This window comes from Nicotiana sylvestris, chromosome 9, assembly GCF_000393655.2.
Source record: "Nicotiana sylvestris chromosome 9, ASM39365v2, whole genome shotgun sequence".
Classification (NCBI taxonomy): Eukaryota; Viridiplantae; Streptophyta; class Magnoliopsida; order Solanales; family Solanaceae; genus Nicotiana; species Nicotiana sylvestris.
This window is the reverse complement of record NC_091065.1, coordinates 71,388,719-71,460,807: the sequence shown is the minus strand read 5'-3', so window position 1 is coordinate 71,460,807 and position 72,089 is coordinate 71,388,719. Positions and strand designations below refer to the sequence as shown.

At 40.1% G+C, this 72,089-nt stretch overlaps 2 protein-coding genes across 2 annotated transcripts; one reads left to right on the top strand and one right to left on the bottom strand.

The window, feature by feature from the left end:
- Window positions 1-19,720: 19,720 nt before the first annotated feature.
- On the top strand, window positions 19,721-25,280 carry LOC138877740 (uncharacterized). The gene is made up of 9 exons (XM_070157372.1): window positions 19,721-20,024; window positions 20,399-20,755; window positions 20,917-20,945; window positions 21,153-21,551; window positions 21,654-21,932; window positions 22,086-22,454; window positions 23,190-23,262; window positions 23,656-24,107; window positions 24,816-25,280. Exons 1-9 carry the CDS (start codon window positions 19,721-19,723, stop codon window positions 25,278-25,280), a joined length of 2,727 nt encoding a protein of 908 aa, XP_070013473.1.
- A 23,365-nt stretch (window positions 25,281-48,645) lies between these two features.
- Window positions 48,646-64,167, bottom strand: LOC138877739 (uncharacterized). The gene is made up of 4 exons (XM_070157371.1): window positions 64,095-64,167; window positions 63,912-63,957; window positions 63,258-63,345; window positions 48,646-49,218 (listed from the first exon to the last, which is right to left on the bottom strand). The coding sequence occupies exons 1-4, from the start codon at window positions 64,165-64,167 to the stop codon at window positions 48,646-48,648; spliced, it is 780 nt and encodes a 259-aa protein (XP_070013472.1).
- Window positions 64,168-72,089: the final 7,922 nt, after the last annotated feature.

Sequence of the window (72,089 nt, the reverse complement as noted above, 5' to 3'; positions counted from 1 at the left end):
TTGCCACCACCTCCTTAAGCACTTAATTAGATGGCAATTTGCTGCCATAATTCTACAAATCCATGTGGAAGTAATGTCCCCTAGTGATTATCCAAAATGTCACATAATTAATTATCCAAAAAATTCAATTTACAAGTTAATCTCCCACTTAAAAATCCATAATTACTCAATTATACACATAATTGAAAATTATGTCAAATTACTTAAAATGCTACTCACTTTTAACACACTTTATACATCTTACTATCATGGTCATATGGTACCTTTTATGGTACTAGTCCATAAATACGATAGCTTGGACCGTATTTTATCCCAAAATGTCAAATTTCGACGATACTCATCTTCTTCGATTTGCTTACCCTCTCAACTTCACGAATTTACTCATCAATTGTTTGAAATAGCATAATGCTTATAATCTCAAAATAAACCCATTCTCGAACTTAAATTGATTAACTTACAACAAAACTTTAACGTACGAAAATGCGGGATGTAACATCTCCTTTCCGAGCTTATATCAATTCACTTATGGCGTACTTCCATGTATGAAAAAATAGGGTGTAACAGTTAGGCCCGTAGACCCAATCGCCGTCCACTAAACTCCCAAACCACTCTAATCTTTTCCTCAAGGTGTGTAGTTATCTTGACACTGAACCCATATGCTATCTGCCACTCTCCCACTTTGGCCAAACCCCTATTCTTTAAGCAACTACTTGACTTTCGCTTCTTACACCTGGCCTTCTAGAAATTTAACCACCGCACCCCGCGATCTCTGACAACCGCTTCTTCAATACTATCCCACAATATCCCACCCCAAAGTCAAATTGTAGAAGATCATAACACTGGAAAACTTAACACATACAATTGAAGACGACGACACCACGTCGCAGATAAAAATTCCACCACACTTGAAAACACCAAGTCTCGTTACTCCATCAATCCAAATCTGGACGTTCATAGGCCAATATTTTTCCTCCACCGGAAATAAAATACCGAATCTCTGAATCGTTCTCTAAGTAAACCTCCTTTCAAGTCATTCACTGCCCCGACACATACACAAGCATCCTACCATCACATCAATATTGCGCGATAACCCTTCATAAGCATTATAGAACCTGTGCATAGCCTCAAAGCTCTCAAAAGTACAGCTGCTGAACTGAAATGACAGAATATCCTTCCGCAAGGCGGCGACAATAGCCCAAACAACTACGCATGGAGAAACATCCCGCACCTTATCTGTAGTACCATTGCAATTACTCGATCCCGTTTTATAACAACTGCTTCACGTCGCATAAGATTGAATGGAAAGGAATTGAAGGCATAATCCCCAAAGGAATCAAACCGCATGATAAGGAATCAAGAAGGAAAGTACTTCTAACAGCATTGTAGCCTCTCGAAGATAAGTACAGACATCTCTTTACCGATCCCCAAGACTCTACTAGACTTTCTCACGACTCGTGAGACCTACGGGAACTTAGTGCTCTGATACCCTGTTGTCACGACCCAAAATTCATGAAAAGTCGTGATGGCGCCGGACACCTCGGTCAGGCAAGACAACATTAAATAATTAATTAAACTCTCATTTTAATATTTAGGACCCACAAATTTCCTTTAATTTAATTAGTAAAAAGTAATCTTCACTAAATAAATAAAAGTGTTTACAACTTTCAATACTAAATATCCCATAATCACCCCAGAATCCGGTATTACAAGTGCCTGAGCAATCACTGGGAGAATCAAATGAAATACAGTAACTGTTCGGAATACAAATTTGGACAGAAGTAAATACAGTACTCTAAGAGAGACTCTACTGGTTGCGGGTCGTCTCGAGTAATGCAGCTCACCTAAGTCTCCATATCAACCATGCTGCTACGCCCACTAGGCCACTAGGGATAAATGTGCCTGTGCAACAAAAATGCACAGCAAGTGTAGTATGAGTACAAAAACAATGTGTACCCAGTAAGTATCTAGTCTAACCTCGAAGAAGTAGTGATGAGGAGTCGACTCCGACACTTACTAAGGGTCCAATAATATCGGGTACAGTAAAGGGGTGAATAAACATAAAATAGACCAAATATATGAAATACACAAGTATAACACGTGATACAATTCCCCTCTTTATAATTTTACTCAAGCTCTCAACTAGCGAATTCCCTCCGTAACTGGAGCTATATATATATATATATATATGATAGATTTCATTAAGGATGTTGTCATAATTCAAATCAGGGAAAAATCCCCCAGATTCACTGGTTTCTAGCTAAATGTCACGCACGATTCCATGAGAATAGTGTGTGTGTGTGTATATATATATATATATATATATATATATATATATATATATGAAATGTCGAGGCGTACGGCCCAATCCAACATAAAAGTAAATTGTACACTGCCAGAGGGTCGAATGGTGTGAATCATAGATGCATCTATTAACCTGCCGAGGTGATCGACCGGCTCCCATGAGAGTAGTAGAAGTAATTACCTCGCTCGCGAATCATATGTGCGACGCGGTCAAATGTAGATTTAAAGAATTTCCCCGCTCGCGAATCATACATGCGACGTGGTCAAATCTAAATTTATTAATAAATCAAAATGCTTTTCTTGATTCTTTTAAAAAATAGAGACAATTCAACGTGAAGTTTTTAAGGAAATTTTTCCCCGCTCGCGAAACATGCATGCGACGTGGTTACATATAGATTTCTTAAGTTATTATAAGATTCCTCAATTCTTTTTGAAAGTACTAAGTTTAATGAAACACATAAATTCTTAAATTCCTCAATTAAAATACCTTTCAACACAATTATTACGCAAACCAATAAAAATACACCCTAATACTTATAACAATTCAATTTATATAAATTCCCAACTTCGCTCGAAAATTTGACAAAATCGCCCTCTGGCCCAGGTGCCCGGCTCCGAAATTTTCCGAAGATAAAGTTTACCCAACCTCACGAACTCAAATATATAATTTATTCTCAACTTCATGTCCCAAAATCGTGGTCAAAATCTAAGAACACCAATTTTCTAGGTTTTTCTCAAAATCCCAAATTTTTCACTAATTTCCATGTTCAAATCCATATAAATCATGTATTTAACTCAAAACTAGTATAAACCACTTACCTCATGCTTAGTGGTGAAAATGGCGCTCTCAAGTTGCTCCAAAATCAGCTCCCATGAAATAAATAGAGTGAAAATGAGCCAAACCTCGATTTTTTAAAGAACATCAGCCTCCAGCCTTTCCGCACCTGCAACACTTCACCGCTTCTACGGTTCCCAAATTCCATTTTCAATCCATTAACCATCCGGAATCCACCCGAGGCCCCCGGGAACCCGTCTAATCATACCAACCAGTCACATAACATAACACGGACCTGCTCGAGGCCTCAAATCACATCAAACAACGCTAAAACCATGAATCGCACTCCAATTCAAGCTTAATGAACTTTAGAACTTCAAACATCTACATTCGATGCCGAAACCTTTCAAATCAAGTCCGATTGACCTCAAATTTTGCGCACAAGTCATATTCGACATTTTGGACCTACTCCAACTTTCGAAATCGGAATGTGATCCCGATATCAAAAAGTCCACTTCCGGCTAAACTTCACAAAAACCTTCAAATTTCTAACTTTCGCGAAATGACTCCAAAATGACCTATGGACCTCAAAATCCACTCCCGATCACGCTCCTAATACCAGAATCACCATACGGATCTATTACCATACTCGGAATCCCAAACAGACATCGATAGCATTAGAATGAACTTCAACCCAAATTTATGAGATTCTTCCAAAATGCTAACTTTCGCAATAGGTGTCGAAACTCTCACGGGTCATCCAAAACCCTATCCGGACATACGTCCAACTCCAAAATCATCATACGAACCTGTTGGAACCTTAAAATACCGATTCCGAGGTCGTTTACTCATAAATCAAACCTTACTCAATTCTTTCAACCTAAAGCCTCAGAAATGGAAATTTACTTTCCAAATCAATCCCAAACTTCCCGAAATTCAATTCCGACCATGCCGATAAGTCATAATACCTGAAGTGAAGCTGCTCATGGTCTCAAACTACTGAACGATGAGCTAGAGCTCAAAATAACCGGTCGGATCGTTACACTAACTATAGAAACCAAAGTGGGTACATGTCTGGACAGATCACTGAATCTAACGGCATACTCTAACATTGACATAGTACCCTGGTCCAGCTGCTCAAACTCCATGCGCCATGCATCCCGAAGGGTCTCAGGAACAAACTCTCTCAAGAATATCTCTGAAAACTGAGTCCATGAAAGTGAAGCTGCATCGGCCGGGCTACCCAACCCGTACTCTCACTACTACTGTATGTCGCTCCCTTAAGCTTGAATGTAGTAAAAGCAACCAACCTGTCTCCACAATACCCATAGTGCGGAGAATACAGTGGCACTCCTCTAAAAAAATCATGTGCATCCTCTAAAGCCAAACCACTAAAAGAGGAGGGTGATATTTTTTGAACCTCGCAACTCTAAGATGTTCTTCTTCAGATGTTACTGCCCTAATCATGGGCTGAAATGGAACAATAGGTTGTGCCAGCACCACACCCAGAACCTGACCAATGTGAGACCACTGCTCTGGAGTACGAGCGGCCAGAGTTAGAGCTCCTTCCCCAGCCTGCGAAGTAGCTGGTGCAACTGGAATCAACCCTTCCTAAGCCAATGTGCCAAACATGCTCAGGAACTATGCAAAAGTCTCCAGAAGTCCCAGGGTAACAACGGGTGCCTCCGGTACCTGTTCTCCAACCGGAGTTACTGGCGGTTCCTCAACTGCTGCTCTGACGGGTTCTCTAGCTGTGTCACGTGCTCCTCCTCTACCTCTGCCTCTGCCTCTACCCTGACCCCTAGAAACACCAGCTTTGGGGTATCATCATCAGTAACTACAACTTGCATCCTTACCATCTGTGATGGAATATAATGACAAAGGCTCAAACTCCAAGATTAATAAACTCGCACGATAGGAATGAAAGAATTGAAACTGTCCTAATAGTTTCATAGCCACTAGAAGATAAATACAAACGTCTCTGTACCGATCTGCAAGACTCTACTAAACTCGCTTATGACTCGTAGCACCTATGAACCTAGAGCTCTTATACTAACTTGTCACGATCCTAATTTTCCTCTATAGGATGTCTTGATAGCACCTAGTCTTTAAGAATAGGTAAGCCCAACACTTACAGAAATAATGGGAAAATTTAACCATGAACTATGAATTTCGAAATGGAAATTTCCATACAAGCCAATAATTCCAAAACCGGTAGTACAAGTCATAAGCTCTATTGAGTTTTCTAGAAAAATCCCTAAATACAACTATTTCGGAATAGAAATAAACTGTAGGTACAATATCAGAGGGTGACTCTGATGCCTACGAACGTGACGTCAGGTTTACCTTGAGTCTACACAGCAAAATCCAAACAACTAGATATTGATTAACAACTCCAAAATACCTGAATCTGCACAAAAATGTGCAAAGAGCGTAACATGAGTACACCACAACGGTACCCAGTAAGTATCAAGACTAACCTCGGTGGAGTAGTGACGAGGGACAGCCAAGACACCTATCGGACTAAACAACCTGAACAAATATAAAGGTGAACTAACGTGGAAACAATATTAATATAAAGCTAAGCATGGTAAGGAAGACAAAACAATACTCGCAATGAAACACTAGAAACAACAATTAGCAACAAGAAGCAAACATGTAGTAATGATGTAGAGTAAGTTGAACACAGTCTAAGTCCGATGAAACCAAATAAAGGAAAACAAGTAACAACTCAATAAGATCAATCACTTTTACACTAGATCTATTCAAGAATTTCCACGAGGTACCAAACCTCATAATCATAAATCATGGGTCCCAATTCATGAACCCTAATCATTTGAAATCCTGTGCCAACATTACCATTTATAACCACACAGACGACTCGCGTGCCAAGAGAGAGACAATATCTAATATCTGTACGGACCATCACATGCCAACAATAATAATGACTCATGACTGCACAGACAACTCACGTGCCAACAGGATAACTCCCACATAGAAGGCAAGTACACAGGAGTATATGTAAATGGTCAATAACATTAGGATTCATCTTCTTAAACCGATATGGGTGATTTATTTACGTGTATGCTTGTGCAAGTGTTCTACCACAATTCAAGTCACATAGGTAAGAGTAGAGGCAATGAATGGAACATAAGAAATGATTACCACAAAATGTAAAAATCACACATGGTAGGCACACCAATACACAAATAACAACAATAACAATGCCCCCAATCCGTCACAAGTCATCACAAATCATTCCCCGATATAGCCCACCTTGTCTCACCACGTGCGCAACAATAAAGAAAATGCCCGCCTTGTCTCACCGCACGCGCACAATAATATTCCCACCTTGTCTCGCCACATGCGCAAACCCACATATATAGCCCGCCTTGTCGCGGCACATGTGCAAATATCAATAATAAAAACAGCACAGACAACTCATGTGCAAACATCCCGACAATCCTCACAACAATATCACGTGTGCTAGAACATTACAACACAATAGAATGACTATCTAAACATGTGCCCATATGCCACAACATTTCCTCAAACGGTTTCAATACCACAACCATGCACGACCCTCAGCTCAATAATACATAGTACAATAGCGACAACAGCAATAACACAAGAATACGACAACTAAAACAACACAAGAATTTCAGAACACAAAGAAACGAAGGAACGAGCTCATAAAGAAAGACACAATAGGGAATAATGGTCTCAACAGGAATAACTCAACGAGGGGGAGATAATGTGTAACAATGATTCCCAATAAGGATGAGTCAACAATGAAAAGGGATAACAAAACTTCATTTAGGGTTGAGTAATTATAGAAGAGATAATAATAAATTCAATTACGGATATGCAATTACAAAAAAGATAATAATAACTTCAATTAAGCATAAGCAATTACAGAAAAGATATTAATAACTTTAATTAAGGATAAGCAATTACGAAAAATATAATAATAACTTCAATTAAAGATAAGCAATTACTGAGAAGATAATAATAACTTCAATTAAGGTAAACAATTACAGAAAAGATAGCATGTCGATAAAAGAGGCAACAACTTCACTTAAGGCACATATAAGTTCAATTGACAATAAGGGTAAAACATGAATTAATTAATTCCAAATAAGACACATAAGGATAAATTTAGTAAATGGAGTATTTAACATGATAAACAACTTCATAACTAATGAATATAAGAAGTTAAGGTCCCTAAATGGTCAAATTTCTACAATTAAGTTCGAGTACGTACTCGTCACCTCACGTACACGGCCTTCACATGACACAATTAGCAGAAATGACTCAAATTCTAAGGGGTAGTTCCCCCACACAAAGTTAGGCAAGATACTTACCTCAAAGAAGCTAGACCGATACTCTAAAATGACCTTCTCAAGTGAAACAACCTCCGGACAGCTCAAATCTAGCCAAAATAACGAGTCCAATCATACAAGAATTACCAAAAATTCGATATAAATTCGTCCGTCAAATCATTTTACATTATTGAAAGCTTTTCTCAAAATCCTCATTTTCCCAACTCAAACTATGAATTAAATGATAAAAATAAAGATGGAATCATGAAATACAATCAATTTCGAATAATGAACACTTAACCCAAGGAATTGCTTATAAAACCCACGAAATATCGCCCAAATCCAAGGTATCTTGCTCAAAAGATTATAAATGGATCAAAACCCTTGATTTGGGAATTAATTTCTGCTGCCCCGGCATTTGCATATTGCAATCACGGAAATAACAATGCGATTGCGAAGAAGAAACATCAACCGCCTAAAAATGTACTATGCGATTGCAGAATAGGGAATGCGAACGCAATCCAAGACTGCCTCAACGTACGTGATCGCGAACATATATATGCAAACGCGAAGAACAAAGTGGGACTCCTCAGCATGGCCAACACTACGCGGGCGAAAGATCAAATGTGAATGCGAAGAGGCAACACCCACACACACGCAATCGCGGACATAATCAGGCAAACGCGAAGAGGAAAAGGTACCAGCCTCTAAATAGCCTTCCCGATCGAGGCTCCACCTACGCGATCACAGAAGAGGACGTCAGATACCAGCAACAACATTCCAAAATAGGAGCAAATGGCTCGTAGCCCATCCAAAACACACCCGAGGCCCCGTCAAAATATACCAACAAGTTCTGTAACATAATGAGGACCTGATCGAGTCCTTAAATCACATCAAATAATGTCAAAACTTTGAATCACACCTCAAATCGAACTTATGAATTTCCAAATCCTCCAACATCCAAAACTCATGTCGAAGTATCAAATCAACTCGGAATGACGTTAAATTCTGAATGCAAGTCCCAATTGACATAATGGAGCTAATCCAACTCTCGGAATCGCAATCCGATCCCAATATCAATAAAGCCAACTTCCGGTCAAACCTCTCAACCTTCCAAAACTTCAAATTTTCATTTTTCGTTGAAATGCTTCAAATTATCCTATGGACTTCCACCTTTTTATTTTTCAACCATTATTGGCACGCATATCAAAGCAATAAAATTTACTTTTGTATTCTAGCTATTGTTCACAGTGTTCTTCATTTATTCATTTCTTTAGTTGCAACAGAGCTCATCTCGAGGGCTTGATCAGGAACCGGTTTCCAGCATTCAAACTTAAAGCCACGCTTAATTGTTTCATCATATTTGGTTTGATCGCCTTATTTTCTTTTAATTCAGTTATTTGTTGTTCTTTGATTGTTCATGTTAAATTAAATCATGTATCCCTTAGACTACGTATAAATTTAATTGTTACTCCTTTTAAGGGTAAACAGTCTATAACAGCAATACAACTTATACACAAATGAAATAATTTTATCTACATTCATTTGGAATCTATTTCTTTAACAAAAATTGGCTTAAGTTATATGGAGGAATTCAATATCAGGATTGGAGTTATCTTCGGTTAAAAAATTTCACTTCTCCATTTGTGCTCTCTAGCTACTTCTCAAGATTATCCACAGCTATCGGGTGTTTCTAATCTTATATAGCTGATATTCATTGTTGAGATGTCACGACCCAAAATTCCCACCATCGGGACCGTGATGACGCCTAACATCACACTTGCTAGAAAAGCCAATGTTAGAGATTTATTATCCAATTCCTTTAAATTTCAATGATTAATAATAAGCAAGCTAAAACAAGTCGAAATGAACGTGGAAGTAAATAAATATCAACTTTGATTATATACTATTACTACCCAGAATCCGGAGTCACAATCCATGAACATTCAAAGATCTTACTACAAGTATTTTCCGAAAGAAAATACAAATGTTTGCGAAATAAATAAAACAGTAAAGTATGAGGTATAGAAAAGGACGCCAGGGCCCGCTTGGTCAAAACCCGGACCCGCTTGGTCAAAACCTGAGGTTCGGGCCAAAATCCATTTACCCATTCACCACCGAGCCCGGATATGTAATTGGTTTTAGAATCCGACCTTAATTCGAGTTCTAAATCACCAATTTTCGAAATCCCTAGTTTCTTTCTACCCAAAAACCCCAATTTTACCATGAACACTCCAGATTTAGGTTGAAAATTCATGAAATGTGATGGGTAATTGAGAGAAAGTGGTTTAGAATCACTTACCAACACTTTGGAGAAGAAAGTAGCTTGGGAAAATCGCCTCTAGGCCGTCTAGCTTTTGAAAATTTGAAAGAATGGCTTAAGTCCCGAAATGGGACTGTTTAATAGTTGGGCGACAGTGTTCATCGTGTTCGCAAAGAGTAGAGCTTGCCAAGCTTACGCGATCGCGAGTCCTACGTCGCGTTCGTGAAGGCTACTCCCCCTTGCCTTCGCATTCAGGAGCCCTTGCTCGCGTTCTCAATGAAGGAATGACTGACCCCTCCCCCAGGTCCCAAATGCTTCACATTCGCGTTGAGCTGGTCGCGTTCGCGAAGGGTAATGCCCCCATCGTTCCACGTTCGCGAAGAAGAAAAACCCAACCATCCCAGTTTCTACTTTGCATTCACGAGAGTGCCTTCGCAAATGCGAAGAAAGGAACTAGAAGCCACCTAAAACTGTAGAAAACCAAATTTTTCTAAGTCTAAAACATCCCGTAGCCTATCCGAAACTCACCCAAGCCCTCGAGGCTCCAAACCAAACATGCACACAAGCCTAAAACATCATACGAACTTGATCGCACGATCAAATCACCAAAATAACACCTAGAACTACGAATTGAACACCAAATCGAATGAAATTTTCAAGAAAGCTTTAAAACATCTAACTTCACAACTGGACATCCAAATCACATCAAACCAATTCCGTTTCTCACCAAATTTCAAAGATAATTATAAATATTATATTGGACATGTACCGGGCTCCGGAACTAAAATATTGACCAGGTATCAACAAGGACAAACATCAATCGATTCTTTAAGATCATTAGCTTTTCTGATTTTTTATTTTAAACAAAAATTCATAACTCGAGATAGGGACCTCGAAATTCAATTCAGGTCCTATATTTCATACGGATGCACCGGGACCGTCATAACACGGGTCTGGGTTTTTATTCAAAACGTTGACCGAAGTCAAGTAAAATCAACTTTTAAGGCAAAAGTTCTTATTTTTATCAACTTTCAACATAAAAACTTTTCGAAAACACGTCGGAATTGCGCACGCAAATTGAGAAGGGCAAAAATGAGATTTTTAAGGCTTAAGAGCGTAGAATCGAGTTCTAAAACATAAGATGACCTTTTGGGTCATCACATTCTCTACCTCTAAAACAACCGTTCGTCCTCGAACGTACATAACAATACCTGAGCTGGTGAAAAGGTGGGGATATCTACTCCGCATATCGGACTCGGACTCCTAGGTAGCTGCCTCAACAGGCTGACCTCTCCACTGCACTCGAATTGAAGGATAACTCTTTGATCTCAACTGATGAACCTGTCGGTCTAGAATAGCTACTGGCTCCTCCTTATAGGTCAAATCCTTGACCAGCTAGACAGTGCTGAAGTCTAACACGTGGGATGGGTCGTCGTAAAACTTCCGAAGCATGGACACATGGAACACTGGATGGATCACTGATAACCCAGGTGACAACGCAAGTCTGTAAGCCACCTCTCCCACTTACTCAAGAATCTCAAAAGGCCTGATGTATCTAGGGCTCAACTTCCCTTCTTTCCAAAAGTCATCACACCCTTCATGGGTGGCACACGGAGAAACACTCTCTCCCCGACCATGAATGCAACATCACGGACCTTACAGCCGACGTAACTTTTCTGCCTGGACTGAGTTATGTGAAGTCTATCCAGAATGATCTTAACTTTATCCGAGGCATCATGTACCAACTTTGTACCCAATAACTGAGCCTCCCCCGGCTCAAGCCATCCAATCGGCCATCAATACCGTCTACCATATAATGCCTCATAGGGAGCCATCTGGATGCTCGATTGATAATTGTTGTTGTAGGCAAACTCCGCAAGCGGTAAGAACTGATCACACAAACCTCCGAAGTCAATAACACATGCGCGGAGCATATCCTCCAATATCTTAATAGTGGGCTCAAACTGCCCGTCTATTTGAGGATGAAATGTTGTGCTTAGCTCAACCTGCGTTCCCAACTCACGCTGCACTGCCCTCCAGAAATGCGAGGTAAACTGCGTACCTCGATCAGAAATGATAGACACTGGCACATCATAAAGACAAACGATCTCGCGGATATAAATCTTTGCCAACCGCTCTGAAGAATAGGTAACTGCCATAGGAATGAAATGCGCTGACTTGGTCAGTCTATCCATAATGACTCAAATTGCATCGAACTTCCTCTGAGTCCGTGGGAGTCCAACAACGAAATCCATAGTGATACGCTCCTACTTCTACTCAAGAATCTCTATCTTCTAAATCAAACCACCAGGTCTCTGATGTTCGTACTTTACTTGCTGTCAATTTAGACACTGAGCTACATATGCAACTATATCCTTCTTCATCCTCCTCCACCAATAATGTTGCCGCAAGTCCTGATACATCTTGGCAACGCCCGGATGAATAGAATATTAGGAACTGTGGGCCTTCTCAAGAATCAACTCACGAAGCCCGTCCACATAAGGCACACAAATATGACTCTGCATCCTCAAAACTCCATCATCTCCAATAGTAACCTACTTGGCACCACTGTGACGCACCGTGTCTCTAAGAACAAGCAAATAAGGATAGTCATACTGTTGATCCCTGATGCTCTCAAATAAAGAAGACCGGGTAATTGTACAGGCTAGAACATGGTTGGGCTCAAAAACATCCAACCTCACGAACTGATTGGGCAAGGCCTGAACATCCAATGCGAGCAGTCTCTCACCAACGGGGATATACGCAAGGCTGCCCATACTAACTGACTTCCTACTCAAAGCATCGGCCACCACATTGGCCTTCCTGGGATGATACAATATGGTGATATCATAGTCCTTCAATAGCTTCAACCACCTTCTCTGCCTCAAATTGAGCTCCTTTTTCTTGAACAAATACTGCAAACTCTGATGATCCATGAACATATCACACGATACGCCATAAAGATAGTGCCTCCAAATCTTAAGCACGTTAACAATGGCTGCCAGCTCTAAGTCATGAACATGATAATTTTTCTCGTGAACCTTCAACTTCCATGAAGCATATGCAATTACCTTGCCACCGTGTATCAATACCGCACCAAGTCCAATACGAGATGCGTCACAATATACTATATAAGACTCTGAAGTTGTGGGCAACACCAACATTGGCGTCGATGTCAAAGTTTTCTTAAGCTTCTGAAAGCTCGCCTCACACTCATCTAACCATCTGAATGGGGCACCCTTCTGGGTCAACCTAGTCAATGGGGTTGCTATAGATGAAAACCCCTCCACAAACCGATGGTAATAACCCACCAATCCCAAGAAACTACAGATCTTTGTGGCTGAAGTAGGCCTAGGCCAATTCTGAACGGCCTCAATCTTCTTAGGATGCACCTGAATACCCTCTACTGATACAACGTGCCCCAAGAAGGCGACTGATACTAACCAAAACTTGCATTTTGAAATCATAGAATAAAACTGGTTGTCTCTCAGCGTCTGATGTACGATCCGAAGGTGCTACTTGTGCTCCTCTCGGTTGCAAGACGATCAAGATATCATCAATAAACACAATCACAAAGGAATCCGGTTAAGGCTTGAACACCAGTTCATCAAATCCATAAATATTGCTGGGGCATTTGCCAAGCCAAATGACATCACCAAGAACTCATAATGCTTATATCGAGTCTGAAAAGTTGTCGTAGGGACATCAGACGCCCTAATCCTTAACTTATGGTATCCAGACCTCAAATCGATCTTTGAAAACACTTTGGCACCCTGAAGCTGATCAAATAAGTCATCAATCCTTGGCAATGGATACTTATTCTTGATAGTGACTTTGTTCAACTGCCAGTAATTAATGCATATCATCATCGACCCATCTTTCTTCTTCATAAATAACATGAGCGCATCCCAGGTCGAGACACTAGGTCTAATAAAGACATTATCAAGCAAATCTTGCAACTGCTCCTTCAACGCTTTCAACTCTGGCGGGGCCATACAATATGGCGGAATAGAAATAGGCTGAGTGCCCGAAACCAAATCAATACAGAAGTCAATATCCCTGTCAGGTGGCATCCCCAGCAGGTCTACAGGAAATACCTCTAGAAACTCTCGAACAACTGGTACAGAATGCATGGAAGGAATCTCCGCACTAGAATCGCGGACATAAACCAAATAAGCTAGACACCCCTTCTTGACCATACGATGAGACTTCATATAAGAGATAACCCTACTAGTAGAATGACCAGAATTCCCTCTCCACTCTAACTGAGGCAACCCCGGCAAGTCTAAGGTCACTGTCTTGGCGTGATACTCCAATATAGCATGATAAGGTGACAGCCAATCCATCCCCAAAATGACATCAAAATCAACATATCGAGAAGTAGAAGATTTATGCTAGTCTCAAGGCCCTCAATAATAACCACACATGAACGATAGACACGATCTACAACAATAGAATCCCCCACAGATGTGAACACATATATAGGGGCACTCAAGGAATCACGGGGAATAAGATGACACATAGGAGTAGGTAGACCCTGGATCAAATAGAGCTGAAGCATCTCTACTGCAAACTGAAACAGTACCAGAGATAACAGCATTCGGATGACTCAGCCTTAGGCTTGGCTGGAAAAGCATAACATTGGGTCTAGGCTCCACCACTCTGAACCATATCCTTAGGATGACCCCCTTGCTGGCTAGCCTCCACCTCTAGCGGCCACAGCTCCACCTCTAATAGTCTGACCTCCACCTTTAGCGGCCTGACCTCTACTTCTAGCTGCCTGACCCCTGCCTCTGGCTGGCTGAGCGAGCGGTGGTGCACCAGGTGCCGGAATCATGGCATGATAACTCTGTTGTTGTGGAGGAACGCCCAATAATCTCGGACAGGTCCTCTTAATATGCCCATAGCCACCATACTCGAAATATCCTTCCTAATAATACGGCCGTAGAAAATGAGACTAACCCGAACGGACCGGCTGACCATGGTAATAACTTTGAATAAGAGGTGCATTGATAGGAGCTGGTGGTGTGCTAAAGGCTAGCTGATTCGAATAATGCATATGAGGACCACGACTACCTGAAGCACTATGGGATGCTTGGAGTGATGAATGAGACGGCCAGGGAGGATGGCCTCTACCAAAAGTACCTCGACCTCTAGATGAGGCCCCACTGAATCCACCGGAGTGACACAACCTCTTGTTAGACCCCTGACCACTCCCCTGAGCTAAAACTATCTTGACTTGCCTCGCAATATTGGCTGCCGCCTGAAAAGATATCTCACACCCAGTCTCCTTAGCCATCTTCAATCTGATAGGCTGAGCAAGTCCCTCAATAAACCTCATCACCCTCTCTCTCTCGGTAGGAAGCAGAAGAATAGCATGATGGGCCAGATCCACAAATCAAGTCTAATACTAAGTGATAGTCATAGAACCCTGTTGCAGGCACTCAAACTGCCTCTGATATTCCTCTCTCTGATTGATAGGAAGGAACTTCTAAAGAAATAGCTGAGACAACTGTTGTCACGACCCCAAAATCAACCGTCATGATGGCGCCTATCATAGAACTAGGCCAGCCTCAACTCAACAACCCAACACAAGAATAATAAGTTTGAAAACATTAATGAAAGCATTTAACATTTTAAGAAAAATTGTTTGAAACATAAGAAAATCCCAAATTGATACAATCCAGCCCAAAACCAGGGTGTCGCTGAGTACATGAGCGTATAGATCAGAAAATACAATCTACTAAAGAGTCTAAAGATATAAACTGAAAGTACGATAAATATAAAGAAGGAGAGTCAAGGTCTGCAAACGCTATGCAGCTACCTCGATAGTCTCCAAACTCTAGAACCTCGATTAGCAACCACCGCTATGACCAGTATTGCCTGGATCTACACACGAGGTGCAGAGAGTAACGTGAGTACACCAACTTAGTAAATAACAGATTTTGGACTGAAAGGTAGTGACGAACTCGACCTCAACAAGTATAATAGAAGTAAATGTGCAGAACGTAGGCATGCTTTCTAGTCAAATATATAGCTCAAAGCAATAAAGTAATACAGATCTGAATAGTGTAAAGTATACAGCTTAGCTAATCTCTACATGCTAATGCACAGAAAGTATGAATTGCACCATGTGCTCCTACTCTCAAGTTCTCAACCACTCGATACTATATATGGCCATTCGGCCCAGGGAATCCATCTGGAACATATATAACACTGACAATAAGTCACCCAGTATCGAGGAAAAAGGCAATTTAGCCATGTGGAGAAATCCATCTCCAGGTATCAAGTACTTCGGACAAATCCATGTCCAGGGAAATCCATCCCTCAATAATATCATCCGCGTTCATTGAAGAAGTGTTATAGACTTTGGAGGGGCTCTTGCAGCCCAAGCGCTATCATAATCATCAACATAATTGTTGCGGTGTGTATATCGATCCCATAACTGTCACTCATAATAAGGCTCTCGGCCTCACTCAGTCATCAACCTCTCCAGTCTCACCACGGGCTAACAATGTCATGAAAACAACCCAGAACAATGATATGATGAATCAATAAATAATAGAGACTGAGATATGATATAAAAATGCATGATCATGACCGAGTATGGAATATTAAATGAAAACTAGTGAGATGACAGCAAGAAACAACCGCTAAGGGTCCAAACAATACCGGCACAAAGCCTAACATGATATCTAGCATGATTTACAGCTCAACTACTTTATCATATGATGAAAACATAGATATCAACATGATAGAGTCACTAAATGGTGCAATAGAGTTGCCTTTCACGGTGTAAACCCGCACACCCGTCACTTGGCATGTGCGTCACCTCAATACCAATCACATAACACATAATCTGGGGTTTCGAACCCTCAGAACCAAGATTGGAAGAGTTACTTACCTCAAACCAAGCCAAAATCCTACTCTGTGATGCCTTTGCCTCTCAAATTGGCCTCCAAATGACCCGAATCTAGCCACAAGCAATACAATAAGATCAATATAGGCTAAAGGAGTCAATTCCACAAGAAAAATACCAAATTATAGCCAAAAATCCGAAATTGGCTCAAACCCACCCCCGGGTCCACGTCTTGAAATCCGACAAAAGTCACAAAACCCGAAAGTCCATTCACTCACGAGTCTTACCATACAAAATTTACTCAAATCCGACAACAAAATCCTATTCAAAACCTCAAAATTTCATCTCAAGAACACCTCCACTTTTTCCTCAATTTTTCACCCCAAATCACAATTTAGATGATAAAATCAAAGATATAATCATGGGGTTTAACCAAAACAAGTGACAAACACTTGCCCCAATCAACTCCTCGATTTTGAATTTCACGTTGTTTGCCCAGATTTCCTTCTTCACGAACGCGACCATCCTCTCGCATTCGCGTAGAACAACTTGACTGCCTCTTCAATTTACTCTTTGTAAATGCGACACATACCTTGCGAACGTGATGCTTTTCTAGCTTATACCTTCATGAACGTGACCATCACCTTGCGAATATGTAGAACAAGTACCTGGGACCCCAACTGCTTCACTCCTATTCGCGAATACGACCCTGCTCCCGCGTTCGTAATGCACATGCAGAGCATACCTTTGCATTCGCGTGCTCTCCTTTGTGAACGCGAAGAACAAAATCTCACCACTCAGAAACACTCTTTGCAAAAGCGAGGACCCTCTCGTGAACATGAAAGAGGAAACCAGAAAAATGCAGCAGCATATATCAGCAATCTCACGAAGGCCAAAAATGATCCATCAACCACCCGAAACTCACCCGAGGCCCTTGGGACCTAAACCAAACATACCAACACATCCCATGACATCAGACTAACTTAGTTGAACCTTCAAATCACTCAAAACACATCAAAACACCAAATTACCCCCAGATTCAAGCCTAAGAACTTCTAAACTTCTGAATTCCACAAACGATGCTGAAACCTACCAAACCATGTCCGAATAACCTCAAATTTTGTACAAAAGTCAGAAATGACACCATGAACCTACTCCAACTTCCGAAAATCCAATCCGACCCCGATATCAAAATTTCCACAACTGGCCAAAATCGTCAAAATTCTAACTTTTGTCATGATAGGTTTTTTGATGTCTTTGACTTATGTTTTGATGATCTAACAAACTTTGTCAAGAACCATATAGGGAACATTGGGTAGATCAAGAAAACTGCGGTAGCGGCTACAGTGGAGATTCCTAGTGACTACTCTACTCTAACAGAGTCAATATGCTACTTTTTATTAGTTTATTACTTACTCTTTTCAACTTTGTGAATCAAATTCCTTATTTTCTTTTTTTTATTTTATTATTACAATTATAGCCTGTCTCTGTAAGGTGAGAGTGGAATTTATCCTTTATTATGTCCTTTCCATTCACTCGGATTTCCTGACATACTTGGGATGTACTGCAAGTTAATAGATTCCAGCTCAATGTGAACTGATATAGCTTCAAGGGATAGAGAACCTAACTAGGACCTGATACCCTTGTTCTCTCATAGCAGTATGAGGTCAATGGAATACAGATGGAAGACATGACTGCCTACACTATTTCTACCTGCACTGCACTGCTTCCAGTGCCTACTTATTCCTTGACCAACTAAAGTGCTTACATCATTTCAAGTGATGTCATAAAGGTGTATCAACAATGAATTTATATCAAAACATCACTTGAACACTTCTGTTTCTCATTCAAAATAGAGAAATCAATTCTCACAAGCTTGAAAAACAAAGTTAAATGCTACTACGAACCAGTTCCTAAAGTTAGTATTTTGTTGTCCTTAGTTGAGTTATAACTTTGTGATTGTTCTTATTGTATCTCCTAAACTGCTTAGCCAGAAGCGTTGATTAGGAATCCTCTTGTCAAATTCGTAAGCTCTCTGAGTTTATGTTGTGATTAGGTTTAGTCATAAGTTAAAGTCTTTGTCACTAGAGAGTGACAAAGTGGCTTGTGGTGAGAGTATCACAAGTTAGTCAAAGTCTTTATAACTAGAGAGTCACAAAGTGGTTTGTGGTGAGAGTGCCACAAGTTAGTTGAGTTGAATCCTTTGTAATAGAGTTACTACAAAGTGGCTTGTAATAGGTGTTTACAAGTTAGTGAAGTTGAAAGCCTACAGGTATAGGTCATGGTTTTTGTCCCCTTGAGTTGGGATTTTTCCAGGTAAAAATCCTGTGTCTCATTTACTTACAGTTTTACTAGCATTCTCAACATAACCTCATAGAGGACCAGGTACTCTACTGTTTGGTGGACTCATACAAGCTAACAATTGGTATCAGAGCAGGTTCCTCCTAACAGGCTAACACCTAGGAAGGATCCTTATGGTTGCTCCACCAAATTCTGAAAAAGGTCAATCTACATACCGACCACCTAGGTTCAATGGACAATACTATGGGTTGTGGAAAACAAGAATGCATGATTTTATCATGGCTGGGGATTCTTAGTTAGGGTATATTATATTCGATGGTCCTTATGTACCAACAAAGGTACTGGAAGAACTTCCATTTTCAATGTCAAAAACCAGTAAAGAATATAACGACACAGACAGGAAAGCTGTGGAGAAGAATTTTCGTGCCAAGAAGATTCTGGTATGTGGAATAGGACCTGAATAATATGGGAAGCTTTGCAAACAGCTCATGAAGTAACCACCCAAGTAAAACAGTCTAAGATGCTCACTACCGATATGAATTCTTCAGGATGAAAGACGATGAATCTATTCAAAATATGCATACAAGATTCACTTCCATCATAAATGAGTGACACTCACTTGGTGAAACCATTCCTAGAAATAAGCTAGTGAGGAAAATCCTCAGTATTCTGCCTAGCCCTTAGGAAATCAAGGTGAATGCTATTACTGAATCAAAGGACTTGCAGGAGCTGGCCATAGAAGAGCTGGTTGGAAATCTGAAGACCTACGAGATGAAGAGGAAGATAGACAGTGAAAGAAGAGAACCAAAAAAGAAAAGAACCTGGTACTCAAGGCTGACAGCAATGACTCAAGTGAGGAAGATAGTGACATGGCTTACTTAACCAAAAGATTTTAGAAGATGGTCAGAAGAAATGAAGAAATGCTAAAAAGGAGCAGCTCCAGCAAACCAAAAAACTATGATCTCTGTCATAAGTATGGAAAGCCTGGACACTTCATCAAAGACTATCCTCTCTTGAAGCAAGAATTCTCGAAGAACAATCCTGAAAAAGCAGCTAAGAGGAACCCGGTTCCTTTCAAGGACTTCAAAAGAAAGAGATCTGCTGACAATGTGATGAAACACGTTCTTGCAGCATGGGGAGATTTCTCTGGTGAATATGAAGATAAAATTGATGTTGGTGATAGTTCCATGATGGCAGTTGAAGGTGAGGAAAATGAATATGACTCAACCTTTGCTTTGATGGCCCAATAAGATGATGATGAAGATGATGACAACAAGGAGGTAAATTTCAGGGATGTTCAGAGAAATCTGAAATCCTACTCTCCTAAGAAACTCATGTCTTTAGCTAGTGTATTAATTGATACCTATCATAGTCTTGTGGAGGATAGGGATTCCTTGACCTTAGAACTAGGAGAAGCTGAACAAACTAGAGATGACTTAGTGGTTGTAGTTATTGACCATAAGGAAATCATTGAAAACTTCAAAGAAGAAAGAAATGATCTCTTGGCAGTAATTACAGACCTAAGGAAACAATATAGAGACCACAAACTATTTCAAAACCTTGAAATTATGGAAAAGGAAAAGAGATAGCCAGTAAGGAACACATTAGGCTTGAAAATGAGTTGAAAGCTGTGAGAACTAGGATATGTGTTGAAACTGAGAAAAACAAACACCTCCAAACTGATTTGGAAAGAGTAAAAAATGATCTTGAAAAGTTCCTAAAGTGGACCTGGTCCTTAGAAGCTATCACTGCCATGTACACTAATAATGGTGAAAACAGGCAGGGAATAGGGTTCCAGAGGGAGAAAACTCCTTACAACCCTCACAACAAATACGTCATTGTTTCTGATAACTGGTTTTGTACCCATTGTGGGAACAATGGCACTTCAAAGAAAATTGTCAGGCCAGGATTCAATCTATTCAGAAAAATAAAGTGTTTGCTGAAAAAGTGACTACAAAAGAGGGACCATGTTTCACTCACAAAAAATGCACATTACCTGCATATACTAAGAGAGATCTTATTCATCCTCTTGCCTACTACAAGGGACCCAAACTTGCTTGGGTTCCTAAAACTAACTCTTGATCTTCTTGTGCAGGGAACAGTGAAAGGAAGCGGTTAACAATGGTTTATGGATAGTGGGTGTTCAAAGTACATGATTGGAACACCATGGACTTTCTTTCACTAAAAGACCTACAAGGAGGGAGTATACCTTGGAAATGAAAAAAGGGGTACATTCTTGGAGTTGGAAAAGTCGGGAAGTCAATCACTCATTCTATTAAAAATGTGTACTATGTCAATGTCCTTAAGTGTAGTCTCTTGAGTGTCTCTCAGATCTGTGATAAAGGAAACAAGGTGGAATTCTTGTCCAAGATATGTACAGTTACTGATCTGGTAACTGGTGAAGTGGTACTTGTGGCCAAAAGATACAAGAACATCTATGTTGTTGATCTCGAGTCCTTACAAAGTGGTGATCTGAGTTGTTTGAAAGCTATTGATGATGATGTTGAACTGTGGCACAAAAGACTGGGGCACACAAGCTTTTCTCTTCTGAACAAACTAATTCCAAAAGACCTGGTCCATGGTTTGCCCATGTCAAAGTTCAAGGTGGAAAATATCTGTGATGCTTGTGCTATAGGAAAATATGTGAAATCCTCTTTTAAGTCTAAAAAGGATATGAGCACCTCAAAGCCACTAGAGCTTTTGCATATGGACCTATGTGGTCCTATGAGAGTGCAAAGTAGAGGAGGAAAAAGATATATTTTTGTGATAGTGGATGATTACTCCAGATTCACATGGACTCTATTTCTTAGAAGTAAAGCTTAAACCTTTTAGGTGTTTGTGGCCTTTGTGAAGAAAATCCAGGTGAAGATAGAGTCTAGAGTCGCATGCATTAGGTCAAATCATGGAACAGAATTTGACAATGCCAAATTTGATGAGTTCTGCAATGAAAATGGCATCACTCACAACTTTTCAGCTCCTAGGACTCCTCAGCAAAATGGAGTAGTGGAAAGGAAGAATAGAACTCTAGAAGAAATGGCCAAAAAAATGCTAATCGACAGTGGAATTGCAAAGAACTTCTGGGTTGAAGCTATCAACACTGCCTGCTACTTGGTGAATAGGTGCATCATCAGATCCCTCCTGAACAAAACCCCATATGAGCTGCTGAATGGAAGGAAACCCAAGATGACTCACCTAAGAACATGTGGGTGCAAATGCTATGTTCTCAATAATGGAAAGGATCAGCTTGGTAAATTCGATGCCTAGAGTGATGAAGGAATATTTCTAGGCTACTCTTCTCAAAGAAAAGCGTACAAGATATATAATAAGCGGACTCAATATGTTGGGGAAAGTGTTCATGTTATTTTTGATGAGTCTTATCCATCCTATGAGAAGAATATTGAAGAAGATCAAGTTGGAGAACCCTTACTAGTCCCTAGTGAAGTTATTGACATGGCAAATGGAAAGGTAGATATGATGAGTCAAGTAAAAGAGATGAGTGAAGACAATACTGTCTCATCTTCAATGGAACCAGGTACTTCAATTACAACCACTAAAGCTGAAGAAAGAGTAGTTGATGCAGTTCAGGGTACTCCACTAGCACTTGAGAGAAGAACTCAGGAAAACCAGTCAAATGTACCCACACTCTCTTTAAATGAACCTCATACGTCTAACTGAAGATACAAAAGCTCTCATCCTCTTGACAACATAATTACCCCTCTAGATTTCGGAGTATAAACCAGGTCAAAAAACAGAAATTCACTTGCCTTCTCAGCCTTTCTCTCCCAAATAGAACCCAAGAATATCAAGTAAGCCTTGAAAGATGCAGATTGGATTACAGCCATGCAAGATGAGTTACATCACTTTAAAAGGAACAATGTCTGGCACCTGGTACCCAGACCCTCAGATCGAACCATTATAGGAACCAGATGGGTATTCAGGAACAAGCTTGATGAACATGGGAATACAAAAATGAATAAGGCGAGGCTAGTGGTTTAAGGCTACAATCAGGAAGAAGGGATTGACTATGATGAAACGTTTTCTCAGGTCGCTCGCATGGAAGCTATTAGAATTCTAATCGCTTTTGCATCTCATATGGAATTCACCTTGTTCCAAATGGATGTCAAAAGTGCATTTCTAAATGGACTTCTTAAGGAAGAAGTCTATGTGAAGCAACCTCCAGGGTTTGAATGTCATGAACACCCTGAATATATGTTTAAACTGGACAAAGCATTGCATGGGCTGAAGCAGGCTCCTCGAGCTTGGTATGAAAGACTGTCAAAGTTCCTCTTGGAAAATGGCTTTAAAAGAGGGAAAATTGACAACACCCTGTTCCTAAAGAAACGGGGAAAGAACCTGTTCATCGTTTAGGTCTATGTTGATGATATCATTTCTGGGGCAACAGTTGATTCTCTGTGTGAAGAATTTGCAAAACTCATGGGAAGTGAGTTTGAAATGAGTATGATGGGGGAACTGAACTTCTTCTTGGGTCTTCAAGTAAAGTAATACCCAAAGGGTACATTTATTTGCCAGCAAAAATATATCAGGGAGCTCTTGAAGAGGTTTGACATGGAAGCATCAAAGGTGATAGACACTCCCATTGCTACGGCCCCTCGACTGGACATGGATTAAACTGGGACTCCTGTGAATCAAACCATGTATAGAGGCATTATTGGGTCTCTTCTCTATCTTACTGCCAGTAGACTTGATATTGTCTTCAGTGTGGGGCTATATGCAAGGTTTTAATCAAATCCCAAGGAATCTCATTTGAAGGCAGCCAAAAGAATTCTAAGATATCTTAAAGGAACACAGGACCTGGTCCTTTATTATCCCTCAGGTGACAGTTTCAATCTTATTGGATATGCTAATGCAGACTATGCAGGTTATCTTGTGGACAGGAAAAGCACTTCTAGAATGGCTCACTTTCTAGGCTCATGTCACATCTCTTGGGGCATAAGGAAGCAAAACTCAGTGGCTCTTTCAATAGCTGAAGCAAAATATGTAGCCGCAACATCCTGTTGTGCACAACTTTTATGGATCAATCAGCAACTGGAGGACTTTGGGGTACTCACTGAGAGTGTGTCCCTTCTATGTGATAACACCAGTGCACTCAACATGGCCAAGAATCCAGTTCAACACAAAAGGACCAAGCATATTAATGTGAGGCATCACTTTCTGAGGGACAATGTGGAGAAAGGGTTGATATGTATGAAGTTCTGTAGCACAGAAGACCAAATTGCAGACATCTTCACCAAGGCTTTAAGAAGGGAACATTTTGAAAGAAATAGAGTGAAGTAGGGGCTTTTAAAGCCCAATTGAGAACCTGATTCCTCATTGTTAGCTATGAAAATCACCTTCAAGAAAAACTGGCTAAAAGTGTTTTCTAGCCATGTCTAACTCACTTCAATACCGTTGCAGGTAAACACGCATGATGAGTATAGAAACCGTAGATGTAGTGCATGGATGATAAACGAGGATTAATATTTTCAAATAATAGGTCAAGAACCTGGTTCTTGTACCAAAGGTTAGTAGTTTTGTGCAGTCTTTAATACACGTCTTAAAAAGGTACAAAACACAACTGCCATGACATCCAACTTTTCAGATACTGCTGTCACGTCTCTTCACTTCAAATCGCTCCATCTCCCTCTGAAACTTTGCACTTCTCCACGCTTAACCGCAGTTTCAAAACCGGTGCCTATCTCTCTTTTCATAATTATCCATTCTTAATAAAAACCTTTTGTTCTCCACAAACCATAAGTCCTCTATTAGAACTTCCCAAAGCACCTTCGATCCATCTTTACAATGGCTGATACAAACTCTGACCTCCCTACCTTAGTCATACCTGTTACTGAAAAACCTATGGAGTCCTCCGTCCCTACTGAGCCTTCTTGAACCACTCTTACCCTTCCTGCTAAAATCACACCTTACCCAGATTCCCCATCTCTCTCTATTTCAGAAACCCCTAAAATTGTTCACTCGTCCTCTCCATCTTCTTAGGTTCCCACTAATCAAAGACCAAATGGAGAACAAGTTCAAAACCCTGAGGTCACAGAGGGTTCTACCATTGTTGCTACCAATTCCGTGATGGAAATAGTGCCGATTGAGGAAGAAAATGTTGTAACTATCTTTGTGGTGTCTGCTGATGGTGTACTGCATAAGATCATCTCTCAGAAAAATGAGGTACAAGGAATGGGGGACGAAGGGTCCATTGTAACTGTTGAAGGTGCTGCACCAGCAGATACTACTGGTCCCTCACATGTGGAACCTAATCCCTCTCCAGAGGATCCAGGTCAGGGTTCTCATTCCCAGGACAGTTCTGCTCCTGCATTCGCTGTTGTGCCCTTGGAAATACAGGCACCTGACATGAGGTCCAGTGATGAGGAGGATCTAGATAACCTGGCTCTCAAAGCGTTCATAGTTAAGCAAAGGGTGGTGTCCACTCTTGCGTCTTCCACCAAGTGACCCACTACCAGGTTGCAAGCTAAGGTGGCCTATGACTCTGCCCTTAAAAAGAGCAGAAAAGGTAGTAAGAAGCAAAGGAGGAAGCTAGTGAAAAATGGTGTGCCCTGATGACTTATATGAGTCCACCAAACTATAGAGTACTTGGTCCTCTATGAGACTGATACGTAAAATGCAGTAAAGACTGAATGTAAAGAAGGCAAAAGATTTTCTACGTGGAAAAATCCCACACAAGGGGATCAAAAAGCCACGACCTACTCTTGTAGGCTTTAACTCTACTAACTTGTAATATACCTATTACAAGCCACTTTGCAAACACCCTATTGCAACGACTTCAAACTAACTTGTGATGCAACCACCACAAGCCACTCTATAACTCTCCTAGTTACAGAGGATTTTAACTTATGACTATTCCAAGTCACAACATAAACTCTAAAGTGTACGAATTTTGTTTGTTCCTAAGACAACGTTTCTAAGAAAGCAAACTAGGAATTACAATGTAGACAATTAACAAGATTACAACTCAACTATGGATGTACATAAGACTCGTTTAGAAACTGATCCATAGTGGAGTTGTCTTCTTGTTCTAGACACACTAGTGACATCAATGCCGAATGAATGCTTCTTCTTCTTCTTCAGAGAATATCACTGAATGCACAAGTGATGGTGTGTCTTGCACTAGGTTGTTTTATCACAAAAGATATCACAATGGATAGTGATGTCAACTCTTGGTTTACTTCTTCCCAGTGAGAAGTGACTGTTGCACTGTCTGCACATCCACTTCTGGGGAGTTGCGTTCCAGCTGGATAGTGGACTTTGTACTTCTGTTAGGACACACCAACGGACCAGGTCCCAGGTGTGTTCCTCTTCTGTAACAATTGCCAGATGGTCACTTTCTTCTACTACATTCCAGTTGTGCACTTGACTTGTACTTCTGTCAAAGAACCCTAAGGGAACAGGTCCCTGTTGTGTTCCTCTCTATATTGATTGTGTACAGTCACTGTCTTGTTTGTGTTGAAGAACCCTAAGGGACCAGGACACCAGGTCCCTGTTGTGTTTCTCCCTGCTGTCACTCGTCCATTTGCTGACAAGTTCATATGAAATGTATCATGTGGAACAGATTCTCTATCTGGTTCTTCACAACAAGTTTGTTAGATCATCAAAACATAAGAAGCATAAGGCTAAGACATTGAAAACCCATCAAAATCCCCCTTTTGATAATGGCAAACTTTGGCATGGAAAGCATTTGTTTGGATCAGAATTAACCAGATAAGATACCAGTCCCTTAATCTTAGATCTCCCTCCTTGTAATTTTTAGTTCCCCCTCAATCTCAGACATCCCTCAATCTCAGAGATATATATGTTCCCCCTCAATAACTACCCTCAACAACTTACCCCCTCAACAACATTCTCTTCTTTTTCCCCTTTTGGCATCATTAAAAAGAACAAGTGTGTCGAAGAGCACAAGCAGGTACTAAGAATAAAGAAGTTTAACACAGCTAGCTCATGCCATATATGTACACACAACATGACAAAAAAGAGAAGCCAGAGGAGCACATTATTGTACAGGCAACGAAAAGGGAGCTATTTTATTAATGTTTACATGGGACTGAGCAAGATAGGAGCAGTAATGGTTAAGTTAAACATGCCATCACAAAAACAAGTAAACACAAGTAAAATAGCAGCCATAGGAAGTTGGAGAAAAAATAGCTTGACACTAAGGAGGATCCTAGGGAACACTAAAGGAAGGAGGCTTGGAGGAAGAGACAACAATGGTTTTGAGAACCAGGTCCAGTCTAGCATTTGCAGCCAGTTGTTCTTCAAGTAGTTGAGCCCGAAGTCTCTTGTTTTCCTTTCTCAGTCGGGCAACCTCCTCATGTACAAAATCAGGTCCCTTAGCTGCTTGGCTAAGCTGAGTTTACAGTATGGCATTTCGAGCCCTCAGCCTTCTTATTTCCTTAGAGACTACATTTTGAGCGTTTATCAGCTAAGAAATGGTAGAGATGCTTCCACCAACTTTTTCTATACATTCATATTCTTCTAGAGTAGTCTTAGAGAAGGTTTGCTTGCATGTGCCCACTTTGGGATTTCCCAAGGGAACCTTATAGAATTTGAACATTTGAGTGAGGAGAAAGCCATAAGGTAACCCATGATTGCCACCCTTAAAATTTGCCACCTTCTGCATATGATCTATCAAGATTGCTGGCAAATTGAATGGTACAAACTCATCAAGCGCTTCCATCAAACAAATCTAATTTTGTAGTAATGGAACGTCTCTCAAAGCGGGGTAAGAGTACTTTGTTAACCAGTTCAAAGAGAAGCTGGTACTCAGGAAGCAATACCTTCTTATGGACCTGTTCCCCCTGTTGAATAGCTTGCTTTTTCATGATGACTCTCCGAAAGTTTATTCCACAAACATCCTTAACTAAGTACACACCTTCACACGTAATTCTGAGAATTTTTCCCAATGTTGAAGCATCGAGCACGATATCCACTCCATTTACAAGTGCATAGATGTGATCCCCCTCAATAGTGAAGAGAGATGCGTAGAAGATTTGCACTGCATCTTCGTACAACAGAGGCATGCTCCCTTCAAACAGGTGTTCCCATTGATGAAATTCAACAATCTCCAGAATTTGTCTCATGCCTGCAATCTCCGAAATTGCTGGATCTAATGTTCGGCCCTACAACACTTTTTTAGTTCTTAATCTCTGCTACCACAGAACACCATCATAGGTCAAGGACCTTGTTGAACATGGTTCCTTAACGGTTTCCCCTATTTGTTTGCTAGTCCCTTCGGTAGACTTTCTTTTCCAGCTTGCTGCCCCTATAGTATTGTCCTCAAACACGGCTAGCTTAGTTTTACTCCGTTTAGACTTGTTGTTTTACATCACGGATGACCTTTTTGTTGCTCAATAATTTCCTTAATCATCATAGATTGTTGCACTAAGGAACTTGGTTCCTTAAAAGCATCTTTGTCTATCTGGTTTACTGACATACTCTTGATGAAATCCTTTGGATTCATTTTCCTCTTTTTCCTTGTCTTGACACTCCTCTTACTTTTCTGTAATGAGGATTCAAAAGTCTCTTGCTATAGTGACCTAGTGATGGGTGATTTGGAGGAAGACTCCAAGAGCTTGGAATGAACAGGAGGTGCATGAGTGAGTTTGCATGGAAGTGAATCAGGTTCATCAGAAGGCTTTTCTAAGAAAATCTCATGAGCCAAGGACTCGAGGAGTGTTGTGGTTCTTACATCTCCTAGGAATGGAATGTCTTCCCCCTGATACTCAGAAGAGAGATATGCTCCTTCATTCAGCAGACTCGTAGCAGATATAGACATAATGTTATGAGTTGCTTCCTTTTCTGGTGACTCCTTGAGAGTCACTGAGTCCAACGTGGAGGAAATCAGGTACTGGTCAGGATCATCCTCAGGGGCTTCTAATACTCGAGGAGTAAAACCTCTTATGTGGTCTTTGATAAGATTGTAGGATTGACTAGACATAGAATTCTCAAAATAGTGGTAAACAGGGTTTATTAGAAATGGAAAAACTATAGGGGTGGAGGAGGATCCAAAAGTGTGTAAGGTGGTAGAAGGCTCAGATAATGAAGAAGTGGGAGCAGTGTTAATGGTGGGGGAATGAGAAAATTGTTCGATCGCCATTATATGAGTACTTAGTAGATGAGTAGAGAGAGAAAAAGAGAGATGTGAAGAGGATCCTAGCTATACACGGGAGATGAAGGTTCATGACTTGCCATGAGAGAGAAAGAAAGTTTTATTGGAAGAAAAACTAATGATGAGTGGAGAGCGAAACAGGTTCTGAATAGTTCTGAAAAGGGTGGTAGGTTTGTGGGGAAGTGTTACATGCAGAGGGGACGAAAGGATTTGACGGAGAAGACATGACACACAGACGTTGAGAAGTCGGATGATGTGGCAACTGAATTACAAAATATTTATATGTTTCTTTTGTTTAGAAAGGGCATGTAAAATTAAGCATATTACTACTAACTTGAGATACAGGAACCTGATGCTAGAGCAATCTTTTGAACAAGGTTTTAGCAGCTCCCCTCTTGCAGTTCATAACTGTACCTTTAGCTTCTATGATCGTCATGCATGTTTACCTACAACGGTATTGATGTAAGTTAGGCTTGGTCAGAAAATACTTTAGCTACCTTTACCTGACGGTGTCTTACACAGCCAACAGATGGAGAATCGGGTTCTTCATTAGATTCTTGTGACCCCGTCTTCACTTTGATTTATCCAAAATATTCTCTACTTGAGGCTTTGATGCAAATATCTGGAGTTTGGTCTTCTATTCTGCAATGCTTTCCACCGATCAATCCCTTTCTTCATATTGACCCTCAGAAGAGGATCTCACCCTTTAATGTGTTTGCAATTTCACTCCAGTTGTTGATGAGGTCCTTTCATTTTGCTTCCTTATCTCCCAGAAGATGAGGCATGAATCATGACATGTGCACTTTGGTTTTCCAATTTGAGATAGGATTGGTTCATCATATTGATCCTCACAATTACTTTCTTGGCAAGGGAGAGTGTCTTGTTGAATACCCCATGAGCATATCCTGCCATTTAGTGTTTCCTTTGTTGGAGACCTTGTGGCCTTGTTTTTTGGGTTGTTCCTCAGAAGGATTCCTTCACTCATCTTTTTGCATTGAGCTTCCTGAGCTGATCCTTCCTGTTGTCAGGAACAGGGCATTTTCTTCCAATTGGCAGTTCCTGGTGAGTTTTGATTTAGGAGGGACCTGGTTCGACACCTGTTCTCAAGGTAGAGAGCAGTATTCATTCATTTTGCCCAGAATTACTTGGCGATTCCATAGGCGATAAGCACTGTGCATGCAGCATTTTTTCAGTTTCGTTCTTCCTTTCAGCTACGCCATTTTGCTATAGAGTCCTTGGTGTTGAGAAATTGTGCATGACCCCTCCTCCTCCTCCTCCATCATTTTTGTGAACTCATGTCCAGGTGACACTTGAGTTTGACAAACCCCAGACCAGGTTCGGCTGAGTTAGTTTCTTCGGAGGTGAGAAATTTGCATATACTACTCCTTCATCCCATGGTTGTGACTTCACTCATCTCATATCGCCAGCTTGTGGAGAATGGTAATTAGCAGGAGTGATTGTTCTTGTTTCCTTTGTTCACTTATACTACCTGGCTAGTTATCAGATTGATGACTGCACTTTTTAGGTCATTCACATAGTGCTCGGTCCCACTCAAGAGCCAAAAGGAACCTTTTTGCATTTTCATTCACTGAGAACGTACCATTTACTTTCTTCTCAAGGATACATTCCCTTCCTGCATGGCTTTCAGTGAGAAGAAATTCATGATGTTCTTCAGCTGCGTGTTTTGAGCATCTTCAGTCCGTAGTCCGTTAGAGTCCACTCCCTCTCACTGCTCCCTGCTCATGCACACAAGGGTTAGATTTAGGAACCCAAACTAGTTTGGGTCCTTTTTTACTATAAAAAGGATGAATAAGGGATTTCCTAGTCCACGCAGGCAGTATCCGCTTTTTGTGAGTGGTATCTGGTCCTTTGCTAGTAGTCACTCTATCAGTAAACGCTTTGTTCTTTTGAGCAAACTGAACCCTGGCCTGGCAATTTTCTTTAAAATGCCCATTATTTCCACAGTAGGTACATAGCTAGTTATCAAGTACAATGACATACTTGCTGTGTGGGTTGTAGGGAGTTTTCTCCCTTTGGAAACCGATGCACTGCTTATTCCCACTATTGTTGAGATACATGGCAGTGACAGCATCTGAGGACCAAGTCCACTTCAAGAATTTCTCAAGATCATTTCTTACTTTCTCCAACTCAGTTTTGAGTTGCTGATTCCTCTCGAGTTCACTGCAGAGACTGGTTTTTACAATAGCTAACTCCTTTTCAAGCATGATGTGCGACTCACTGGCTACTTCCTTCCCTTTCTCAAGATTTACATTCCTATGTTCTCTATTGAGTCCCTCAATGGTTTCCTCTAGATCAGTGTATATCACTAGTAGGTCATCCCTTTACTCTTCAGTAGATGCAATTTTTTCTTCTAAAGTGTGTTTCTCATTGCTAATATTATTTCTTTTAGATCAACAACTACTACTATCAGATCGTCTCTCTCATTTTCCACACTAGTTATTCTCTTTTTCAAGGCCTCCTTTTCTTGTTCAAGATTAGCTATGGTCTCATTTAAGTCCACTACATAGACCAATAGATCTTCTCTAGATTGTTCAGCCTCTCCTAGTTCTACGGTCAGAATCTCCTTATCATTTACAAGGCTATAATAGGCATCAATTAGGACATTAGATAAAGACCTTAGCTTCTTAGAAGAATAGGATTTCAGATTTCTCTGAACATCCCTGAAGTTTACCTCATCGTCTTCATCATCATCATCTGACTGTGTCATCAGCGCGAACAGTGAATCGTACTTTGTTGCTTCAGTTTCCACTGCCAACATGGAACTGTTTTCTGCATCTGATTCCCTTTCGGAGTCACTTGAGGAGTCACCCCAAGCAGCAAGAGCCTGCTTAATGATATTTCTGTAGCACTTTTTCGATTGAATTTTTTATCTAGAACCAGGTTCCTTTTTCCTGCTTTGTTAGGATTTTGCTTCTATTGCTCCTGTTTCGCGAGTGGGCAGTCTTTGATGAAATGCCCTGACTTTCTACATCTATGACAGAGATCGTTGTTCCTTGTTTTACTTGAACTGCCCCACTTTGGTATGCCACCATTTCTTCGAACCATTTTTTGAAATTTCCTTGTAAGATAGGCCATGTCACTATCTTCATCACTTGAATCACTGCTTTCAGCCTAAAGCACCAGGTTCGTTTCCTTCTTAGGCTCTCTTCTTTAACTGTCTTTCTTTCTTTTCATCTCGTATGTTTTCAGATTACCAATCAACTCATCCATGGTAAGAGTCTGTAGATCTTTAGCTTCAGTGATGGCATTTACCTTACTTTCCCAAGACCCAGGTAGAACATTGAGAATTTTCCTTACACGCTTGTTTCTGGGAATGACATCTCTAAGTAAGTGAAGCTCATTTATGATGGATGTGAATCTGGTGTGCATATCTTGTATGGACTCATCATCCTTCATCCTGAAGAGCTCATATTCAGTAGTGAGCATGTCGATCTTGGATTGTTTGACTTGAGTGGTTCCTTCGTGTGCGGTTTGTAAAGCTTCCCATATTTCTTTGGCAGTATCACTAGCTAATACTCTGTTGTACTCATCAGGTCCTATGCCACACATCAAGATTTTCTTGGCACAATAGTTCTTTTCTACAGCTTTTATGTTAATGTCGTGGTACTCTCTTCTCCCTTTTGGGCACCAATGGTCCTGTTTCTTCAAGTTTCTTCATGGGAACATGTGGACCATCACAAATGATATCCCACAGCTCTGAATCTTCGGCCATCATGAAATCATACATTCGAGTCTTCCACTAGCTGTATTATTGACCATTGAATTTGGGAGGTCTATAGGTTGATTGTCCTTCTTCAAAGTTTGGTGGAGCAGCCATTTAGGATCCTTTCTAGGTGTTAGCCTGATAGGAGGAACCTGCTCTGATACCAATCGATGACTTATATGAGTCCACTAAACTATAGAGTACTTGGTCCTCTATGAGACTAATATGTAGAATGCAGTAAAGGCTGAATATAAAGAAGGCAAAAGATTTTCTACATGGAAAAATCCCACACAAGGGGATCAAAAAACCACGACCTACTCTTGTAGGCTTTTAACTCTACTAACTTGTAATCTACCTATTACAAGCCACTTTGCAAACACCCTATTGCAAAGACTTCAAACTAACTTGTGATGTAACCACCACAAGCCACTCTATAACTCTCCTAGTTACAAAGAATTTAACTTATGACTATTCCTAGTCACAACATAAACTCTAAAGTTTACGAATTTGGTTTGTTCCTAAGACAACGCTTCTAAGAAAGCAAACTAGGAATTACAATGTAGTCCAATTAACAAGATTACAACTCAACTATGGATGTACATAAGACTTGTTTAGAAACTGATCCTTAGTAGAGTTGTCTTCTTGTTCTTGACACACCAGTGACTTCAATGCCGGATGAATGCTTCATCTTCTTGAGAGAATATCACTGAATGCACAAGTGATGGTGTGTCTTGCACCAGGTTGTTTTATCACAAAAGATATCACAATGGATAGTGATGTCAACTCTTGGTGTACTTCTTCCTAGTGAAAAGTGATTGTTGCAATGTCTGCACAGCCACTTCTAGGTAGTTGCGTTCCAACTGGATAGTGGACTTTGTACTTCTGTCAGGACACACTAACGGACCAGGTCCCAGGTGTGTTCCTCTTCTGTAACAATTGCCAGATGGTCACTTTCTTCTACTACATTCCAGTTGTGCACTTGACTTGTACTTCTGTCAAAGAACCCTAAGAGAGCAGGTCCCTGTTGTGTTCCTCTTTATATTGATTGTGTACAGTCACTGTCTTGTTTGTGTCGGAGAACTCTAAGGGAGTAGGACACCAAGTCCCTTTTGTGTTCCTCCCTGCAGTCGTTTGTCCATTTGTTGACAAGTTCATATGAAATATATCCTGTGGAACAGATTCTCTATCTGGTTCTTCACAACAAGTTTGTTAAATCATCAAAACATAAGAAGCATAAGGCTAAGACATTGAAAACCCATCATGCCCGTAAGTGATAAGGATATCCCTGTGGTACAGGTGGAAGAGGAAACACCAGATGAACCTGGCTCATTGGTTAGACGGTCTTAGAAAAAGAAGCAGCATGCTTCAGTAGAGAAGGTTTCAACCTCTAGGTCCAAGTTGAAGGATGTTGTGAGTGAGTTCTCGATGTCTGATGAGGATGTGTTAGTCAAAACCAAGGGAAAAGAAAAATCAAGTGGTAGGAATTCTAGCAAATGAAAGTTTGAAATTGTTCAGGAACCTAGTTCTGTGTAGAGGATAAGAAGTGCAGTCAGCCTTGGCTCAGAAAAGCCTGATGCACCAAAAAGTTCTATTGGGTCATACATTTGACCTAGCAATCTCTGAGATGGCTGGTATGCGACAAATTCTTGAAATGGTTGAATTTCAACGATGGGCGCATCTATTCCAAATAGATGCACCTAAGGCATATAAGGATGAGGTACAAAGCTTCTTTGCTAGCCTCTTTCCCGTTGAGACAGACCACATTTTTGCTTTGGTGAATAGAGTAGATATCGTGTTTGATATGAAGTTGCTTGGAGAAATTCTTAAAGTTCCTACAACTGGTGTGTCCAGTGTAAAGGAAGTGTGTCAGTTTAACTTCAAAAATGCAGTGGTAAAAGACAATGCAAACCAGAAGGGGGACCAGATTCATAAGAAAGTGTTACTCCCTGTCTATCAGTTGTTGTTCGAATTGGTAAACAAAGTTCTATTGCCTCGAGCTGAGAGGAGGTCAGTGACTTCTATGTCTGACTTGTTCTTGATGAAGCAACTGGATAGCTTTACTCCTATGAGCCTGCCGGCTATTATGATTGAACACATGCAAAAGGTCGACACCTTCAAAGATGGTAATCATGGCCTTCCCTACAGGTTCTTGCTTACACGAGTATTTAAATTCTTTGAGGTGCCACTGGGGACAGGCAAGGTGGGGACTAAGAAGCAGACTTTCTCATAGACAACATTGGAAGAATACGAGTGCATAGAAAATAATTCGGGGGGTAGGAAGCACATCAACCGTCTCAAAGCTTATTAATGCTCAGAACAGTGCAGCTGAGGAGATTCATCGGTTGAAGGCCAGGAATGCTATCCTGGAAGGTCAGCAAGCCCAAGGGGTTCCTGCGTCAAATGATGAAGTAGCTCATTTGACAAAAGAGAATGTTGATCTCAGGGCTCAAGTAGAGAGCCTGAAAGCAGAACTGCTCAATGAGCAAAAATCGGCCAATGCCCGAATAGACCTTGTTCTCCAAACACTTGTTGCAGCTTCCAAGCCCTCTACTCCTAGTGCCCCCTAAGTACCCCTTCAGTGACCAGTTTCTGGAAATGTTCTTTTATGTTTTTTTTGGCAGATGTTTTGTTTTCTTTTTTTGATGTGATTGGGATTAAACAGTACTGCTCCCATCTTAATAGTCCAATGTTGCCTTTTCTTCTTTAAGACAAGTCATATTAAATCTTATTATTATCAAATCTATCCTCTTTTATTATCTCATTGCTTAAATTCTATGTTTCTCTTCTTTATCATGTTGTGTGCACATATGTGGCATGAGTTAGCTCGGCTAGACTTCTATCTGCTATTTATCTATTTGTGTCTTTTTAATGACGCCAAAAGGGGGAATAAAGTTAGGGGGAACACAAGTCAGGGGGAACACGTATATATGGCATAAGTTCTTGTTGCTTTATCTGGATAACTATGATCAAACAGGAAGGAAAGCATAAAGTCAGGGGGAACACATATGTGGCATGAGTTCCTGTTGCTTATTCTGGTTCATCTTGCTCCAAAATAACAACGTTATCTGTTTAAAGTTTGCCATCATCAAAAATGGGGAAATTGATAGGTTTTTCAATGTCTTTGACTTATGTTTGATAATCGAACAAACTTTGTCAAGAACCAGATAGGGAACCTGACATACTTGGGTTGTACTGCAAGTTAATAGATTCCAACTCAATGTGAACTGTTATAGCTTCAGGGGATAGAGAACCAAAAAGGACCTGAAACCCTTGTTGTTCCCTCACAGCAGTACGAGGTCAATGGGACACAGCTGGAAGATGTGACTGCCTACACTATTTCTACCTGCACTGCACTGCTTCCACTGCCCACTTATTCCTTGACCAACAAAAGTGCTTACATCATTTCAAGGGATGTCATCAAGGTGCATCAACAATGAGTTTATATCAAAACATCACTTGAACACTTCTGTTTCTCATTCAAGCCTTTTGCAAAATAGAGAAATCAATTCTCACGAGCTTGAAGAACAAAGTTAAACACTACTATGGACCAGTTCCTAAAGTTAGTATTTTGTTGTCCTTAGTTGAGTTGTAACTTTTTGATTGTTCTTATTGTATCTCCTAAACTGCTTAGCCAGAAGTGTTGATTAGGAATCCTCTTGTAAAATCCGTAAGCTCTCTGAGTTTATGTTGTGACTAGGTTTAGTCATAAGTTAAAGTCTTTATCACTAGAGAGTGACAAAGTGGCTTGTGGTGAAAGTATCACAAGTTAGTCAAAGTCTTTGTAACTAGAAAGTCACAAAGTGGCTTGTGGTGAGAGTGCCACAAGTTAATTGAGTTGAATCCTTTGTAATAGAGTTATTACAAAGTGGCTTGTAATAGGTGTTTACAAGTTAGTGAAGTTGAAAGCCTACAGGTGTAGGTCGTGGTTTTTTTGCCCTTGAGTTGGGATTTTTCCATGTAAAAATCCTGTGTCTCATTTACTTACAGTTTTACTAGCATTCTCAGCATAACCTCATAGAGGATCGGTACTCTACTGTTTGGTGGACTCATACAAGCTAACACACCAATTCAAGCCTAATTTTACCACGGACCTCCAGATCACATTTCAGACGCGCTTCTAAGTCCAAAATAACTTAATGGAGCTAATGGAACCATCAAAATTCAAATCCAAGGTCGTTTACACATTAGTCAACATCAGGTCAACTTTTCCAACTTAAGCTTTCAAATAAGAGACAAGTGTCTCAATTCCCTCTGAAACCACTTCGGACCCGAATCAACTAACCTGGTATATCATAATATAGCTGAAGAACACAAAAGAAGTAGGAAATAGGGGAACGGGGATATAACTCTCGAAATAACCGGGCGGGTCGTTACATCCTCCCCCTCTTAAGCAAACAAACGTTCATCCTCGAACGGGTCTAGAAACATACCTGGAGCCTCAAATAGGTGTGAGTATCTGCTCTACATCTCCTGCTCGGTCTCCCAAGTAGCCTCCTCCACGGGCTGACCTTTCCACTGCACCTTCACTGAAGCTATATCCTTTGACCTCAACTTTTGAACTTAACGCCCCAAAATAGCTACCGACTCAACATCATAACTCAAATCACCATCCAGTTGAACTGTGCTGAAATACAATACATGAGATGGATCATCGATATACTTCTGAAGAATAGAAACATGAAATATTGTATGCACACTCGATAAGCTAGGTGGTAAAGCAAGCTCATAGGCCACATCCCCAATCCTCTGAAGCAGCTCAAACAACCCAAGGAACTGAGGGATCAACTTGCCCTTCTTCCCAAATCTCATAACACCCTTCATGGGTGAAACCTTCAGGAAGACCTTCTCCCCAACCATGTAAGACACATCATGGGCCCTTCTATCAACATAACTCTTTTGTCTCGACTATGCCGTGCGAAGCCGCTCCTAAATCAATTTCACCTTGTCCAATGCATCCTGAACCAAGTCTGTACCCAAAAGCTTAGCCTCACCCAGCTCAAACCAACCCACTGAGATCTACACCGCCTCCCATATAAAACCTCATATGGAGATATCTGAATACTCAACTGATAATTGTTGTTGTAAGCAAACTCCGCTAGTGGCAGAAACTGGACCATGAACCCCCAAAATCAATGACACAAGCGCGTAGCATGTCCTCCAATATCTGAATAGTGCGCTCGGACTGTCCGTCCGTCTAAGGGTGAAATGTTATGCTCAACTCAACCTGAGTGCCCAACTCTCGTTGCACAGCCCTCCAAAACTGCGATGTAAACTACGTGCCTCTATTTGAAATGATGTAAACTAGTACACCATGAAGGCGAACAATCTCTCTTATGTAAATCTCAGCCAATCGCTTTGAAGAATAGGTAGTACTCACAGGAATAAAGTGTGTGGACTGGTCCGCCAATCCACAATCATCTAAATAGCATCGAACTTCCTCGAAGTCCGTGGGAGCCTAACTATGAAAATCATGGTGATCCGCTCCCACTTCCACTTTAGAATCTTTATCTTCTAAATCAAACCACCTGGTATCTAATGCTCATATTTCACCTGCTGATAGTTGAGATATCGAGCTACAAACCCAACTATATCTTTCTTCATTCTCCTTCACCATTAGTGCTGTTCAAATGCTAATACATCTTTGCGGCACCCGGATGGATGAAATACCGTGAACTATGGGCCTCCTCAAGAATCAACTCCCATAGCCCATCCACATTGGGCACACATATCCGGCCCTGCATCCTCAATACCACGTCATCACCAATAGTCACATCTCTGGCATCACCATGCTGAACCCTGTCCTTGAGGACAAGTAAATGAAGATTATCATATTGGCGCTCTCTGATGCGATCGAATAAATAAGAACAAGAAACCACACAAGCTAGGACCCAACTGGGCTCCAAAATATCCAATATCACAAACCGATTGTCCAAGGCCTGAAAATCCACTGCAATGGGTTTCTCACCAACAGGAAGGAATGCAAGACTACCCATACTCACTACCTTTCTACTCAAGGCATCGGCCACCATATTGGCCTTTTTCGGATGGTACAAAATGGTAATACCATAGTCCTTTAGCAGCTTCAACCATCTCCGCTGCATCAAATTGAGATCCTTCTGCTTGAACAAGTGTTGGATGCTATGATGATCAGTAAACACCTCGCAAGACACACTATAAAGATAGTGCCTCCAAATCTTCAATGCGTGAACAGTGGCAACCAACTCCAAATCATGAACAGGGTAGTTCTTCTCATGGGGCTTCAACTGAAGCGAAGCATAAGCAATCACTCTACCCTCCTGCATCAAAACACACCCAATGTCGATCCGAGAAGCACCACAATATATGGTATAAGAACTAGAAGTTGATGGCAGAACTAACATTAGAGTTGTGGTCAAGGCAGTCTTGAGCTTCTGAAATCTCGCCTCACACTCATCTGACCACCTAAAAGGAGCACCCTTTTGGGTCAATTTGGCCAAAGGCGATGCAACAGACGAGAAACCCTAAACGAACTGACGGTAGTAACCAGCCAAACCAAGAAAGCTCCAAATCTCTGTGGTTGAGGATGTCTGAGCCAACTCTGAACCGCCTCTATCTTCTTCAAATCGACCTGAATACCCTCGTTAGAAGTCACGTTTCCCAAGAACGCTACTGAACTGAGCCAAATCTCACACTTGGAGAACTTGGCATAAAGCTTTTCCACCCTCAGTTGCTATAATACAACTCTCAAATGCTCGGCGTGCTCCTCCTGTCTATGAGAGTACACCAGGATATCATCAATGAATACAATAACGAACGAGTCGAGATAAGACTGAAACATGATGTTCATCAAATGAATGAACATTGTTGGGGTGTTAGCTAGCCCAAAAGACATCACAAGGAACTCATAATGACCACATTGGGTCCTGAAAGCTGTCTTAAGAATATCCAAGTCCCTAATCTTCAACTGGTGATACCCCAACCTCAAATCAATCTTGGAAAACACCCTCGTTCCCTAAAGCTGGTCAAATAAATCATCAATACGAGGTAAATGATACTTGTTCTTGATTGTAACTTGGTTCAATTGCTTCTAATCAATGCACATTCTCATAGTACCATCTTTCTTCTTTACAAATAGGACTAATGCACCCCAAGGTGACACATTAGGCCGAATAAAACCCTTATCAAGGAGTTCCTAAAGCTACTCCTTCAATTCCTTTAACTCTGCAGGTGCCATACGATACGCTGGAATAGAAATGGGCTGAGTGTCCGGCAACAAATCAATATCGAAGTCAATATCCCTGTCCGGCGGTATGTTCGGCAGGTTTGCAGGAAATACATTAGGGAAATCTCTCACCACTGGAACTGAATCAATAGTAGGAGTATATGCACTGACATCCATCACAAAAACCGAATAAGAAAGACAACCCTTCCCAACCATCCACTGGTCCTTCAAGAATGAAATCACTATATTGGGAACATAATCTAATGAACCTCGCCACTAAATCCGTGGCAACCCTGGCATAGCCAACGTCACCGTCTTAGCGTGATAGTCCAAAATAGCATGATACAGAGACAACCAATCCATGTCCAATATCACATCAAAGTCAACCATACTAAGCAGCAACATATCAACTCTAGTCTCTAATCCCCCAATAGTCACTACATATGACCGGTATACACGGTCCACAAATATAGTATTGCACACCACGTAGATACACGAATACATAAAACTAGATACTCATAGGGCATGTCTAGATAATGAACAAAATATGATGACACATACGAATAAGTGGAACTAGGGTCAAATAATACAGAAGCATCTCGATGACATACAGAGATAATACATGTGATCATTATGTCTAAAGGAATGGCATCTGGTCTAACAGGGAGTGCACAGAAACGGGCCTGACCACCACCTGATTGGTCTCCCCCTCTAGGGTGACCCTTAGCTAACTACACTCCGCCCCAAGCTGGCTGGGCGAGTGGTGAAGTAACTGGTGTTGAAGTCAAAGGCTGACTCCTCTGCTGAGATGAACCTCCCATAAGGTGGGGACAAAACCTATTGATATGACCCAAATCTCCACACTCAAAGCATCCTCTACCGGCCACTAGGGACTGAAGGGATCCCCGAGCACCGCGATACCCGCTAAAAGGCCCCGACATAGATGAAAAATGAGCTGATGGTGCATGAGATGAACTCTGATCTGGAAGGGCACTAAGATATGAGTGGCCCTATTGAGAACCACGGCCACATGTTGCACCACGGTGAACTGGGGGGTCGTCTAAGAATGCTGAAAGGATGACCTCTATCGTGATGAAACTGATCCCCAGAAGGAACACCACCAAAGCCACCTGAACCACGAGACCTCTTGGCATCCCTCTCAACCCACTCCTAACTACGAACTGACTCTATCTCCCGATCAATGTCAACAACCTCCTCAAAAGTAGCACCAAACATCCTCTCTCTAGTCATAAGTATCCGCAAATGGTATATGATGCCATCAATGAACCTCCTAATCTTCTCCCTATCTGTGGGAACCAACCAAACAACATTACGGACCAACTCAAAAAATCTCATCTTGTACTGCATCACCGTCATAGCATCTTGATACAACTACTCAAACTGCATGCACAGTTCCTCTCTACGAGACCGTGGCACATACTTCTCCATGAAGAGAACAGAAAACTCCTATCATGTAAGTGGAAGTGCACCAATCGGCCTACGCCTCTCATAAGCCTCCCACCAAGTGAAGGAAACTCCAATGAACTGAAAAGTAGTGAACGAGACCTCACTGGTCTCCAGAATACCTATTGTACAGAGAATCCTCTAACACTTGTCTAAGAAACCCTGGGCATCCTCGCCCTCTGCACCACTGAAAGTCGGAGGCTGGAGCCTCCCAAACCTCTCCAATCTATACTGCTCATCATCAGGAATGACTGGAACCACATAATCTTGAGTAGGTGCAACCTATTGGACTGGCGGTGCCCCCGAAGTCTGGAGTCCCTATAGAACTTGCTCTAGTGTATGGGTGGCGGGAGTCTCCCCGGCTTGGGAAGTGGTTGCTGCAGTAGAAACAGAGATCGCCTGAGCAAGACTGATGTATACAGTCAGAATCTGAGCTAAGGTCTCCTGAAGACCTGGGATCACGAAGGGCACAGTTGGTGCCTGAGCTGGTCCCGCTGGTGCATCCAGAACCAGGACCTGATCCTGAACTGGGGAAACTGGTGGATCTGCAGGTGCTGCCCTAGCTGTTGTGTGGGCTACACCTCTCTGGCCTATAAGAACCTCTACCGCGACCTCGGCCTCTCGCGGCCCTGATGGCAGCACTGGTGGTTGTCCGTCCTGCCCAGTAGCACGTGTCCTCACCATTTGTGAGAGAATAGAATAATAAAAGTATAGTTACCAGTATCAACAGATTCACAAGATAAGAATTCAAGAATGTGAAGTTTCCTAAGAGTTATGCAGCTTCTCGAAGATAAGTACAGATGTCTCCGTACCGATCCGTGAGACTCTACTTAACCTGCTCATGACTCGTGAGACCTATGTAACCTAGGCTCTGATACCAACTTGTCACGACCCCAAAATCAACCATCGTGATAGTGCCTATCATGGAACTAGGCCTGCCTCAACTCAACAACCCAGCCCAAGAACAATAAGTTTGAAAACATTAACGGAAGCATTTAACGTTTTAAGAAAAACTGTTTGAAACATAAGAAAATCCCAAAGTGATACAATCCAGCCCAAAACCAGGATGTCACTAAGTACATAAGCATATAGATCAGAAAATACAGTCTGCTACAGTGTCTAAAGATATAAACTGAAAAATGACAAAGATAAAAAAAGAGAGTCAAGGCCCGGGAATGCCATTCAGCTGCCTTGATAGTCTCCAAACTCTAGAACCTCGATTAGCAACCGCCGCTACGATCGGTATTGCTTGGATTTGCATATGAAGTGTAGGGAGTAACGTGAGTACACCAACTCAGTAAGTAACACATCCACTTTGGACTGAAAGGTAGTGACGAACTCAACCTCAATAAGTATAACAGAAGTAAATGTGCAGAAATGTAGGCATGCTTTCCAGTCAAATATACAGCTCAAAGCAATAAAGTAAATACAGATATGAACAGTGTAAAGTATACAGCTCAGCTAATCTCTACATGCCAATGCACAGAATGTATGAAATGCACCATGTGCTCCTACTCTCAAGTTCTCAACCACTCGGTATTGTATATGGCCATCCGACCCAGGAAAATCCATCCCGGAACATATATAACACTGACAATAAGTCACCCAGTACCGAGGAAAAAGGGAAATCCAACCCTGTGGAGAAATCCATCTCCAAATATCAAGTACTTCGGACAAATCCATGTCCAGGGAAATCCATCCCTCAATAATATCATCCCCGCTCACTGGGGGTGTGTTATAGACTCTGGAGGGGCTCCTACAACCCAAACGCTATCATAATCATCAATATAACCACTGCGGCGTGCAGCCCGATCCCAAAGCTATCACTCATAACCAGGCTCTCGGCCTCACTCAGTCATCAACCTCTCCAGTCTCACCACGGGCTCACAATGTCATGAGAACAACCAGGAACAATGATATGATGAATCAATAAATAACTGAGACTGAGATATGATATAAAAATGCATGATCATGACTAAGTATGAACTATTAAATGAAAACTAGTGAGATGACAGCAAGAAACGACAGCTAAGGGTCCAAACAATACTGGAACAAAGCCTAAACATGATATCTAGCATGATTTACAGCTCAACTACTTTATCACATGATGAAAACATGGATATCAACATGATAGAGTCACTAAACGGTACCATGGAGTCACCCAGGCCACAATTCTCACAGTGCATGCCCGCATGCCCGTCACATGGCATGTGCGTCACCTCAATACCAATCATATAACACATAATTTGGGGTTTCGAACTCTCGGACCTAAGATTGAAGCATTACTTACCTCAAACCAAGCCAAAATCCTACTCTGTGACGCTTTTGCCTCTCAAATCGACCTCCGAACGACCCTAATCTAGCCACAAGCAATACAATCCGATCAAGATAGGCTAAAGGAGTCAATTCCATAAGCAAAATAATAAATTATTTCCAAAAATCCGAAATCAGCACAAACTTGACCACCCGGCCCACGTCTCAGAATCGGACAGTCATAAAACCCGTAAGCTCATTCACTCACGAGTCTAACCATACCAAATTTACTTAAATCCGACAACAAAATCCCATTCAAAACCTCAAAATTCCATCTCAATAACACCTCCACTTTTTCCCTAATTTTTCACCCCAAATCATAATTTAGATGATAAATCAAAGATATAATCATGGGATTTAACCAAAACCAAGTGAGAAACACTCACCCCAATCAACTCCGCGAAAATCCCTTCAAGAATCGCCCAAATCCGTGATCTTTAGCTCAAAATATGAAAAATGAGCTCAAACCGTTGATTCTGAATTTAACACTGTCTGCCCAGATTTCCTTCTTCACGAACGCGATCGTCCTCTCGCGTTCGCGTAGAAAAACTTGACTGCCTCTTCACTTTATTCTTTGCGGACATGACACATGCCTCGTGAATGCGATGCTTTGCTAGCTCAGACCTTCACGAACGCGACCACCACCTCGGGAACGTGTGCAACAAGGACATGGGGTCCCCAACTAGCTCACTCAAAACAACATCAAAACACCAAATTACCCCTGGATTCAAGCCTAAGAACTTCTAAACTTCTGAATTCCACAAATGACGATGAAACCAAGCAAACCACATTCGAATGATCTCAAATTTTTCACACAAGTCAGAAATGACACCACGAACCTACTCCAATTTCTGAAAATCTAATCCAATCCCGATGTCAAAATTTTCACTACCGGCCAAAATCGCCAAAATTCTAACTTTCGCCAATTAAAGCCTTATTTTACCACAGACCTCCAAATCACATTCTGGATGCGCTCCCAAGTCCAAAATCACCTAACGGAGCTAACAGAACCATCAAAATTCAAATTCGAGGTCATTTACACATTAGTCAACATCCAGTCAACTTTTTCAACTTAAGCTTTCAAATAAGAGACTAAGTGTCTCAATTCCCTCCGAAACCACTCTAGACCCAAATGAACTAACCCGGTATATCATATATAGCTGAAGAACACAAAAGAAGTAGGAAATGGAGAAATGGGGCTATACCTCTTGAAACGACCGGTCGGGTTACAACTGGTCCCAAGTAAGAGCCAGCAACCTAGCTGGTCTGGCCAACATATAATCCCTCCACCATTTCTTAGCGGAACCCGACAAATGAAATGCAGCAAAGTCGACCCAATTGGTCTCCACTATCCCCATGTTTTGTAGCACCTCATGAGAGTTGTCCAGATAGTCCTGAGGATCCTGTGAAGATGCACCGCTGAAGTGAACTGGGAAAAGTTTGGTAATTCTATCCAATATCTACAAGGCCTCAGATAATATAGCCAATCCATAACCGGTCTATGCCGCAACACCCGGCTAAATTACCCCAACGGGCTGAGCTACTGGAGTCTGAAACTGGGGAGCCATCTGCTCCAGAGTGTGAGTAGCGGGAGTCTTTGCTCCTCCCCTAGCCTGAGAGACGACTGGTGCTACAGGAAATGTGTCGGCCTGTTCTATACTGTCCATGAGGCCCACTAGACAGACCAAAGCATCCTGAAGTACCGGGGTGGCGATGAACCCCTCTAGGAACTGAGATGGTCCTGCTGGAATGGTCTACGCTGGAGCCTCCTCATGAAACTCTACCTGAGGCTCCGCCGCTAGTGCTGCTACTCGAGTTCTGGGCTGAGCCCTGCCCCTGCCTTAGCCTCGACCTCCTTGCCTTGTAGGAGATGACACTGGGGGCTCTGGCTGCTGCTCAGCTGAAGATGTGGTATGTGTTCTCTTCATCTACGAAAGAACAAGAGTAGAAGAGTTTGATTAGTATTGAGGGAACAAAAATTGCACGACAGAGAAGAATAGAAGTGACATTGTTTCTAAACTCTATAGCCTTTGGAAGATAAATACAGACGTCTCTGTACCGATCCTCTAGACTCCACTAAGCCTGTTCATGAATCATGAGACCTAGGCAACCTAGTGCTCTGATACCAACTTGTCACGGCCCGGAATTACCACCATGGGGACCGTGATGGTGTCTAACATCACACTTGCTAGGCAAGCCAACGTTAGAGATTTATTAGCCAATTCCTTTATGTTTCAGTGATTAACAATAATCAAGCTAAAACAAGTCGAAATAAATGCGGAAGTAAATAAATATCAACTTTGATTATATACTATTACTACCCAAAATCTGGAGTCACAATCCACGAACATTCTAAGATTTTACTATAAGTATTTGTACGAAAAAATACAACTATTTGCGAAATAAAGAAAACAGTAAAGTATGAGGTATAGAAGGGGACGTCAGGGCCTGCAGACACCGACAGGTCTACCTTGGGTCTCCTAGCTGATAAATCCTATAGCCAACCTCTCGATTAGCCCGAACCAGCTCCAAAATCTGCACAGGAAGTGTAGAGTGCAGTATCAATACAACCGGCCCCATGTACTGGTAAATGTCGAGCCTAACCTCGACGAATGAGTGACGAGGCTACTGTGGGGCAATCATAATATAACCTGCATACAGTGTATAATAAAAGCAAAAAGAAAGACAAGATAAAATAGAGTAGTAACTTGCAAGAAGTGAATACAGTTCTCGAAGCATATCATCAGTGTTCAACCACTACCAATCCTTAAGTGCAATTTAAGACTACTGTACAGCTAACACAGTCTAGGAAAGATATAAACGTATAGGTTGTTCCGGCGTGCAACCCGATCCCATCGTACATCTCATATTCCTCCCTTATTTCCTCTTATTAACATAACAACAGAATATAAATTTAAGTTTTGCGGCATGCAACCTAATCCCACCATATCACAATAATCACATTCACATTTCATCCTTATTACACCATAATTCACCATTATTACACCTCAATTCATCCTTACTACACCTGTTGCGGCGCGCAACCCGATCCCACCATATCAGTATCAGTTATTCAGTACGTACAGCAATTTCACAATTCAAAACACATAACCCTTCACAAGGCTTAACTTCCAATTAAACAATTAGGAAGCTTGTACACTACGAAACTTAACACAAGTAATACTACTCAGCGAAACCAATCCAGAATATATCATGAAAGTACCGATAACCAGCCTAAGAAAATAATAGGAGACAACGAAGCTACGAAACTAATAACTTCAACAAAGAGGAGCAATGTCTATCATGTAGCAATTAAGCATGGAAATACAAGTAAATCATGTAGCACTTATGACAGGGAAAGAGACAATATGAGAAGAATGGGAAAGAAACAGGCAAAAACAGATAAATTGGCGGAGCATAAGTACTCGTAACCTAGCATATACGCCGCTCACATGGATTTTATATAGCAAATAAGTCAAGGGTTCCTAATCCCTCGAGTCAAAGTTAGACACGACACTTACCTCGCTCCACGGGCAACTCAATGCTCAATTACCATTTTTCCTCTAGTATCCACATCCAAACCACTCGTATCTAGTCACAATTAACTCAATAACATCTATTATTGCTAAAGGAATCAACTACAATGCATAAATTTAGATTTTCCAAACTTTTCCCCAAAAAGTCAAAAATCAACCCCGGGCCCGCTTGGTCAAAACCCGAGGTTCGGACCAAAATCTATTTACCCATTAACCCCCGAGCTCGGATATGTAATTTGTTTTGGAATCTGACATCAATTCGAGGTCTAGATCCCCAATTTTCCAAATCCCTAGTTTCTATCCAAAACCCACAATTCTACCATGAACACTCTAGATTTTAGGTTGAAAATTCATGAAATGTGATGGGTAATCGAGAGAAAGTGGTTTAGAAACACTTACCAATACTTTGGGGAAGAAAGTAGCTTGGGAGAATGGCCTCTAGGCCGTCTAGCTTTTGAAATTTGAAAGAATGACTTAAGTCCTGTAATGGGACTATTTAATAGCTGGGCGACAGTGTTCACCGCGTTCGCGAGGATACTATTGCATTCATGAAGAGTAGAGCTTGCCAAGCTTACGCGATCGTGAGTCCCACGCCGCGTTCGCGAAGGCTACTCCCCCATGGACTTTGCGTTCGCAAGCCCTTGCTCGCGTTCGCGATGAAGGAATGACTGACCCCTCCCCCAGGTCTCAAATGCTTCATGTTCGCGTTGAGCTAGTCGTGTTCGCGAAGGGTAAGGCTGCCATCGCTCCGTGTTCACGACCTAGCCTTCGCGTTCGCGAAGAAGAAAAATGCAGCCATCCTAGTTTCTACTTCGCGTTCGCGAGAGTGCCTTCGCGAATGCAAAGAAGGAAACCAGAAGGCACCTGAAACTGCAGAAAACCAAATTTTTCTAAGTCTAAAACATCTCATAACCTATCCGAAACTCACGTGAGCCCTCGGGGTTCCAAACCAAATATGCACACAAGTCTTAAAACATCATACAAACTTGCTCGCACGATCAAATTGCCAAACAATACCTAGAACTATGAATTTAACACCAAATCGAATGAAATTTTCAAGAAAGATTTAAAACTTCTAACTTCACAACCGGACGTCCGAATCACGTCAAACCAATTCCATTTCTCACCAAGTTTCATAGATAAGTTATAAATATTATATTTGACCTGTACTGGGCTCCGAAAACAACATACGAACTCGGTATCAACAAGTTCAAATATCAATCAATTCCTTTTTTTTAACACAACACTTGGATATTTTATATATATAATAATAGGAATTACATAGGCACAGTAGATGTTTTTAGGGCACTACTGTTACCCATAGTTGGCAAATAGTTACAAATATTTTTGGAAATACTCCTAACACTATTACAAACTTCATGCTTGTTCTTGATCACTTCTTGTTCTACAAAAAAAGGTGGACAGGCATGGTAAAAACACTTAGATGATGGTGGGCTTTAGGCAGCTTGCTTGGCTTGTAGATGAGCCACCATATTGCCTTCCCTGAAATTATGCTTTAGTTGTGGGATCTTCAATTGGTGCATTAACCATCTGCATTCAGAAACAATATTAGAGTAGTTAGTGCTATCCTCATAAATAAGTTTGAAAACATCCGTACAATCAGTTTCAATTTCCATATTGAGGAAGTTCATTTTCTTTGCAATTTTCAATCCTTCTAGCAAGGCCAACAGCTCTGCATGGATCGGAGAAATTGCTTGGCTTGATTTATGGTAACCCACAAGCCAATCTTCTTTGTTATTTCGAAATACTCCACCTAGACCTGATATTCTATTGTTACTGGAGAAATCACCATCACAGTTTAACTTGATCATACCATTAGTAGGTTTGTTCCAACTGATCTCAACATTGATAGTTTTTTCTACAAAGGGATTTCTTTCAGTGAAGAAGGTGAATTCCCATGATGCATGGATAACATTCCTTAATTCTAAATAATTTTCTAGATTGTTAATATTATTATGGTTTCTGTTTTTCCATAATTTCCATATGGAGAAGGGGAATAGAGTAGTCCACTGTATATGAAGGTTACAGTTTTTAATAAAAATATCGCTCAATATAACAAGCCTCAAATGGCTAGAAATAGGGTAGAGGAATAGAAAACCCATATTTTTTCAAAGATGATTAGAAATAGGGCATTTAGTAAAAATGTGTTGAATGTCCTCTACTACGGATTTGCAAATTGGACAAGTAGCATCAATATTGATACTTATTTTGGCTAGATAGGCTCGACAAGGAATATGGTTGTGCAGGCATTTCCATAGAAAAATCTTTAATTTATTAGGGCAATGAAGATTCCAAATCCACTCAAATGACTTGGAGGTAGTATTGTTTTCAGAGAGGAGTTTATAGCAAGATTTGATGGAAAATATACCTGATGTGTTGAGATGCCAGCTTATTTTGTCAACATTGGAACCTTTGCTAGTGATGGGTGTAATGTGTAGATTGTTAAGACTATTATCGGGCAGATCAAGGGAGATAATACTATTATTCCATTCTTTGTTATGAATGAGGCTTTTAATTGAAAGGGTTTGGTCACTCTTATTTAGAGGCCTTTCTATTACGCTTCTAAGGGGTTGTGAGATATAAATCCAATTGGCATGCCAAATGTTAATTCTGGAGTTAATACAAGGATTCCAAAGAATGCCTTTGTTGCACACTTTCCATCCTTGCAAAATAGCTTTCCAGATGAAAGAGGTGTTACTGTGTGTTTTCCTTGTGGCATATTTGGCTATGATAATTTGACCCCAGGGAGAGGTAATGTTCTTTAAAAGTCTCCAAGCAAGACTTGAGAGTAGGACTAGATTTTTAGCTTTGGCTGGACGAATACCCAAACCCCCCTCAGTTTTATCCTTTGTAACATTTTGCCAACTAATTAGGTGTAGTTTTATAGTGGTGCTTGTGGAACCCCATATAAAGTCCCTTTGTATTTTATCTATCTTCTTTAAGACTTTAGGGGGGAGAAGAGTGTATTGCACAGAATGAGTAGGAATCGCACATAAAGTACTTGAAGCTAGAGTAGTTCTTCCCGCCATATTTAGGAACGAGCATTTCCAGTGGAACAGCTTAGATTGCATCTTATCTATGATAAATTGGAAGTCTTTAGTGGTAGGGGAGTGATTAAGGATTGGAAAGCCAAGGTACTTACCAAATTCATTGGTGGATTTAATACCAAAGAGGTTGGTTAGGAATATTTTCAAATCCTGGGGGAAATAATTAGGAAGGACAATCCTTGATTTGGATTTATTAATGGCTAGTCCAGATTCATCACAAACAAAATCCATGCATGATTTAATGCAATGGCTAGTCTTTTTATTAGCTTTCCCCATTAGATTAATATCATCAGCAAAGAAGATATGGGAAAAGGGGGGTCTTTATGTTTAAAATAGATTGGGTCTCATTGTAAAGTGTCTACTTGGTGGTTTATTAGTCTAGATAGTAGTTCAAGGTAAAGGATCAATATATATGGGGATATGGGATCACTCTGACGAATTCCTTGGCTAGGTTGGAAAAAACTTGTTCTAGCACCGTTTACTATGATACCCATAGAGCTAGTACAAATGCAATGCATGATTAGACGAGATAATTTAGGAGGAAAATGGAAATACTTAAGGGTCTTATGGACAAAAGGCCATTCAAATCGGTCAAAGGCCTTTTCCAAATCCAATTTGATGATCATATCAAAGTTGGATTTTCTTGTTCTACGGAGATTATTCATAATTTCTTGGATGATAATGGCATTATCGCAGGCTTTTCTATTCTTGATAAAGCTAGATTGCATTGGACTAATAAGGTAAGGAAGAAAAGGTTTTATCCTATTAGCAATGATTTTTTGATTATCTTGTAGGATGTATAGCAAAGACCAATAGGTCAACAATTTTTGAGATTATTTGCATTAGGAAATTTAGGAATCGGACAAATAAATGTATCATTGATACCATTTGGTAGAGATCAAGATTCAAAGACCTTATGACAGAAGCTTATAACAGAGTTACCAATGATATGCCAATACTTCTGATAAAAAAAGGATGGATGTCATCCGGGCCCGGAGCCTTGAAGGGTTTAAAAGAAAATAAAGTTTTAATGATTTTTGAATTGTTTAGAGGACTATCAAGACTACTTAGATCCACTTTCTAAGAACATCAATCAATTCTTTAAAACCATTAGATTTTTAATTTTCAACAAAAATTCATAATTCGAGTTAGGGACCTTGGAATTCGATTCCGAGCATATGCCCAGGTCCCATATTTCATTACGGACCCACCAGGCCCGTCATAACACGGGTTCGTATTTGTTTACTCAAAACCTTGACCGAAGTCAACTAAAATCAACTTTTAAGGCAAAAAAAATTATTTTTATCAACTTTCAACATAAAAGCTTTTCGGAAATACGCCCGGACTGTGCACGCAAATCGAGAAGGGTAAAATGAGATTTTTAAAACTTAAAAACGCATAATCGAGTTCTAAAATATAAGATGACTTTTTGGGTCATCACATGAGAAATCATTTACATTGTTTGTAAGAAGTTCTCATGTCGTTCAGAGGCAGTTACAATCTTAGGAGCAAAAATAGAATCAATTAAGTATAAGCAAACTTGCTTTATTTTATTAACCAAACCAGAAAAACTCTATCTAATTAGTAAAATAATAACAATTATGTCTCAATCCAAGCAATCTAGGGTCGGATATGTGAATGTCGCATCCACGTCTCAGTACAATATTAAAAATAATAACAATAAAATAAAATTAGTTTATCTAGCTCTTGAGGTTCTCTGCAACTTATATTGACATAAAACTTTCTGACAAAAGTAAAATATTCGTTCCAAACATTGGACCTAAGGTGAACGTAATAACCTATAACTAAATTATTTCTATCTGATTTGTCAAGCGCTTGAAAAGCTAACTACGTATTTGCTTTTTCCAGAAAAAATACATCTACTTTTCACTAGTGCAACCATTTAATACTAATGTTTACCTGTAAACTAAGTAACGATTAAATTTGTACGCATTTAAAGAATACGTGATTTAATTTAATATGAATGATCTATGAACAAAAATTAATTAAAGTAAAGGGAAGTAAAATAACCAAATTAAATGTGATGAACAATCAATGTTGGCCTTTTAGAAGAACAATGAAAATTGACCTCGATCGAGCCCTCGAGATTGGCTCGGTTGTAACCGAATAATTAAGCAACTGAAGAACACAATGAACAGTAGCTAAAGAATGAAAATGAACTTTTATTGTTTTGATATGCATGCCAACAATGATTTAAAATGAAAAAGTTTTTCCCTTTATATAGTAGGGGAGTTTTAATCCTAGTACAAGTCAAAATAAGGTAAAAATCTTCTCTTTTCGGTAAAGTCGATCTACAGTTGATATTGGGCGGGATTTGCACTGTAATATCCGATTGAGGGCGAATATTATGGCTCCTTGTTTATCGTGCTTAACCGTTTCTCTTTTTTCTTAGCCTCGAACCTTCATTCTTCCGGGTAGAGTTGTGCATAATTTAGTAAATACCGAATTACCGTACCGAAATCGAAAATTTTGGTATTTGATATTCGATATTTTGGTATTTCGGTATGGTATTTGGTTTAATTTTTAAAAAAAAAATTAGTATTAGGTATGGTATTTGGTATTTTAAAATTAAATACCAAAATACTGATACCGTACCGAAATATATATTATATTGCACAATACACATATTATTAATTATAACATAAATATAAAAAATAAAATTTTGCTTCCCTTTATGCTCTAAGTTCATCAAGTAACTCTAAGCAAGTAACAAGTCATTTCTGATGATCAGATTTATTGCTTTAAATACAGTTTTCTCTCTCTTGGTTGATATTTACTGGTTTGGACAAAAGTTTTGTCAACAAAAGTTTTTAGTTTTGTACTTTTGAGTACTTTAATTAAGAATATTACATTCTATGATGCTATGCACTAGCTAGTATTCAAATCGGATAATCCAAAATTACCGAACTGAATAAACTGAAACCGAATCATACCGAATTTAATTAGGTACGGTATTGGTATAGCATTCTAAGAAACCGAATATTGAAAATACTAAACCGAAATATCTAAATACCACACCGTACCGACCGACGAACACCCCTACTTCCAGGACCCGTTGTTCAGCCATATCTGATATCGGATGCACTGTTCGTCTTCCTCGGGCTCCCAAATGAGGAACTCTTTGGCTTTACTCGAGGTTGCGTCAGATCATGCTTCCCTTTTATTAATTTACCGGGAAATCAGGGGTAACATTATCCCCGATTTTATCCGTATACAGATAGTCCCCTTACTTTTCGGAGAGCAGATTTATCAAAGCGACGGGAAGTGATTAATTGACCCCGGTTCCTTCCTCCGTATGTTGCAATCGGGTCAACGAGTTAGTGAAATGTCCCATCAATCATGTCGTTATGACTTCGGCCACGTGTCAGCCACTAGTTGAACGTCCTCGAATGCGAAACATCACGCATTCATTACCTCCCCTTATAAAATCGTCAGTTCTTTTTTTACTTTTTTACATTCCGATTTCACACCTTCTTAAGTTATCCCCGAACTTTTTACTTGCTCCCTTCAAATCTTCATAAATTATTCTTCACATCTTCCCATCTTCAAATCTTCATACTTTGTCCTTGAATATTCAAGTTTGACCATCAAATATTCATTCTCATCTTCAAACCTGTATACCCGCCTTCATACATTCATATTCCCAAAATTCAATTGCGAAAACTTCGAAATTTGTGCGCTAACAGACCGCCCCGTCAACTTCTAACCCGGCTACGGATGTAGAGGTGGTCATACCTAAAGTGGCCCCGGAACCTCTTCTAAAGAATTTAATCCTCGTAGGCTGCTCTATAGACAACGACTTTAAGGTTGAAAAAGCTTCCAAGCAAGGGGATCAAGGTGAAGAGGTGTGAACGTACATATACTTCATCACCGAGGACACGCTCCCGAAGGTTCTGGAGCACTACAAGTGGGAGGGCAAGTAAGTGGTCGTTCCTGGCCCTGATGAGGATATCACCACACATGTGGAGGTGTATTTAAGTATTTATAAATAGCCCTTCGTGCTTGGCCTGGTGGATACAATAGTCCTCGACTTTTTGCAAAAGGTATGAGGTCTGCCTCGGGCAAATCCACCCTTCCTTTTGGAGGATCGTGATCCTCCTCCGTCACTTTGGCAATAACATGAAGGATCCTCGGTTTACCATCGAGCATCTGTTTCGCCTCTGCAGTCCCCAAATCTTCCGAGGTGGATTAATCAAGCTCGTCTGTCAGTCAAAGAAAGCTCCATTCTCGAGCGTTGATGAAGAAAGGGATCGAGGCTGGCAGGGGAGATTCGTTCGGGTGAAGACCGAGGATCTCATTCTCCCTGAGTTCCTGCAGTTTCTTGAAAAGTGGAACCTAACATGTAAATTCCTCTCATATTGAGTATTTAGAATACTTTTTGGGTTTTGTTCTTCTTACTCATCGCCTTGTTCTACCATCATGCAGTGGTCTCCTGAGTCCCCGACGTAGTTCCCCACTTCAAAGAGTGGGTCGAAAGGATTTGCAAACAGTTATCATACTTCGAGCGCGAATGGCGCAAACCTCAAAGGCCAAGTGAGAGGCTCGTTCCCATGGTGAGTGTTCTCCCCCTGATTGAGTTTCCTTTTCTATTCAACTGCTATATTTACTTAGTCCCTTTCTTCCTTCCACATGTTTAACCAGAACACTGATCTTCGGGCAGTGGACGAGGATGAGGCTTCGTCCTCACCTACTAAACCCTCCATTTTGGGACAGCTTGTCGCCGAGGCCGCTATGAAGAAGGAGGAAAAAAGAGAATAAATAGGGGATCTTCTGATTCCTCTGACACAGACATCGAGGCCAAGAAGAAGAGGTTCGCAGTCAGGGTCTGAAATAGCAACAATAAGAGTACCCAGGCCAGGGTACCGGACCTCGAATCCCCTTATCGGCTCAAGGACTACCCTGAAGATGATGACGTGGAGTCCGTAGCCTATGGGTCGGCCAGTGATGCAGAAGAGTGGGAATCATCAAAGGGAAGTAGGGGTGGGCATAATACTGACCAAACAGAAAAAACTAGCCGAACCGTGAATTTCGGTTTTTCAGTTTTAGTTTAATCAGTTTTTCGATCGGTGCATGGTTTTTAAATTATTAATTTTCAATTTTTTGGTGCAGTTTACGGTTTTGATATTTCGGTTTTCGGTTTAACCGAAAAACCAAAAAATTGGGTATTAGTTATTACCCTTCCATAACTAGATTTTATGGAAGTGAGGGAGGTATTAGTTTTTGTTCCTCTCGTCCACTATAGTTACTTCCATACAATTAGAGGAAGTGACAATTATCTGACCCTGTTCATCAGCTGGCTTAGGTGCTGGTGGTGGTAGATGTCTGTGCTTCCCTAAACTTTCTTGGTTGTCTGATGAAGTACTCGGAATAAGAAAAATTAGCAGCTCATTAACACTAACATCGCCTGTAATTGTCACTAGCAGCTCATTGCTTTCCCTACCATGTCTGCTGGTTGTGACTTAACTAGACAAGCCAATGAATTAAGTGCATGCCTAAGGAAATAAAACAAAATTCATAAATTTGGGGGTTAATTACTCAATACCAAAATTGTGTTAGAATGTCGATGTCTTTCTCTGTTGCCTCCTCTAAGAGAACTCTATCTCAAAAGTCAAAATGACACTTTACTAGGACGAACATCAAATAAATTCCAACCTTGTTTATTGATGCTCCTACAACCGTTTAAAATTGAAAAAATAAACCGGAAATAATTGAACCGAACTTTGAAAAAATCGCACCAAACCGTAAATACTTTGGTTTGATTTGGTTATTAATATTACAAAACCAAAAACCGATAAATCGAACCATACTTTCATAATAACCGAATGATGCCCACCCCTAGAGGGAAGTGACCGGGAGGTCGAACCCTCTTTGGGAAGTAAAGCCAGTGGCTACGGCCTCTCGAGAAGCTACTCCCGCTCCAAGAGAAGCCGTCGGTGCATTGACGTCCTTTAGTCATCATCTCACATGGAGTCTATATTGACGAGGCTTAGGACATCAAAGAAAAACCAACCGAGACATCACGGGCCATAGACGAGGCCCTCAACATGTTCTTTGAAGGCGTGGACATCGGTGCGTTGGAGGACTACTCCAGGTTTGGTCACTTGGAGATCCCGAAAAATGATGTGCTACCAGAGTCAAGCGGGATGAGCTCGAGCCCAAAGCTAGTGAAGTAGTTCCTTGCCCCGAGCGTGGATCCCAACCATAAAATAATGTTCATGTTTACGATCTCGGCGGATACCCAGGTGATGTTCGGACCAGTTAGCATTGCCAGCTACCTTCGCTACTTGGTGATGAAGAGGACCAGGAGAAGATGAACGAGGTGGATGCATCGAGCCTTTTTAACGAGGCACAACAGGCCCTGAACCGGGTATGCTCTTCTTTCTTTAGATCCCTTAAAGGGTTCATTTAACCTTAGCATATTCTTATGATCTCATCATCTTTGTTTCTCAGGCCTCAGTGCTTCATCACGAGAGTTTCCATCGGTCTCGGATAGAGGTGAGCCAGCTCGAGTTTGAGCTCAAGGAACAGGTCAGGCAGAAGGACATGTACAAAGCACTTAGCGATCAAAGAGATAAGGCCCTCAAGGACCTATCCATCGGTGAAACGGGAGCATGTCGGTATGGTTGAAAAGGTAAGGTCATTTGAGATTAATAACGAAAGGCTAAGCATAGCTGCTAACACCACAACCTCGCATGTCCAAGAGAAGATAGACCTGATCGACCAGCTCCATGCCGAAATGAACGAGGTTAAAGCCTCGATCGAGGTGTTGAGGAGCAAGATGGATCTCCTAACCTCAGAAAAGGAGGCTACCAAAGAAGATTTAGCATCAGCCAAGGACTAGCTCAGGGTGATAAAGGATAAAGTCGACAAGTGGTCTTGGCTGAATGATGATCTCCAAGCTCAACTGGACTCGGCCGTCTCGGAATGAGATGCCCTCGGCCAAGAGTACACCGCATTGCAGTCCAAGTTGGAGGCAGCTTCGAACGAGTCCTTCGGGGTTCAAGATATGCTAGCCAAATACAAGAACAATGTGGAGGTGACCGAGGCTCATATAATAACAAAAGCCGAGTATGTAAATTGGTTATCCCGTAGGGAGACCCTCGAGGAGATTCATGTCCGGGGATTCGATCTATCGGTGGAGATCAAAGAGATAAAAAGGCTCGAGGTTGAGGCCAAAGATATATACGAGTCGAAGGGTTCAAGCAGTGAATCGGGCTCTGGTGATGACTAGGAGAAAATGCCTTAGTTTGTTTTTTATTTTAATTTTGTACATTTTTTTTATTTTGGAACCGATTTACCGTGCCTCTGTAAATACTTTTGATATATATATAAATTTTCTTGAGCTATACTGTCTCTTTTACTTTTCAGCATCCTCTTACAAGTATTTGTTTTAAATATGTCATTAATGCCTCAACATAGAATTTGACATAATTTAGAGTGTTTGTTCCCTCAGAGACCAAATGAGGCCTGGTTTAATTAACGACTCCGAGTTGCTTTAAAATACTTAAATGTTTTAACCGGACACGATGATGTTTGCCGAAGGTGGCTCTTTTTATAGCCCGATAGTATTTTTTTCATAGGTTTTAACCATATGTAAGGACCTTAATTTCTACGTATGGACTCAGACGTCTCCGAGCCATTTTAAGTTGGTCATAGCCTTACATGTTCGGACCCTGCCTAATAGGCTCGGTGCCTCCAGGATTCGATAGCCCGAGTTGTCCGATTTTAATATCAGACAGCAGTCCCCGACTAGGGGAGGCCCGTTGGCTCTAGGGTTTTGAACCCATTATTTATTCTAAGTAACTTAACGATAATATCGCAGGTGCAAATGTGAAGTGATGAAATATAAAGGGCAAATTGCTTTAATTACTTTGCATGTAGAGTACATGACCAAAGGCACAAAAACTTTCTGCCATGGCGAGAATGAGCTCACGGGTATGGTTCGTTTTACCGTTTGACCTTTACAATTAATTCTAATATTCAAGCCTTGGCTTTTAACATCAAATAAAAAATGCCTTCTAAGAATCCTAACTTAGGGAATAACAGCTCCCCCAGTATTCGAGATTAAGCTCATAAGGGCTCGAATAATATCGTTCCAATACGGGTGATCAGTAATCCCGGCCTCAGGCCGGTCTTTAAAACTAGGGAAGCACGTTTTACTATTGCCTCGTTAAAAACCTTGCCGTAAAACCCACTTCGGGAAAAATCGGTCCAAGGGCAAAAGAGTGCAACACGTGATTTCAGACCTAATTGTCAGATTTAACCTTGACCGAATACCTGTATGGGTTAGTTCAAAGCATAACAAACTTCAAAGGAAATTATGTGTTTACCTTAGCAGTAGTACTGTTTTAAGTGTGCCACATTTCAGTTGTTCGGTAGTTGTACACCATTCCCTGATACGAGCTTATATGAGCCTTTCCCAATTATACCGGTAACTCTGTACGGACCTTCCTAGTTCAGGCCTAGTTTCCCGTCATCTGGGTTCTTGGTGTGCACCATAACTTTCCCTAATACTAAGTTCTTGACTTGGAAATGTCGAAGGTTAGCCCTTCGGTTGTAATATCTCCCCATTCACTACTTCTGGGCCACTAACCAGACCAGGGCAGCTTCTCGCTTTTTGTCCGATAATTCGAAGCTTGTAGCCATGGCCTCATCATTTGACGTCTCAGTAGCGTACTGGAACCTTAGGCTTGTTTCTCCTACTTTGACCAGAATCAGAGCTTCCGCGCTGTAGATTAAAGAGAACGGCGTTACACGGATGCTTGACTTCGAAGTCGTTCAATATGCCCACAAGACCTCGGGCAAAATTTCTTTCCACTTTCCCTTTGAACCGGTCAATCTCTTCTTCAAGTTTTGGAGTGTAGTTTTATTTGTTGACTCCGCTTGACCATTCCTGTCACACCTCCTTTTTATCTTACACCCCCGAAAGGGTATAAATATAGGAGTTTTTCCAATTAAAGGACAATCGAAACGGGATTGTTTATTTATTAAAAATCAGAGTCGCCACTTGGGATAATATATGGTGTCCCAAGTTACCGGTTAAAATCCCGAATCAAGGAAGGTTGACTCTATTTACGGTCTGCGAACACAGAAATTCGGGTAAGGAATTCTATTAACCCGGGAGAAGGTGTTAGGCATTCCCAAGTTCCGTGGTTCTAGCACAGTCGCTTTGATCATACTTGGCTTATTAAAATTGTTTAATTACTGACTTTAGACCCTATGTGCATTTGCTCTTTTTAGTTAATAAATTATCTTGAATCAGGTCACGTGCACATGTATCCATTTATTTGGTGCGTTAAAAATCATGTCACGTGAACGTGTCCACAATTAGTAATGCTTTATTAGTATTAAGAAAGTTTAGTCGAAGCTGCGCGAATGCATACTCCGATTTTATTTTTAAATTCGTAATTATGTCACGCGAACGAGTACATAACAACTATAGTATATTAAACGTGCCTACAGCAAAGTAAGCACATTTGTCATTTTTTATATCTAGGTTATTAATATGAGGCCATGAATAATTAAACTGTAGATAGCACACCTCAAACTATATAAATTAAATTAAATTAATAGCTATGAAAACCCATTTTATTATTACGAGAAGATTTGATCGAAGTTGCGCGAACGCATACTCCAACTTGGTTTTAGAATCATAATTATGTTATGTGAACGTATACACAATCACAATACTAGTCTAAATCGAGCCTAAAGCAAACTACGAATGTACAATTATTTTTCTAAAGCTAATTTGAGATAGTTGTGGAGTCCAAGATTATAGAAATTATTATAGAGGGAATATAAATTGATCACTAAAAACCAATTATGCTATTCAAGCACATTTTATGAAACTTTCCAGAATAAGTATCAATATGCAATGACAATGCACCCACAGGATATCAACAACTCTTCCCAAAGTACGAACCCGTTCAAAATTTGTATAAACACAACAATAGAAAACAAATCCTTGAAATGCCCAAAATATATAAAACCAACTATAACCTAACTCGAAGCATCAACACAAACAATGTCAGAATAGAGGCCATTAACATACACATCCAAACAGTAGGAACCCGAAATATTTTTATTCAAAACACGACAATATCATCTCAAATAACAGAGAAGAAGAGAAAGAGGAACCTGAAATGTGTTCCGATATATTCAAATCTCACAACTGCCACGCGGACAAGCTATGAACAAACCGGAAACGATAGTTAACCTCGATTCGAAATCATGAACCGCAAATTCGAACCTCGAACAGACAACGATGGCCTTAATCCTCAGCTCGACCCCATTTACGAACCCAAAATTAGAAAATGACACTGAAACTCGATTCTTCACTCACATACTTTTCTTCTCCATTTTTCTGAAACTTCGAAACTGAAGGAGCAGTGATGGAACGGATTGGTGAAGGAAGGTGAGCGGTTGTTTGGTCGTTTTGCGGGAGGCGTTAGGTTACAGATGGCTTCCGTTCTGTGTTAAGGGTTCTGCTAGGTCTGGTTGCTGCTGCGTGCAACTTAAGGGGATGACGAAGAAGCTCAGGGGTGGGGAAGGCTCGTGTGTTTGATTGAATAAAAAGTCATGGCTGATGCTGCATCCAAGAGAGAACGACGGGGTTTGTTTCTACGTTTGGACGCTGCCTTTTGTGAAGAAGAAAACTGCTTTTTGTTCTTGTTTTCTGAAAACAATTTAGACGAGGGGTGGGGGGGTGCTTGAAGAAGATGAAGTCGAGGGGGTTGGGGGTCTGTGCGCAGCTTTTGCTTTTTTTGTTTTCTGTCGTTTTCCCCCTCCTCCTTTTCAGCATTTTCTTTAGCCTTCTTTTATATTATTGTAGATTGTAGGGTTTTTAGGTTAAGGGGTATGGGCCTAGGGACTATGGGCTTGGAAATTATGGGCTAGGTCCAAAACTAGGCCTAAAGATGGGTTGCTCGAGCCCAGGCTCTATTCTTTTGCTGCGGACGAAATTAAAAATACGGGCCCATTTGTTAATTATTCCTACTATTCAAATAATTATTAAAATAAACTAACCATTAAAATAAATCTATTTTTGGTATTTTCAAATATCATATTAAAATAAAAATACGACACTATTTTTGCATATATTTTTTAAAGATTTTTTAGATTAAAAATGATTACAAAACATTAATGAACCTATTTTGTGATTTTTTATTTTCTTGTAATAAAATTAAAGTAAAAGAGTCAAAATTACTTGAAATATCAATATTATGCCTAAATTAAATATTTTACGCTAATATATAAAAAATCTTGGGGAGGGTCAAAAATCACATGACTACAGCTGCCCCTCTTTGACTGGAAACGCATAGAGTTTTCAGACAAAGACTGACTAGACAGGTTTTTTGACCCGACCCTTATTTGGGAGAGACTAAAACTGAGAGAGAAAGGGAATGTGACCGAGCCCTGGTATCTGGGCTGCCTACATATCCTTGGCTATAAAGGAATCAGGCCACGTGTAGTTCAGAGATGAGTGAGACGACGGAGTACCGAGGTGGAGAGCCGATCGAGGTGCCATTCCGTCGAGGTTCCGGTCCGCGGTCCCTGTTATTACATCAAAATCAAAACATGAAAAAGACTAGCTAAGCCTATCAACTACGAGTTACAAGATTCCTATCTATAAGTCTTCTGAAGCTTGATCTTGAGTCTTGAATGGTTCTTCATGCAGACTTTAGATTTGAACCTTAACGCTTGCTAGTTGCAGGTGCTAGCTCGTTCTTCTTCAGATTTTCGGACCAAGATCGGACATGTAGTGCTTGTGACCTCGGCCATGTCTTGTGCAGCTCACATCCTTCATCAACTTCTGCATCTGGATTAACTTGTTGCCTTTCTCTTTTTCTTTATTGTGACTAGCTTCTGTTGATCACCTCGGACTGTTGACTCGCATTCTTGCTGTGAGATTCTTTGGTTGCTGACTTGAATTGCAATCTGAGATGTTTTTCCTTTTCTTCCGGTGGATGCCTGACTGTTGAGCTCGAGCCGTCTTCTCTTGTTACTTGACACTGTTTTCCCTTGCACCTTGAACCATTTTCCCCTGAAACTTGAATTGTCTTCCTTCGAAACTGTTTTCCCTAGAAACTTGAGTTGTCTCCCCTTGTTCTCCAGGTGGGCGCCTGATTACAACAAAATAGACAAAACAAAGAAATTTTTCTGCCCCAGTTTGCACTAGGAAGATTTGTGAGTTGTTAGCAAAATTGTAAACCACTTGTACTATTGATGCAATGATGAAAGTAAACTAAAGAATAGACTAGGAAAACTATAAACTAAGCTTGACTAAAGTAAAAACTGACCATATTCTCCAGGCGGGCCCCCTGACTACTAACTTGGAATGTATTCCCTTCTCTCCTGACTGTTGAACTTGAAATGTATTCCCTGCTCTCTAGGGTGGATCCTGACTGCTGACTTGAAATGTATTCCCTGCTCTCCAGGCGGGCTCCTGACTACTAACTTGAAATGTATTCTCTGCTCTCCAGGCAGGCTCCTGACTTCAACAAAATAGACAAAACAAAGAAAATTTTCTGCCCCAATTTGGTGGCTGGGCACAGATGTAAGTGTAAAATGGATCACATTACAAAATATCAATAAGAACTTGAAAGCTAAAACTTGAATTGTACTCCCTTGTTCTCCAGGTGGGCTCCTGATTGCTAACTTGAAAGTATTCCCTGCTTTCCAGGCGGGCTCTTGACTTCAACTTGAAAGTGCTCCCTGCTCTCCAGGCGGGCTCCTAACTTCAAGATAGACAAAACAGAAATTTGAAAGCTAAAATTTAAATTATACTCCTTTGTTCTCCAGGCGGGCTCCTGACTGATGCGCTTGAAAGTATTCCCTGCTCTCCAGGCGGGCTCCTGACTTCAACTTGAAATGTATTCCCTGCTCTCCAGGAGGGCTCCTGACTTCAACATAGACAAAACAAAGAATTTGAAAGCTAAAATTTAAACTGTACTCCCTTGTTCTCCAAGCGGGCTCCTGACTGCTGCGCTTGAAAGTATTCTCTGCTCTCCAGGCGGGCTCCTGACTACTGCATTTGAAATGGCTTCTCCCTGTTCTCCAAGCGGGTACCTGATTTCAACAAAATAGACAAAAACAAAGAAAAAATTTCTGCCCCAGTTTGGTAACTGGGCATAAATGTAAGTGTTAAACTGAATCATATTACCAAATGTTACTAAGAATTTGAAAGCTAGGCCCCATTATGCAGGGGGTCCTGACAACTCTTAACTAAACAACAATTTTAAATCTAAGTTATATCTTCTACAAGTGTGACTTCTGCTAAATCTTGTTATCTAAGAGGATCTTTAAACTACTCCCCATTATCCAGGAAGGTCCTAAAAATCAAAGATCAAATTTTATCTTAAGGGTGACAACTTTCATGGCTGAATTATCCTACCCTACAGCAGAGTTTACGCTAAATGTTGTTATCTAATCGAAATCTTAAAGCTAAGTCCCATTATTCAGGAGGGTCCTGGAAACTCCTAATTGAATCCTATCTCGAACATGCAAACTTCTAAGCTGACTTATATTTTTTGGGGTACATTTATGCTAGATTATGCTATTTCTGAACTTTAAACTAGGTCCCATTTTCCAGGAGGGTCCTGAAAATTAAAAAATCAAACCTGTTTGGTGACTACCTTTCTCCACGGAGGGTTTCTCTGAAACAACCTAAACTTCTTGCCCCTGTTTCAATCAAAGAAAAATCTTGTTAGTTTAAAATGTGGTGGTTGGTTTGTGGCCTTGACTTTGAGGGTGATTGCTCCTTCACTTCCCATGATAACTGATTTTCACTCGAGGACCTTGCTTTCTTATGGACTAACCACTTTCTCTGTCATCCTTATCACAGAAAATACCCTTTCTCCGTTTAGACCCAATTCCCTTTATCTGTTGCATTGCTCATGAACTTACATTTACCAACCTTTGTATTTCACCGAAAATACCTTTGATTCATTCCCTAACATCCTCCATCTGTTGCATCGTGATCTTGTGTTGACATGTACTGCACCTTTGTGTTTCTCATGAATTCCAAAGCACGTTAATTTCCATTCACTTAGTGCGCATGCTGTTCTTTCCTGACTTAAAACACTGGCCTTGGCCTTGAAGTCTATTGTTCCCTCACTTGTCGCGATAACTTTGATTTCTCCTTGGAAGACCTCGCTTGTCACTGGTTAAACACTTTCTTTGTTGACCTCATCACAAAGAATACCTTTGACCCGTTTACCCAGCATCCTCTATCTGTTGCACTATTCGCGAATTGAAATATACCAAACCTTTGTATTTCTCATGGACCCCAAAGCATGTTGATTGCTACCAACTCAATGCACTTATTGTTCTTTCCTGACTTATGAAACTGATGTGCTGGCCAGATCCCGTTTTGTGCAATTGGAAAGCTGGTGGCAGACTTTGAAGTCATTTCTCCTTGTTTTGACCAAACAAACTCAGGAAGAGGAAGTAAACAAGATAAAAGGAACAGAGTAAAGGACAAAGGAAAGAGGTGATTCCTAACAAGAAAACTACAAAGTAGAAACATATCAGATGTGGATACCAACTCTAATGACCATGACATGCACCTATAGTCTATTCTGTTGAGCAAGTCTGATGTTCAACTCATGTTATACCTCTAAACCGTGAAACTGGGCTTCAATGCTCCGATTATCCAATCTGATTCACAATCCTTATTCGACTTGTAGTGCCAGAAGGGTTTTCACCATCAAGCCTCTCTCATTTTGTTCTTTCTCTCAACTTACCGTCGTCTTATGGTGCCCGCGAGGGTTTTCACCAATAAGACTCTCTCATTTTTTACTTCTCTCAGCTCTCGTCGCCTTACGGTACCCGTGAGGATTTTCACTAATAAGACTCTCTCATTTTCAACATTTTTCTACTTGGACCAGAGTGTTGCCCCCGATATATATTACCTCTCCTTGCTTGACTTGGCATTTCTCGAAGACTGATCGGAAGGTCTTTCTTTGGACCGTAATATGGGCTTTTGGATAGGGTTAGAAAGAAAGGGTATCAAAAAGCTCAAAACAACTCATTATGCATTCAAAATTACAACTTTCGGAACAAGATTTCTTACAACAACCACAACTTCTGCCCCAGTTTCTTGCTTGGGGACTTTTGGATTTTTATTTTGATGAGACCGAACCGTGAGGCTGCCTACGTATCCTTAAAAGGAATCAGGTCAAACGTAGTTCATGTCATAGAAATAACTTTGTTGTTGTGATTTTCTCTTTTCTCTTTCTTTTCTTTCTCTTTTTTTTCTTTTCTCTTTTTGTTGTTTTTCTTCTCTCTTTTTTCTTTTCATTCTTCTCTTTCTCTTTTTTTCTTTTTATTTTCTCTTTCTTCTTCTTTTCCATCTCTCTCTTTTCATTCTTTTTCTTTTCTCTTTTTCCTTTACTCATCTTTCACGCTTGCGTTTCTGATCTTTGCTACTAATTCCGAAAGAGGGGTATGGAAGAAAAATAAATAAGGCTCAAAGGGGTAACTAAGGATAAAGTGTTTAGATAGCAGAACAAAATACCTTCATCATTCCAATCTTCAAAACATTCCAAGTACAAACAACACAATTAAACAAACCAAAGAAAACATTCATAACATCTTTTGGTTGCGTCAGACTTGATGACCGTACCCACACATTCGCCTTCTACATTTGTTATATACAAAGCACCATTGGACAACATTCTCACTCTCATTACCACGAGCGGCCCCCTACAAATTTGGGGCAAACTTGCTTTTATCTTCAAATTGATGCAGTAGGATGCATGTCAATAGGGGTTCTTTATGTTCTATCTGCCCCAGTTTCACACAATTCGGGCTTGAAGTGATCTCAAAATGCCTTTACTTATTTCCCTAAAATGTCCCTACATATTCAACATTGTTTCATTGCTTCGAGATTAAACTGACTTTTAAAACCAGGCTGAAAATTACGCGTGCATGTCATGTCACTAGAGTCAACAGGAAAAGAACTATAAAAGAAAAGAGAACTAAACGAAAATGACTAGAAATCACAGAAAAAGAAAATTGCATTAGACAGATGGTGACCGGGTTTGGACAACAAAACAAACAAACTAAACTGGGGCTACAAACCTAGAACAAACCTAGACAACACTAAACAGGCTACTAGACTAAACAAACTAGGCAAAATAAGAGGATAGAAGGGTTTGAGTCACAAGACAATATCTGGATTACAACCCTGAAATAACCCGGACAACAGAAATGACAACAAAATAAACCACCAAAACTCCTCCCTGGCTAACCGAGACAGGAGAGTCTTTCCAATTTCCAATCTCGGCATCTTAGCCACTGAATTCTGCATCAACATTACTAGGACCTTCACAAACTTCCATCACATTGTTCTTAACAAATTGCTTTTGGCTTCCCTTTGCTGGCTCGTTCTTAAGATCAACCTCTGATAGCACTGAAAACTTTACAGCATGTGGGCCTTCGAGGATCTCAGAAGAATTTTTATATTCCTTTTCAAAACAAATCATACTCACCATATGCGTCTCAGGCGATGGACTTTGGCTAGTGTCTATTGCATCTAGATTTTGCACGACAATGTCACCTACATCAATAAGCTTCTGAATTGCTTTCTTCAGATTCCAACACTTCTCTATGTCATGACCCGGGGTGTCGCACCTCCTTTTTGCCGCGCCCGCGGGGCGCGTGGGGAGTTTTCTCCAATTGAAGGACAGTCGAAACGGGATTTATTTAGTTATTTCAGAGTCGCCACCTGGGAATTTTAAGGCGTCCCAAGTCACCAATTATAATCCCTGAATCGAGGAGAATATGACTTTGTTTATTATTCTGCGAACCAGAAATCCTGAGTAAGGAATTCTGTTAATCCGGAAGAAGGTGTTAGGCATTTCCGAATTCCGTGGTTCTAGCACGGTCGCTTAACTGTTTTTATTATTGGCTTAATTGTCTTGATTTTTATTAAATACTTTTTGTTACGTGATTTTTCTACCGCTTTTACTTATTGTGATTAAGGACCCTTCTTTGAATCGAATTACGCGTACGTATATTCGTGTTATAAATCGAAAAGATGCGGAATTGTGTCACGCGCACGTGTACACAATAACTTTTGACAATATATTTATTGAGCACATTTTTTCGAGATTGTGTTGAATCAAGAATAATTGTTTTTCTTGAATAGTGAACCGTACATCTCGGATTTTTATGCAATTGATTTAACACCTTTGGAAAAATCCTTTTATTAAATATTCGCTCGAAATTGCGCGTACGCATAATCCGAAATTTTGCTTTTAAAAGTATAATCAGGGTACGCGAACGTATCCCTAATTGCGCAACATATTTGTAATGATATTATGGAATTTCCACAAAAATGTTTGTTATATCACGAGAAATCTCGTTTTAAGATACTCTTTAATTTTTTGGAAAAGAACCCACAATTTATTAAATGTTGACCATTGATTATAATTTCCGAATATAAATTATATTCATTCCAATTATTCAAATTCAAAGGACAGAATAAAAATATGATTAATATTATCTTTAAAACAAATATGACATATATATATATATATATATATATATATATATATATATATATATATATATATGCCAAGGAATAAATTACATATGAAACTGAAAATGAATGATTCTTAAAGGAAGGAAATATTTTCCAAGAATTTTCATTATTTACTTAATGCAAATTCTATTTCTAATTACCATTGATTTAAAGTGTTGCCATTTGTGTATATACAACTCAACTTATCCTCATATACTCGTTTTAATCTTAATAGATGAAATTAATTTACTTAGTTATGCCTATGATTGAGTTAGGATAGATATAGATATAATCAAACCAATTTGATTCTCAATCTATGTGAGTTATTACTAACTATTAATTTTCACATTGTATAAGTTCCTAAGCCCTTTATTATTAAGAAAGTGAACAAGTTTTGTTGACTTAATAAAATGATATTGCGTACAATATTACTTACTATATTTGACATTTTTGAACATACGGATTATACTAACGCATCTTTCAACTATAAATTATGAACACAACCAATGTTATGCCAAAAGATGGCAAATTGCAACTAATCATCATCTAGCTTTTAAACAACAACTAATTAACTAACAAGATAAACTAATAGCATATTTTCTTTGATAATGCCATATTATGCTATACCTATCTAACAATACCATGAAGTGTAAAAAAAAAACCAACTTTCTGCCATGCTTCCTATTTACACAACTCATAGATAACTAAACTAATGAAATTTGACATGGATAACATTATTACAAAGTTTTATATGAATTTCAAAATAAGACAATTAACTTGTAGCCATCGAGTCGAACTCACTACTAGTTAACCAACATGAAACTAAAGCTGAAATTTTCAACTAAAGAACTCAAATGGGTAGATGACAATATTACAATTCAAACTCTATTTATCTGTCATGTTGAATCTCTTTCCAACATAAAATTTAAAAGACATGTACCTGAAAATGAAGGTAGGAGGAGTAAATTTCAGCAGTAGCAGCAGTAACAAAATCAGTAGAATATACCGATAACACAGCAAATCTGAACAAGAATAGGATTCGAAGAGCCCAGATGCACAGTAAAAGAACTTTTAAGGAAACTTCAGATTTTTAACTGAAGAATGAGATCGAACAAATCCGGACAGATTCAATACCAAGAGTAATATTTCTGATTTTTGATGTTTAGAACAAAGCAGACTGAAAACTTTCAATTTCAAGAACACAGAATCAGCTTCAATACTAATTTCCGATGTAGAATTCTGTTTTAGTGTCTCTGTTTTCCTTTCTTTCTATCTTCCTTTTCAAATTTCTGTTTCTGCTTGATTTTCCTCATTCAATCTCCTAAAATCTGCCTTAAGCTCTATCTCTCAAACTCTCTTCTTCTGAAAACTGCCCCTATTCTCTGGAAAAAAACTCTCCCTAAGCTCTCTTTTTTCTAAAAAAAAAACTCTTTCTCTCTCTGAAAACTGATTTTTTTTTCTTCAAAATCTCTTAAAGTCTGCCCTAGTCTCTCCCCTCTAAGGTCTGTTCAGCTCCTCCCTCTAAGGTCTGTCCAGCTCCTGTATTTATACAGGGCTGGTTGCACCCTTTTATCTTTTAAAAATCAGAAAGTTTTTCCATTAAAACTACTTTTGAATATTTTAAAACTAAGTGCTATTTATCCTGTTTTTCAGCAACCCATTACCCTTTGTTTCCCATTATCCCATTTAAATTATATCCACTAACATTCCATTATAAGCACACTATTATTATTACATTACCCTACTGTTTCATTCCTCAAATACCCCAGAAATCCTACTGTAATTCTGTTATTACTGCCTTTAAACTCATAATTTCACAGTACAGATTTTACAATCTGTTTAAGCAACTATAACTAATCCTAAAGTTTGGACTGAATTCTGATTAAAAAGGGTAACTCCTAACACAATTACATTCAATCAAACATTGATAGGATCATACTGAATTCAGAAACAATCATTATAGCAACATATTACACTGAGTTCAGTAACTGAGCTTTAACTTTGAACAATAAATCAAACAAACACAGGATCATTGTCAATACTGACAATGCCCTGAAACTTTAATGTTCGGACAATAACATATATACAACACTTATTTTGACAGATTCATATAAATGTAAACAAGGGTGATTTAACTGACGAGTATTAATTTAAACTTATTATCTACAACAATTGTCCATAATTGGTCTAAAACAATAGAAGCAGACTGTTTTTCATTAGCATTATCATAAGTGAGAATTCATAATATAACTAATCGACGAACTTAATCGAGTCGATTACTTACATTATGACCAATCACAACCAACTGAAACAGTTTCATATTTGACCATATAGACGGGCATGAGACAAAGGTGACAGAATTAATCAAATAAAATCATGAAAAAATTAACAAGCTATTAAGACAAACAACAACATACGTAGAATACACAAAATAATAGAAAAAATACCTTTGAATCTTCAATTTTAATCCGACTCGAACTCAGCTTGGATTTGGATTTTTGTTTGAAATCAAACAGACCTTAGTCGAAGTATTTTCCACTGAAAATACTTTGACTAAGGTCGATTGAACCTCAATCTTTTACTCGAAATCGGAAAAATTCCAAGATTGGAAATTTTTAGGGTTTCAGGTTCTTGGATCTTAAATCCGAACATTTCTGGGCAGATTTGAAGGGAACCAAACATGATACAAGGGTGAGGGTAGCCTAGGGGTCATTTGGTGTTAGTTTGAAACGGATCTGAGTCTGTTCTTGTTTGGTCCGAATCTTCAAAAGAAGATTCGAGAAGTTCCGAACTGATTCGAACCAAACAAACGATAGATCCATACTCAGAGTGACTAGGGGAAGCTATGGTGTCGATTTGGGACTATTAGGCTTAGATCTGAACTTGGCTCAAATCTTCAAATGAAGATTCGAGAACCTTCAGGGAGATTCGAACCAAGCAGATAACATATTTGGATAGAGGAGGTTCGAGGGGTTCTGGGGTGTTATTTTGGTGACCGGCGGCGTTGATGCCGTCGGGTTTCAGGCGAAGGGGAATAGGGGCGGCTAGGGTTAGGGGTCTGTTTGGAACGATGATGAACAGGAGCGGAGAGGGGGGTGTTCAGTTAGAGGGGCCGGGGTAAGGGTTATGGGTTTATATAGGGGAATGGTGGGTGGATATTGACCGTTGGATCAAGGAGAATAGATGGCCAGGATTAATTCATTAAACCAAACGACGTCGTTTGGTTTAAAGTTGGGGTCGGACTGAATCGGGTCAATGGATAGGGTAAGGATCTTGGGTTAGGGTGATGAGATCTTGGCCGTTGGTTGGATTTAATCCAACGGCCCTTGATGAGAGGTGACCAAACGACGTCGTTTGGTTCTGGCTTTGAATTGGACCGGACAGGCTGTTTGGATTGGGCTGACAGGGGGGTAAATTGATTTGGGCCTAGATTTTAATCCAGGTCCAATCTTTACAACCTGTACATTTATATATTTTTTTCAATTATTTCATTTTCTAATTTAAATTTCTAATTTTAATTATAAAACAAGTTTTACTTCACAAAAATATATTAATTATTTTATAACAATTATTTAACACATAGACAAAATATCAATCACACAGTGAAACATTTAAAATAGAACCAATGCATATTTTTGTGATTTTATTTAAATTATCTCTTAAATGCATAATTAAACCCTATATGCATGCAACATGTATTTTATTTTATTTTTTCATTTTATTATGACAAAGTAATCATTTACAGACATAACACAAATATTTAATACCACGCAAAATTCAAAAATTACACAATAAAAGAAATTTATTTTATTTTTTGATTTATTTTTGGAGTAGTTTTCGTTAAGGCAAAAATCACGTGCTCACAGCTGCCCCTCTTTGTGCGGAAACTCGAAGAGTTTTCGTGCAAAGATAAAGTGAGCGGATACGAGCAATTTTTGCCCGTTCGAATACTCCGTGGGAAGCATTTTTTAGAAATATTTGACCGAACCTCTGCTTCAGAGGTTTCCTACATATCCTTGGCTATAAAGGAATCAGGTCAATGTAGTTCGGGAATTTTTGGGTAGCTGGGACTACCGTGGGACTGTGATGTTACTGCTGCTTCGTGCTGTTTTTACTACTTGCTGACCTCCTTATTACACCTTACTTTAAAGGAAATACAAAATTAAACTAGATTATGGTACAAGAATTATAAAAATCTTATCTAGATCATGCCCTTGTGTTTCTTGTTGTCTTGATATCTTGGTGACTCTTGGGCATTTGGCTTACTCCGTATTCTTTTTCATTA

Excerpts from the sequence above, each read along its gene's own strand:
- LOC138877740 (XM_070157372.1), top strand. The coding sequence starts at position 19,721 with ATGGTCAGAAGAAATGAAGAAATGCTAAAAAGGAGCAGCTCCAGCAAA. Across the intron at positions 21,933-22,085 it reads TCAACACTGCCTGCTACTTG|AGTGATGAAGGAATATTTCT; the intron begins GTGAATAGGTGC and ends TTCGATGCCTAG. Across the intron at positions 22,455-23,189 it reads CTCAGGAAAACCAGTCAAAT|GTCTATGTTGATGATATCAT; the intron begins GTACCCACACTC and ends TTCATCGTTTAG.
- LOC138877739 (XM_070157371.1), bottom strand. The coding sequence starts at position 64,167 with ATGCAACAGATAAAGGGAATTGGGTCTAAACGGAGAAAGGGTATTTTC. Across the intron at positions 63,958-64,094 it reads TAAGGATGACAGAGAAAGTG|GGGCAAGAAGTTTAGGTTGT; the intron begins GTTAGTCCATAA and ends TGATTGAAACAG. Across the intron at positions 63,346-63,911 it reads GAAACCCTCCGTGGAGAAAG|GTACCCGCTTGGAGAACAGG; the intron begins GTAGTCACCAAA and ends TGTTGAAATCAG.